The sequence below is a fragment of the Bos mutus genome, chromosome 2 (assembly GCF_027580195.1).
Source record: "Bos mutus isolate GX-2022 chromosome 2, NWIPB_WYAK_1.1, whole genome shotgun sequence".
Lineage (NCBI taxonomy): Eukaryota > Metazoa > Chordata > Mammalia > Artiodactyla > Bovidae > Bos > Bos mutus.
Window position 1 is genome coordinate 19,842,560 of NC_091618.1, and position 72,089 is coordinate 19,914,648.

At 40.9% G+C, this 72,089-nt stretch overlaps 1 protein-coding gene across 5 annotated transcripts; it reads right to left on the minus strand.

The window, feature by feature from the left end:
• Nucleotides 1-2,626: 2,626 nt before the first annotated feature.
• Nucleotides 2,627-38,085, minus strand: DAW1 (dynein assembly factor with WD repeats 1). Of its 5 annotated transcripts, none has more exons than XM_070379882.1 (14): nucleotides 38,004-38,063; nucleotides 33,448-33,503; nucleotides 32,501-32,573; nucleotides 30,428-30,572; nucleotides 28,792-28,850; nucleotides 25,874-25,996; nucleotides 21,705-21,804; nucleotides 17,605-17,712; nucleotides 14,921-15,027; nucleotides 13,111-13,213; nucleotides 12,062-12,176; nucleotides 7,292-7,368; nucleotides 5,328-5,490; nucleotides 2,627-3,054 (listed from the first exon to the last, which is right to left on the minus strand). In XM_070379882.1, the coding sequence occupies exons 3-14, from the start codon at nucleotides 32,566-32,568 to the stop codon at nucleotides 3,020-3,022; spliced, it is 1,203 nt and encodes a 400-aa protein (XP_070235983.1). In that variant the 5' UTR covers nucleotides 32,569-32,573; nucleotides 33,448-33,503; nucleotides 38,004-38,063; the 3' UTR covers nucleotides 2,627-3,019. The 5 variants fall into 5 exon arrangements, with proteins under 5 accessions (XP_070235983.1, XP_070236016.1, XP_070235994.1 ...); XM_070379915.1 differs by lacking the exon at nucleotides 33,448-33,503 and adding an exon at nucleotides 37,610-37,631 and having other exon boundaries at nucleotides 38,004-38,028; XM_070379893.1 differs by lacking the exon at nucleotides 33,448-33,503 and having other exon boundaries at nucleotides 37,970-38,066.
• Nucleotides 38,086-72,089: the final 34,004 nt, after the last annotated feature.

Below are 72,089 nucleotides of genomic sequence, written 5' to 3' on the forward strand. Positions count from 1 at the left end.
TGACATTTCAGATTGTTTGGCCTCACCGTGTGTCAGGCACATGAACCTGGGTCAGCACATTGTCTGAGTCTTTTAAATGATTTAACAAAATAGTATTCTCACTGTGGACTGAAAGTAGGTATTCATATGAAAATATGTATACAAGTTGAGCATTATGTCTTATTTGGTGGGAATTTTTAGGACTTCAAGCCCAGGAGGCAGCATCTCAAATAACTCTGAGAACTGCTGCAAGGAGGCAAGCTGAAAGCTAGGAAATATAAGACTTTTCCAACAAAAAGCAGGTAGTAAAAACAAAAGATTATTGTTAATTTAAAAACTAAAAACCTCAAGGAATTTATCACTTTTCTACTCATGGGGAGAGGCAAGAGTCTGGACTCACTGAAATCATTGTTTTGATATGCACCTCAGGTATCTGGGGCCAGTATCCTGTGTTCTCACATCCAGAGTTTCTTCAGGGCTCACCTCAGAGAGTGGCTGCAGTATGATGACTACTAAATAGCAGCTATTCTCCTTGCTGAGTGCCCTTAGGCCCCCCAGCTTACAATTGGCTATGGCTGCAATTGCTGATGACTATGATATCCTTTGTTTACTGATATGGCAGAAAATATTCTGTTTATCACCACCCTTCCCAAAGCTATCAAAGGGTTAGAAGGAAAAATCAAGGTCCACTGATTCTTTAGAATTTTCAAAGCAGCAGCTAAATTTTGGCCTGAAAGCAAAAGTCACTGAGTTATGTCCAACTCTTTGCAACCCCATAGACTATACAGTTCATGGAATTCTCCAGGACAGAATACTGGAATGGGTAGCCTTTACCACCCCAGGGGATCTTCCCAACCCAGGAATCCAAACCAGGTCTCCCGCATTGCAGGTGGATTCTTTACCAGCTGAGCCATAAGGGAAGCCCAAATTTTGGCCTGGTTTTCTCTAATTCAAGCTCTCATTGGCTGTTCCACCTCTAAACTTATTTACTCCTTTCCAGCACTAAAGTTTTATTTTTTTCTTCTTGAGGCATCCACAGATGATCTGAGAGGTAATTCTCACCCCAAACCTTCCTACTGGTACATCTGATACTGTTCGGTCATAATTAAGACTTTTTCACTTAAGAACATAATATATGAAAGTGAAAGTGTTAATCACTCAGTCCTGTCTGATTCTTTGTGACCCCATGGTCTGTAGCCTGCCAGGCTCCTCTATCCATGGAATTCTCCAGGCAAGAATACTGGAGTGCACTGCGATTCCCTTCATGGGATCTTCCTGACCCAGGGATCAAACCTGCATCTCCTGCATTGCAGGCAGATCCTTTACCATCTGAACCATCAGGGAAGGCCAGGGAAGGCTTTCCTGACTACCAGGGAGCATCAGAGAACATAATATAATGGAGTGTAATCCCTGGGCTCTAAATCCCACTTCACTAACCAATATTTGATGTCTTTAGTAAATTATTTAACTTCACTGTGATATACCTTTCTCAGTGTAAAATCAGGACTGCTATCTGCATTGTAACAGATAACAGTTGTAAAGATAAATCTTGTGCTTTATCGTTGAACATTAATTCCTAAAATGCATTGTGGCACTTTTACATAGAAAAGCCTTTTTAAAAACATTGTCTAGTGTTTCAGCATCAATCAGCTTGGTGTTTGATGATTTCTCTGGTACCTCAATTGTTTAACAACCAGCTTTTTAAGTTCAATAGTCTGAATTCATATTGTTTAGCTTTTCCTCAGAGAAAAATATGTCTGCATTTTTTATACTCCAGTCTACTATGATATCAGAATACATTTGCTACTAAGTGAGATCCATTTTATTTTCCATATATGTTTTTCTATATTTCCCTATATTTTATTCAGTGTCCTTTCTCAACTTTTTCACTGGAGGAAGGAGGAGTAGGTGTATTCTTGAATACGAGGGAAGGAAGATAAAGCTTCTATTCCTATTGCCTATTTCTTTTTGAGCTGGAAAAAAGTAAAATAGCTAAATAAATAATAAAACTTCTAATCACATTCCAAACTTGCATATCCTCCTAAAAAATGTTGGAATGTAAATTGGTATAGCCAACAAGGAAAGTAGCATGGAGGGTTCTCACAAAAATTAAAAATATAATATAATCCAGCAATCCACTTCTGATTATATGTTTGAAGAAAACAAAAACCCTAACTGAAAAAGCTATATCCACCCCTATGTTCACTGCAACATTATTTACAATAGTCAAGATGGAAAAATGGATAAAGAAAATGCACGTGCACGTGCATGTACAAACACACACACACACACACACAATGGAACACTATACAGCCATAAAAAAGAAAAATCTTGTCATTTGCCACAACACAGATGAACCTTGAGGGCATAAGACTAAAATGAAATAAGTCTGACAGATAAATGTCATGTGATCTTACTTATATGTGGAATTTAAAACAAACAAAAAAACACTGAACTTATACAGAGAACTGAGGCAAAAATGGATGAAGGGGATCAAAAGGTACAAAATTCCAGTTATAAAATAAGTAAGTCATGGGGGTGTCATGTACATCATGGTTCCTATAGTTAATAAATCTGTACTGCATATTGAAAGCTGCTGAAAGAGTACATCATTGAAGTTCTCATCATAAGAAAGAAAGCATACCTCATACAGACATGCAAATTCACAGAAATTTTCTCCAGAAACTTTATTCAACAGAAATTATAATAGCCTGCAAAGTAGAATGTAGGAGACACATTGTTCAATCATTCTGGTTTCATTTATCAGTACGGTGATGCTATCAAGAAATACAAGAAAATTGAAATAACCAATTTGCCAAGCAGTATGCTCACTCCTATCATCTCCATCAGACATCAAGGACTGATATAACTTCATCAACTTTAATGGTCATATCTGTGAAACTAAGGACAGTATACACATGGTTGATTTGTGGACCAAGAGAAAACATTTGAAATATCAAAATAGCTTGCTGGCTGTGTGTGACACTCCAGCTTTGATCACCATGGTTGGCAAGTTTCTTTGTTGACTGATTCTCTTCAATCACCGCCATATCCTACAGGTATTATCCTTGCTGCCTAATAAAGCAAATTTCACAAAGTTATTTTTCTTGTTTTACTCATTTAACTCTCTCTGTGTTTACAGGCTGACATTTTCTGCATCGTTGTGGATGATCAATGTGCTCAATGTGCTAGCTCCTGGGTGTCTAGCTGCAGAGCCCGTTAGCAATTCACGTGTTTGGGGAGAGGGGATCTGTTTGTTTCTCTTGCCCATTGGTCATAAATTGGGCAAATTCACAGTCTACTCCCCTATGTAAGATTCATGGCATTTTAGGATTACAGAGGACCTGAGAATGCAACCACATCACCCACCCCTCTGCTTATCCCGTCCTGCTTCACGCATCGCCACCAAGTGGCAAATATGATGACTTTGAACATCTCCAGGTTTGAGTGATCAGTTTATGAAGAAGCAGCACATTCCACTTTGGACTGTTTCAAAATTACAGTGGATTTTTCTCCTCATCAGTCAAAATGTGAAACTCCTGAGCTCCCCATGACAGCGATAGACACTCTTCCAAAGCAGCCTTGATACACTCCTCCCGAGGGACCCCATCCACATTTGGGCCCTGGGAATTGCAGCCCCAGTATGAAGCACTGCTGGGCTCTGCTGATTTTTTCCACCTCAGGTGCCAGGCATGTGTCATCAATACAAGCAGTGTGGGGACTGTAAAAGCCTGTGCAGACTATACATTGTACCCAAAGTTATCTCATCTTTTTGAAAGTGTCCTGACCACTTTGGACAGTTTGCTTCCATTTTGTGATTCTAAACCCTCAGGCAGTCCACTGAAAATGCATGCAGTTAACCACACCAGGGCCCACCAGGAAAACAGGGCAGATTCATATTCAAACAAAGCGCTCTGCTGATGGCAAGGAAGACATGTCACTTCCCATTCTCATAAACGCTGTCATCGAGCGGACCAGTATTTAGCATATTGGTGCTTTTATTTATTTATTTTTGGTATTGTTCAGTCACTAAGTCATATCTGACTCTTTGCAACTCCATTGACTATAGCATGCCAGGCTTCCTTTTCCTTCACTATCTCTGGGAGTTTGCTTTGGGAAATACTATTAAATAAACTAATAATATCTTAAAAGAGCTCGGGCTTTTGAAGGCCAGCATTAAAACAAGGCACAAACTACTAATATTCCTTCCCTAAATCCAGGGCCTTCTGTGGATGAGGAAAGAGGTATTGCAGGGCTGGCCCAGCTTAACACAAACAGGGTGGATTAGGAAAGGTTGGTCCTCTGACAAAGCAGCCCCAACTTCAGTGTTCTCTGTCACAACCACTCACATCCTCCATCATCAGGAGAAAGGATTTGATGCTATTTACTATGGTATTGTCTTAGGAATACCAACATTATCGTAACACTTACAAACCATAGGCCCGAAGAAAGTAATCTGTAATTTTAGAAATCATCCATAATTTAGTAGAAAGGACTGGAATTTTAGGGCAAAGGCAGAGATTATTCTCAGCACCTTTGAAGTTGTCTGATTAAAATAAAGAAAATCAGCCAACGTATGAAGCCAAGTTTGCATATGAGACATTAAACTCCTTAGACCAGTTAAGCAATTTAAAAATTTTCTCAACACAATGAGAATCATTGAGAGTTAATCAGATTCATTCCCCTGTGGGTATCCCCACCCCACACTATCATTTAGCACCCTGCTCCTTGCCAGGGTTTCCTCCAGAAGCACCTACTCACGTTATGCCATATTCTTGGCATGTTCTCCCTTTTCTACAATCTCAACTAACCTACTCTTAATCCAGTTCTTATGAAACATTGCTGATATAATTCACTCACAATAAATTGTTCATGGTTGGAAAAATGTTCAATATGTGCTCTTTTCCCCACATATTAATGGGTTACAAGGGGACATCCAAGGAGAAAACAGTTTTGCCCAAAGAATAAATCTCTAATGGGCTGTAAATCCCACTCTGGAGAACTCAGGTCCTGACTTGTTTTAGTTACTAAGACTTACTGCCATCAACTGAATATTAACCACTGGATGGATGATGCCTGGGGATATGTAGTCAACAGTAAGGCAGGTTACTAAATTCTTACCCTGTCTGGGGCAATTGAAATTCAGGATTCACAAAGCCTTATAGTCACAGGCAGAGCCTATTCCTGTGGTCCTGCAAAGCAGCTAAACCTAAATAATGGCCCCAGGTGAGCTAGGGACCCTGGAAGAAGGGTGGGAATAGGAGTGGGCTCCTTTTGGTATTCAGCTCAGAAACTCTAACAGCCAATTGAAAGGAAAGCTGAGTTGATGAGGTCTATTTCTCCCCTACCTGTAATGATTATGTCGCCTTTATAGTTGAAAGCACAGGAGAAGATCTCATCCGTGTGTCCCTCAAGAACCTGGAGGCACTGACCAGTCTGAGCATCCCAGATTCTAGCTGTTTTGTCAGAGCTGCCAGTGAGAAGGCGGTTGCCTTGGGGGTTGAAAGAAATCTACAGGCAAGCAAGGGGTTGAGGGGAAGCAATCACAGGTTGGTGTAATTTGATTCCCAGTATATTTTTCATCAGTAAAAAGCAGACATCACTAAGTTACCTGTTCACCTTCCCAGCCTGGTACTTATTCTTACCTAGAACAGTTCTTTCAGGGTGGGAAAAAGACTGCAGAGACTAATACATGAAAATTAAAATCTAGACAATGGTGTCTGATTGCCTACCCCTCACACACAAGTCTAAGGATAAAGACCACAGCTCCATTATACTTGGAGTGTTCCCCACCCAGCTTCTTTTCATTTCAGGAGCAAAGGCTGGTGACACCAACCTCTCCACTCAAACCAAGAGGCAGAGCCCCAGTGTGGATGAGAACACAAGTCAGGCATCTTCACGCCCAAACCTCGGTGTCACCTCTACAGACTAACTTTCTGTCATCACGAGTGTAGAGATGGTCCTTCAATCTGTGGCACAGAATGTCAGGGTCCACAGGAGAGGACTTTCTGTGTTGCTACTTAAAGTGCAGCAGTTTCCATCTATGTGGGCTTGAGAGCCCCAACGGGCCAGGCATTGTCACATGGTATGTGAGCAGCAGAGAAAACTGCCAGTCCTCAGCTCCTCTGGAGGTCGTGTTTATAACCTTTCCTAAATCATCAGAAGATGGTGATGTGGGTCACTTCCTCTGTGACTATTGGTTTGATGAGGGCAAGCCCCCAGGTTATGGCTTTTTTCATCACAGTGTCACCAGGGCCCAGCATGCTACCTAGCATAGTGGGAGCTCTCAAAATGAATGAAAGAATGCTTTAGCTTGGCACCCCATAGAAATGCCATTACTGGATGGCAATTCAATAGGTAATATCTCAGTTAACAAGCATAAAATGCAATAATGTAGAGTCTGAGAACTCTTTCTACTCATACACACACAAAAACATGTGCGTTTGTTGAGTGTGCCACGCCAGACACTCAGAAACATAGCTCAGTCTCTCTTTGTGGCCTGTTTCCCATGGCCACATCCCTCAGCCCTCATACTACCAATCTCCCGGGCCTCCCAGCCTAATGCAGAGGATGTGCTCTGCAATGTCTAAGAGACCAACCCTGATGGGCAGGAGGGCAAGGGCCACCAATAGCAGGGGAGCCTGCAGAGACCTGAATCCATTGAGCTGATTAAAAAGAATGGAAAATCTCATCTTAGGCACGAGACCAAGGAATTGGGCTGAGCTAGGGGTGAGAGTCACGGGTCGCAGCCTTCTCTACAATTTTCTGAGGACATCTCTAAACGTCAGATCACTGACTGGATGGCCATACTGCATGGATAAGCTTTTGGGAGGAGTTCATATGAAATCCTAAACTACAGCTTTCAAGTTTCAAGATAGGTCATTTTTAACTTTTTTAAGTGGTAAATACTTTTAGGAAATACTTCCTCAATAGCATGTGTTCTACAGGACACTTGAAATTTGCTGTGCAGCCTGTTCTTCTGCATAATATAAAAGGGGTGTGTTTACTAGAACTAGGAAAAGCACTTTACTAGCTTCTGAATAGCTTTAGTGAGTATCCTTTGCTAATTGAAACTTTTTCATGGCTGAGGAGAATGCTGTTTTATACTTTGTAAAAGGTTTTAGAAATCATTTTATTACACTGAGTTTGAGGACACATTTGAAAACTTACTCTTCAGGTAACTGATTTCTACAAAGAATGAGATAACTGGGCAAAACCTTGATACTATCAGTAACAATAGACCGATTTGTATTAAGCTTGATGCTTATTTTTGAAAATAAATAAATTGCTCCAAAGGAGAAAAGCAACTCACCTTTGAAATTTCTCCTTCATGGCCTTCCAATTTGGTAACACATTCTCTTGTGGCCGCACTGAAAATTCTTGCTGTTCCTTTTTGAAAGGAGTGGAGATATATATAAATTCATCAGAAATGCAGGACTTTGGACCACATGACTTGAATTATCTAAATATCTATCCCTCTGACATGTAAGCTCTGTGCTAAGTTTGTCTTCTTGCCTGTGGTGAGAGCCAGACACTTAATACTATAAATGCAAGCTGATCCTACTACAGGAGAAGAACGGGGAAAGAAGCATCTCTCTAGCCCCAGCTTATTAGAAGAGACACTAGGTTCCAAGACAGATGGAGGTGCAGAGACAGGAAATCAAAAAGAATCAAATTTTAAGGAGAAGAAATGGGGACTCACAACAAGTTTTGATGATTCTGATTACCTACAGAAATAAACAGCAAGACTTGTATCAGACACCAAATATGAGTCTAAGGTTACAGAAGACACAAGAGGCCTTCTGAGAGGGGTCAGCAGCCACTACTTACAAAGAATGAAGAATAGGTGCTAGGAAAACCTTTTCAATAGAAAAGGCAAATAGAATGATTTGTTGCCTGCTGTATATCCAGTGCCTAGAAATGCCAAACTCGTATTAAACACTCAATAAATAGATGTAGATGGATTGATGGATGGATGGATGGATGGATGGGTAGATGGATGAAGGATAGATAGACAAATGGATGAATGGATGGATGGATGGATAGATATAACATTTCCTTAGAATTAAGGAATAGAGTCATTACATAAGCATAGAAGGAGAAAAAACAGAAGTAATAAAATTGTTGCCATAAAAAAATTAAAATTTATCTGGCCAGGTGAAGGATGCTGTCTCAACACAAAGTATAAAATCAAGGTAAAATTTGCAAAAATAGGGAATTTTGGTTACTTAATTTCCATTTAGAGAGAAGCAAAATATCTTAATTTTTAACTTTCCTCTCTGACAACTTCAAGAGGAAGTAGACAAAAATTGCTATAGTAGAATTAATATGATTAAAATATAATGTTGCTACTTCATTGGATACTTCAAAAGCTTTAAAGGAAAGCGATCTACTTGTTTTAAGAGTTTGTGAATAAGACAAAAAGATGCAGTATAGACTAATACATCAAATTTTGCAAAAGTATTTTTAAGTTTCAGAAAACATAAAAATAATATAGCCTGAAATTGCAATTTTTTATAAGATAGAATTATGAATAAGACATCAAAGAAATTCAGCCTTGAGAGTAACTCCAGTGAAGGTGAAAGAGGCAATAAATATAAAGAAACAGCTTGTAGCCACACAGGCAACTAACTCTTTTGAATGAGATCAAATTTTAAGATACGAATGAGGAGCAAAGACCAAAGGTAAATAAAAAATGGCTCTAAACATCAAGGCTTCTTAGGAGGGACAGAATGAAAAGAGGTTTACAACACAAACCAAAAGAGAAAGATGTTTTTTGAAAGTAATGTGCTATTGAAGAAAGGAAAGAACAGAATCACTGCTAGAGAAAACAGCAGATGATAGAAAGGACAAAACTAAAAGAATTGAGCTTATATTTTATTCACGTCCATCCCTCAGTGTCCTGATCACTTGTCCCTGCTTGTTTCTTCCCCTATACCACTGACAACTCCTGACATTCTATATAATCTAATATTCTATATAAGACACATGTATGATATTGTTTGTGGTCTCCCCCTTCGAAACATAGCTCTAGGAGGGAAGAGATGCCCATCTCTTTTTTCCATCGATATATCCTGTGTTCCTAAAGAATTCCTGGCACAAAGTAGACACTCCATGTATATTTAATAAACAGATTCTTTTGTATAAATGAGAATGATATTTAAAATGAAAAGGGCAGATTCATTATTTTTAAGGGATTATTTTTAAAAGCCAAGATCTGTGAGAAGATGAGAAAATAAGTAGTTAGTTTAAAAAATAAAATTCTCCAGATTCAGGGTGTTTGTATTTCAGGATGCAAAAAAAAAATGTGTGTATGATCAAAGGATCACCTTTGAAAAGTCCTAATGAGTAAGAGAACAGTTTGCAAATATAATTTTGAAGAGTGAGACAGTAATAAAGACTGTAATAAAAAGGAATCACAGGCAAAATTCTACAACTGATTATAACACAAAGTAGCTACTTAAAAGTATGCTAGTCACAAGGAGCAAATATAGGCAAAGAAGTGAACAGAAACAGCCTAGAAACAGCATTTGATTTTTGCCAGAATTTCTTAAAAAGCTATTAAGGATTTATACAAGCATGATGTAGTCACATATGTTCAGGAAGGGAATTAAACATATGTGTAGCATCATACCAGAGAAGGCAATGGCACCCCACTCCAGTACTCTTGCCTGGAAAATCCCATGGGCGGGGAGCCTGGTAGGCTGCAGTCCATGGGGTCGCTAAGAGTTGGACACAACCGGGCGACTTCAGTTCCACTTTTCACTTTCATGCATTGGAGGAGGAAATGGCAACCCACTCCAGTGTTCTTACCTAGAGAATCCCAGGGACGGTGGGGCCTGGTGGGCTGCCGTCTGTGGGGTCGCACAGAGTCGGACACGACTGAAGCGACTTAGCAGCAGCAGCAGCAGTAGCATTATACATGACTATCAGAGGTGACTTAGAGTGAAAGCTTGCTCACATTGTCAGGGCAATGACACAGTCGTAGAGTAGCAGGACATGCACTCACAGCAGGTGACAGATTCAGAGTCACCTGTGGTTATCACAGAGAGGATGTAGACATAGGAGGGCATCAAGCATGATGGCATCATGAGGGACATGGCACAGACATAGTTTAGGGTCAAATGTGATCAGAAGGATGATGCAGATAGAGTGTAGCATCGCACATGTCCATCAGGGAGATGACCAAGACACAGCATAGTGTCATGGGTTACTGATGAGAAGATCACAAGGATACAGTTTAGAATCAAGGAGATGAGACAGACATAGTGTAGCATGATCCATGACCATCAATAAGACGATTCAAGTGTAATGGCAGTCAGAATGTTGATGCAGACACGGTGTGCATTGTGTGTGTAGCTACCATAGAGATAACACAGCTTTAGTATAGCATGATGTGTGCTTCTCAAGATGATGAAAAGACATACAGTAGCATCACACAAGCCATCAAGCAGATAGTGGAGACATAGTCATCTGTGGCCTGTAGGGAGATAACATATACAGCGTAGCAACATATGTGGTTATCAATAGATGACATAGGTATGTCGCAGCACCATACATGGCCTCCATGGATATGAAGCAAACTGAGTCATCACACACAGTTGTCTAGGAGATGATGCGAAATAGGGCAGCACTCCACATGATTGTGAAGGAAATGATAAAACAAGGTAAAGCATCACACTGAGCTTTTGAGGAGAGTACATGCACACAGACATTCATCATGTGGAATTATCAAAGAGATATAGTTATCAAAGAGATAATATAGCATCACGTGTGCTTGCTAAACAGACTTTGCACACACAGCACTGCATCATGTATAGTTGTCAAGGTGACAACACAAACATCTTACTGCACAATCTAGTGTCATCAATGAGATAACCGACAGCATAGTGGCATACATAATTTTAAAGAACGTAGCTATAGCATAACTTCGTTATTGTCCAACACTTTTGTGACCCCTTGGACTGTAGCCCACCTGGCTCCTCTGCCCACGGGATTTCCCAGGCAAGATACCGGAGTAGGTTGCCATTTCCTTCTCTAGAGGATCTTCCTGGTCCAGGGATCAAACCCGCATCTCCTGCATTGGCAGGTGGGTTCTTTACCACTGAGACAACAGGGAAGGCCCGACAATAACAACATACATAATTATTTTAAAAGGATGTAGATATAGCATAACTTCATTTGTTATTGTCAAGAAAATGGTGCAGACAAAGAATAAATCTATACATGCTGTCTAGATGATTAGACAGTAGAGCATCTGACTGTGGTTATCAGTAAGATGACATGGGCATAGCGTAGACTCGTAAGTGGTACTCAAGAAGATGAGGGGTAGCACAGAATTATATATGTTCATCATGAAGATTTGCTAGACATGGTAGAGCAGCACCGCTACCACTAAGTCACTTGAGTCGTGTCTGACTCTGTGCGACCCCAGAGACGGCAGCCCACCAGGCTCCCCCGTCCCTGGGATTCTCCAGGCAAGAACAGTGAAGTGGGTTGCCATTTCCTTCTCCAATGCATGAAAGTGAAGTCGCTCAGTCGTGTCCAACCCTCAGCGACCCCATGGACTGCAGCCTTCCAGGCTCTTCCACCCATGGGATTTTCCAGGCAAGAGTACTGGAGTGGGGTGCCACTGCCTTCTCTGGTAGAGTAGCAAATGTGATCATAAAGGAGAAAATGCAGATTTATTATATCACCATTGATAACAGTCAAGCTGATGAGAACAACATAGGGTAGCATAATGCACGGTCATCAGGGAGATGACCCGAGGTGTACTAGTATATATAGTATAGTATATATAGTACATGTGTATATATAGTTATCAAGAAGATGATAGAGATATAGTTTAACATCATATGTGGTGTCAAGGAGGTGATACAAACCTTCTACAGCATTGCATGCAATATCAAGAATATGATCCAGACACAGTGTAGTGACATGCGTGGGCATCATAGAGATGAGGCACATGTCATTTCTATCATAGCTGGTCATCAGGGAGATGACTTATGATGCAGACTCACCTATGTTTATTAAACAAAACATAAATCCCTCCATAAATTAAATGTACAGGCAGATTACCTACCATCGGCTGAGGCAGTTGCAATAAGCTTTCCGGTGTAATCAAAACAGCTGTCTAGTATTTCATCATCATGGCCTGTTAGTGTTGCCACGCATTTTCCATTTACAGCATCCCATAGCTACAATTAAAAAAAAAATGATGAAGACTATGACTTCCTCTCTAACACACAAAGATGGCCAGTAGTCTTTATGACATGTTTACAGCTGATTAAATAAACTGTACCAAAATCATGTGTATAATTTTCACTTTTTGTCCATTTTCTTTTGATTTACAACCAGAGACTGCAACCAACCATCTAACAAGGCAAGCTTTTGACACAGAGAAGATCAAAGACAGACTTCAGAATACAAATCTGTCACTATTTTAGGAAAAAAAATCTCAAAGTGCATGCTTCACTGATGGAGTAGAAGCAACCTCTTTTCATATGAAGGTCATCAAGTAATAAAAAGCTTGATCTAAAACTACAATGCTAGGAAATAAAAAGTACACTCAGATTATAATACATTTAATATACAATCTATATATCTAATAATAATTCTAGAGCATAAGCTCTTAGGAACAGAAACACAAAGGCAGGGAGATGTCATGTTGAGACTTCTTGAAGTTTATGCTAATGGAAGCTTAATAAAGGAATAGAGAGACATTAAACAAAGATAATGTGCCTTCATAAAAAAAGATATTTTAGCACAAGGAACTCTACTCAGTGCTCTGTGGTGACCTGAATGGGAAGGAAATCCAAAAAAGAAGGGATACGTGTATATGTGTGGGTGATTCACTTGGCTGTATAGCAGAAACTAACACAATACTATAAAGCAAATGTTCTCTGATAAAAAAGATCTTTTAATACCTTTGAATCATCAAAGCTATTTTACATCATAAATCCTTCAAACTTGTAGGATCATCAATTTGAAACTTAAAATTACCAATTTTTGGATAAATTAATATCTTAATTTTCTAGCACCTTTAAAATGTGTTAATGCTGCAATGAATACTTGACACAGTACAGAGCCCAGACACAAGAGTTATAAAGCAAAGGTATTTCTCGAGCTTACCTTGCAGGTTTTGTCCATAGAGCCAGTTAATATCAGAGAGCAATCCCAGTTGAACACAGCACTGCTGATCTCAGCACAATGTCCAATTAAGGTATACACCTTCCTACAAAACAGAAACAGTTCAGACTGGTGAAAGATGCATTCATTCAGGATATGTGGACAAAGAAAGATGTCAAGCCATCAGTGTACAAGGTGAATTTCAGTTTTCACAAAATATCTGTGATGGCTTAACTGTAGCTCAAAAAGAGTCAACTAGCCTCTTAATTTCATCTCAACAAAAACATACTTAAAATTTTAGGCTTAAGTAGGTTTCCTGGGAAACTCAAGTAGGCTTGCTGGCTAACTCAAATGGTAAAGAATCTGCCCACAATGCAGGAGACCTGGGTTCGATCCCTAGGTTGGGAAGATCCCCTGGAGAAGGGCATAGCAATCCACTCCAGTGTTCTTGTCTGGAGAATCCCCATGGACAGAGGAGCCTGGTGGGCTACAGTCCATGGGGTCACAAAGAGTCAGACACAACTGAGCGACTCACATAAGCACATAATGAAAATTTAAACAACCCAAAATAACAACATTACTTAAGACAATGCTTCAGAAAGGCATGGATAATCTGAATCCTGGAACTAATTGTACACCAGATGGGTGGACCCCTCTGTAGTTCAGAAACTATCCATCAGTTGTCTAAGAACCCTTCCTTCTCAATGCATGCATCTTAATTGGGATCCCTGAAAACTGAGTGGAGTTTTACAACACAAATAAGCTAATTTAGTTAACTTCTTAGCAACTAGAACCAAAAATAATTACGGAGAAAATTGAAGTTCTTGGACTAAATTAAATTTGCATCATTAGCCGTGATGTTATTTATTCATGATTTCCATGCTGACCCTAAAGACAAGCCATTGAAATTTGATTACACAATACATAGAATAAATAATAGCTATATAACCAGGCTATTGCTAACTTTCTCCTTTATGTTGCTGTTTGCCATTATTTGCTCAGAATTCTGAGGAAGCATATATAACAAGTAAGTCAGAAAGAGAAAAACAAATTTTATATATTAATACGTATATGTGGAATCTAGAAAATGGTATCAATGAATCTATTTGAAGGGCAGGAATAGAGACGCAGACATAATGAAAAGATTTTGGACACAGCAGGAGGAAGGAGAGAGAGGGACGAATTGAGAGAGTAGCATTGAAACGTATACATTACCATATGCAAAATAGATAGCCAGTAGGAAGTTGCTGTATTAACACACGGGGCTCAATTCAGTCCTCAGTGATGACCTAGAGGAGTGGGATGGGCTGGGGGTTGGGAGGGAGTCTCAAGAGGAAGGAGATACATGCATGAAAGTGAAAGTGTTAGCTGCTCCATCAGATCTGACTCTTTGCGACCCCATGGATTTTAGCCTGCCAGGCTCCTCTGTCCATGGAATTCTCCAGGCAAGAATACTGGAGTGGGTTGCCATTCCCTTTTCCAGAGGATCTTGCCAACCCAGGGACAGAACCCAGGTCTCCTGCACTGCCAATAGATTCCTTACCATCTGAGACACCAGGGAAGCCTTATGGCTGATTCATGTTGTTGTAAGGCAGAAGCCAACACAATATTGTAAGACAATTATACTCCAATTAAAAATAAATTAAAATAAAAAAAAATATCATTAAAGAATGAACTGATTTGCTTCCAATTTGCCCTATTCCTATGAAATCCAAGGCACAGTTAATAGGTTTAATATTAAGCTGATCAATAGCAAGTGTTTTCTTAATCTTCTGATCCAGGTTTTAAAGAAATTCTTAAAAATCAAGGATACCTTCCAGTATCAGCCTCCCACACTGTAACTGTGTGATCGAAAGAGCCCGTGATGATCCTGTTTCCTGACGTGTTAAAGGACAAGGAGATGATTTCAGCTGAGTGTCCCTAGGAAAAGAGCACATATCCACATGCATACCTATAGATGAAACAATTTCTACCCATGTATCACATAACAGTCCAAAAGAAAGCACTGCTGCTGCTGCTGCTAAGTCGCTTCAGTCATGTCCGACTCTGTGCAACCCCATAGACAGCAGCCCACCAGGCTCTGCCGTCCCTGGGATTCTCCAAGCAAGAACACTGGAGTGGGTTGCCATTTCCTTCTCCTTTGCATGCAAGTGAAAAGTGAAAGGGAAGTCGCTCAGTCTCGACCGACTCGTGGCGACCCCATGGACTGTAGCCCACCGGGCTCCTCCATCCATGGGATTTTCTAGGCAAGAGTACTGGAGTGGCTTGCCATTGAGAGACAAAGCTCTATAGGGAGAAGAGAGATTAGCAGTTGGGGGGTGGGAATAAAGAAAAACTGTAAACCAAGGGCACAAGGGTATTTTGGGGGATGGGGGGTGGGGAGTAATGGAAATGGTCGAACACTAGTGTCTTGGTGATGGTTGTGCAATTCTGCAAATTTAGTAAAAATTGAGGAGATCCAACCAGTCCATCCTAAAGGAAATCAATCCTGAATATTCATTGGAAGGACTGAAGCTGAAGCTGAAACTCCAATACTTTGGCCACCTGATGCGAAAAGCTGACTCATTTGAAAAGACCCTGAAAGACTGCAGGTGGGAGGAGAAGGGGATGACAGAGGATGAGATGATTGAATGGCATCACCGACTCGATGGACGTGAGTTTGAGTAAATTCCGGGAGTTGGTGATGGACAGGGAGGCTTGGCGTGCTGCAGTCCATGGGGTCACAAGGAGTTGGACATGACTGAGCAGCTGAACTGAACTGAACTGAAGCTGTTTTACAAAAAAAAAAAAAAAAAAAAGATATGTGTTGGGAAATCAAAAGACTTCATTCATACTGTTGTGGAAACACTAAAAAGGTCTGTATGCTTAATGGGCTAATTTTTTTTTTTTAAGTCTTACTCAGTCATCTCCAACTGTTTGCAGCCCCATGGACTGTAGTCCTCAGGCTCCTCTGCCCATGGAATTTTCCAGGCAAAAATACTGGAGTGGGTTGTACTTCCCTTCTCCAGGGATCTTCCCGACCCAGAGATTGAACCCAGGTCTCTTGCATAGCAGGCAGACTCTTTACCATCTGAGCCAGCAGGAAAACACCCTGTATGCTTTATGAGCTAATAAAAGGTGATGGGCAAAAGACAAAAAGCTTGTGAAATAAAGCTAATGTTTTAAAAACTAAAATTCTTATAGTGAATTAACATGAAATAGATTAATAAATATCTAGCCTTTGGCCTGACTTTCATCTGGATGTCCTCTGGGGTGGATGAATCAAACTGTATGAGACAGTGGGAAGAAGGGCCCCCCCTCTGCTGTAGATCCTGCTTGGATGTGGCCCTCATTTTGCTTAATGATTTCAGTAAATTCACTTAGTTACTTTTTTCATAATAAAAAGTTCATTTACAAATTAAATTTCTGGTTGATTCCAAATGACAAAGATTAAATGGAGCTGAACATTAAAATTCTGAGCACACAAATGTATTCCCTGGTGTCAGACAGTGTGCAGAGCAGGACATATGCCTTCCAATGCTCTTAGGCATTTGTCTGAAAGAAGAGGTGGTGAAGAAGCCCAATGCACAAAACTGACGAAGGTGAAGATGTGAAAAATATGCTTATGTAACTAGAACAAGACATTCATTTAATAAAGAAAAACTCTTGCTGTCAGTTAAAAGCACTGTTTTTCCTCTCTTTTTCTAGTCCTTTTTTAAACTTTCTGAGAAAAAGCTCACCTATAAAATGGGTTTTTTAAATCCATTTTTTAAATGGATTTAAAATCTATTTTTTAAATCCATTTATAATTCAGAAGAATAGGATAACGTGATTTCCCATTCAACTGTTCCCACCTATTGCCACTGGGAATCACCCTTTTTCGTTTGGCTGGGGCAGGAAGAAGTGGAGGGTAGCGTCAAGGATGGTGCTGAATGGACATGTGGTGGAGACAGACAGGACCCCCACCGAGATACAACATCAGCATCCACTCTTTGGGCAGTGCCCTTTGACCTTGTCACCTCCTTCCGCTTGCCCCTTATACTTCATTCTTTGTGATACAGGAAGCTTCTGGGACTGGAGGTTAGAGAAGAAGGGAGTTAACAGTCATTCTTTTAAGACATTTTCTGGCAGGTTCCTCAAGTTCTGCCTCTTCCAAAAGGTGCCAGCCTCCACATCCTCTGCTTCTAACCAGGTAGATGACCATAGGTTTTAAGCAATAGCCACTACCTTTTTTAGACTGAAGCTAGTTGAAGTAAAAAGTCCATCAGGCTTTTTTATGGGCTTTTAAAAAGCCCAAAGCCCAGTGTGTCCATTTAAGTCTTTGGGAATAGCCAGCAAACGAACTGAAACACTTTTTTACTGCAGTCTGAAAACCAATTGCTCAAAAACATCTTCTAACTTAGAGTTCATTTTGCAATAAAAGTACCAATTAAAAAAAAAACTCAGGTAAAAATCTTACCCAAAGGAACAGCTAATGAAAATGTAAAGGTTTTAAAGTTATTAACATTAGCAACATACTGTTAAGGTGAAAACTTCCTCTCCACTCTGAATGTCCCACAGCTTGGCAGTCGTGTCCATGCTTCCAGTAGCCACCAATGTGCTTTGAGGATTAAATGATAAACATACCTGAATTACATGAAATGGGAGAGATTTTAGAAAGATAAGAGTTTCAGACTGTTAATCCTATTATACAGAAGCTTGAAACTGCAACTCCCTTAGCAAATTCAGCCTAATTCTTTGCACAGATAAGTAGGCAAAATACCAGATATGAGTAGCCATTGGTCTGCAGGTTGACCCGGAAGCATTCTCTGCTTGAGCAGAGGCTACTGTTCTCCACGTCACCCAGCTCAGGCTTGGAGGGGCACTGGTTCCCCTTAGTCACTTCTAGACCACAGAAGATCAAGAACAAAAGCAAAGCCCATTCCTTTGAGATTCATGCTGTCTGGCTCCCTTCCATTTTGTTTATTTGTTTTCACCTTTTGGCCAGGCCTCGGGGCATGTGGGATCTTAGTTCCCCATCCAGGGTCTGAACCCATACCACCTCCAGTGGGAGAGCAGTGGGCCATCAGAGAAGCCCCTCTGGCCCCCATCTTCCTCTCAATCACTCCCCTCACTTGCTTAAGACTTTGGTTATTGGCTTACAGTCTCAGTTCCAAGTCCCCAGTACCCTTCCTGTGGGCCGTTCATCCAACACCCCTGGACCCGTGATCCCGGACTCCTTTTATAATCACCCCCATGGCTACACCCTGACCTTGGCATCACCTCCTCTAGGAAACTCACTCCTGATACACCAATCTCTAGTTACAATTTCCTAGTACTTCTGCTTTTTGTCTTCTTCACCAAGCCCAGACCCCTTACCCGCTGCAGGATGACTTCCATCTCATGTAAACCCCTCTCTTTTCTCCTGGTCCATCATGCCCCAGTCAACTGACACCTGGAGAATCACTCTTGCTAGCATGCCCAAAACTCCTACCCCCATCTTCCACCTGCACCCTTCACAAATCTCCTAACAACTTGTATTAGCCTGGGATTTATTTACTTGTATTTATCCACTCATTTGCCAGCCCTACCTCATCACTCAACCAAGGTAGTTTAAGAAAGCAGCATGGCAGATAACTAGTGTTGCTCATTCGTGCCTTCCATCCTCAGATGTGACCTCAGTACCATTCCCTGCTTTGCCCAACATGCCTCTGACTCAGTACATTCTACCATTCCCTACTCTTGACTACACTCCCATCTTTATTCCTGCTCATCAGATAACTTTGTCTCCTAACACTTCCCTGAAAAAACCTTACCTGTCTGGTGGGAACTTCCTCCCCTGACCCTCACTTTCCTCTCCCCAAGTCTCAGATTCAGAGAGATTGCTGCCATTTTAAGAAAATGCATTCCCTGCGCTCCCGGAGAGATGATCTCACCAACTTTCCTTTCGCTCTAAACTAGATCCTTCCCAATAGCCTATAAACATGCTTGAGTTCTTCCCACATGAAAACAAATTCTCCCTTGACAATATCTGTCCCTTTTTAAACTAACATTATTTCCCATTACAACCAAATTCCTTGGAAAAATTGTCTACCGGCACTCGCTTTCCATCTTCTCTACTGGGACCACTCTGGATAAATGTCCAGTTGAGAAGCTTGGTTGGTCTTGGTCATCTCACTTAACCTCCTTGAGGTTCCTGATGTTTTCTTCCTTCTTGACTATTTTGATAATGCTCTGCATTTTTCCTCTTACTTCTTATCTCTTTTGTTGTATCTTTTTAAAGTTTCTCTTCTCCATCCTTCCAGGATCCCGCCAGTTTTCTCCTCATAGTCTACCTTTCCCACTGGAAACTTTACAGTTGTTTGGTGGTTTCTACTGCCACCCAGATGCCAGTGACTCACACATCCATGTCTTTTACTCAGCCCTCACTGCTCAGCTCAGCCCCAAAGAGCCAACTGCCAAATGGATGCCTCTTTTTGGACATCACACAGGGAGATTTTTATCACCCTGTCTAAGACATGCAAATCAAATGAAGAAACCTGTTTCTCTCTAATGCACAGACTTGGTGAATGACACTGTCAGTTGCCCAGGTCTGAAATCAGGAAATCATCCTAAATACTTTCTTCCTTCGTGCCTCATATCTCCCTGGTAACCCAGCCCTACCCCTCCCACCCCTTGACTTCTCTCACATTCTCCTCATGACAGGGCTTTGATATCTTTCTTTGCATAGTTACCAGATCCCCACTGGCTCATACTTCCCATTTTATCCTTCCCCCGTGTCTCCTTCACAATGGCAAAAGAACCATCTTCCCCAAATGCAAAAACTGACCATGCCCCTCTCAGGTGAAAACTCTCAACAGTATGGCAATATCTTCAGGATAAAGTCCCAATTCCTTAGTACGGCATTTAAGACCCTCTATAAATCTGCAGTGTAGCCTCTCCTGCCTCCCCTACTTCCATCACACAAAGACTGGGATCTAACTTTGCAGGTCAACACATATGCCAAGTCATTGACACCTTTGGGCAACACCTGGGATCCCTGCCCATCACATCTGACTATGGGCAGGCAGTGCTTACAAGTGTGTGTATCTCCATATAAGCACTTTCTGTGCAGTGAAGCTGGGGGAGTGCTGCTCTGAACAGTCAGCCTACTGAGTTCTCAAGCACGTACCATGGTCACACACCTCCTCTGGGCATTTGTTGGTGCAGCTCACTCTGCCCGAACATACCTGCCACTTCTCTGCAGAGTCTTCCCTGAATACCTCTCCTGGCTAAGGAGGCTTGGCTGTTCCCTCTGTGCTCTCACTGGGGCACACCAGTGGAGCTTCACTCCACTTCTCACCAGTGGAGAACTTCACACCAACTTCTAGCCCACCTACAATACATCTTTGAACTTAACCATGGACACCTCTACTCCCTCTAGAAAACTGCAAAATCTTCGGGGGCCAAGAACTACAATTTGGCCCCCCACACATAGACCACAGCTTCACACAGTCAATACTTAGCAAATATTCACTGGGTTGATGTCATTGATTCCAAAATATGAATGTCTTCCTAGGAACTATAAAAAAAAGAAAACCTTCAGAATTCCAAGGGAGTGTGGAAACACGGCCACACTATGAAAATGAGGATTGTGTCTTTCTTATGACCTTGTGCGAGTTACTTAAGTTCTGTATACCTCAGCATCCTCAACTGAAAAATGGAGAAATAGCTACCCCTTAGGGTTGTTACGAGGAACAACTAAGCCAATACACATTAAAAAAAAACTGTATAATTTTTCACTGCAGCATCCCCAGCAAAGTACCTTGAACATAGCTCTTGTTGGATGAAAATACAATAAATATGAAGAATGAATATAAATAAATTTTACTCCTAAAATAAGCAAACTCTTTCAAAGCTATCAGTTGTTCCACAGGGTGCAAATGATCTCACTAATTGTTGTAAGACATTTAACACAGAATTAATTAAGGATGAGGGCTTCCCAATAGTGAAAGCAATTTAGAGTATCAAACCACTTATGCAAATCTGAGTTCTAATTTTATCCAGGAAACAATCAGCTTAGATATTTTACATGGTATAAAAAAGTTAGTTTAAAAGCTATTTTAAGAAGTTCGCCAATCCTCAATCAAGTCAATTCTCTAAAGGCAAGTCAATGGAAAAGACATCAGATTGGCTATTGTACTCATACACTTATCTCATTATTTTTAGTCAATGCAGGATATGAGTCTTTGACAGTATCTGCAAGATATTAAAACTAGAGTAGTTTGTGAATGATATAAACACCATCATATATAATATAGAGAAATTTAAAATAACAGATTTTTAAATTAGTTATAAAGGTATAACAACTACTTTTGCAATGGAATCCTAAAAAGAAATAACAACTATGTGAAGCGCCAATGTAAACTCATCACTTGCAATATATGTGCTGCCCTGGTGGGAATGCTGACAATGGGCATGCTTTGGAGGAGAGGTGGAGGAATATATGGGAAATTTTTGCACTTTCCACTCAATTTTTCTGTCAACCTCAACTTCTCTAAAAAATAAGATCTACTGAAAAAGATAAAAACAAAAAAGTAAAACAAAGCAAAAACAAAAGGAATGACAACATAAAAATATAATAAAATAAATATACTCACTATTTCTGCTGTATGACCCCTAAAGGTATGGTAACATTTTCCAGTTTCTACACTCCATAGTTTACAAGTCTTATCAAAGGACCCAGTGGCAATTTTGTCACTAAGATTTAAAAAATATACATATGGAATTTGAAAACAAAGTCAATCACAGTATTTGATACACTGAATTAAGACAATATATTAATACATGGATCTCTATTTAGAAATCTACTTTGCTTTTTATACTTCAATAAAAATTAATTTTAAAAAATAAATAAGTAATTTATTACTCAGTAATTTATTTTCCCTCAGGAGTCCTGAGGATGGGAAGTGCCCCTCTCCACCCAACCCCCACAAAAAATTTTATTTCACTTTTAAAATAATAAGCAATCCAGCAAATCAACTATACTCCAATGTAAAATAAAAATTTTAAATAAGCTAAAATAATAAGCAATCCTGTATCTGTTGCAGTGGAAAACAAAATAATATTCTAATTTTTGAATAATATCTCTTTATGTGTTCAATTTTAAATATTCTACATTTTAAATATAAATTGTGTTTAAGATTGCAATAATTTTTTCATTAATGAATATGGTAAAGGATTTAGTTTAGAAAATTACTAATAAGTGGAAATTAATAATGTGTAATATGGTTGTAGGAATATGGAAAAATTCTGTTAGATATACTGAAGATAGTAATATCAAATTTAAAAGAAGGAAAATGGAAAGATATAAATCCAATTAAACATGTAGCTAGATAAGGTTTTGAGAAGTTAGATAGTAAGTGTCTCCTTGAGAAAGTAAAACCTGTATTATTCCAATTGTAAGGTCTTTAAAGAAGAAAGAGGATTTGGAGAGGAAATACAATAAAGACTTCAGTTCCTTTCAAGCAAGAAGCTTCACACACCTATTGTGGATCAGGGCTACTGATCAACACCCAACAAGTAAGAGTAAATTAGCCTGTTCAACCCTCAACCAGGAAACTAACATCTTTTCTTTAACCTTAACCCTGTCTGTCTTTTGTACTAATAGCAAGTCATCAAAAGTTCACACAGTTGGGCCATCACTTGCACTGCAAGCTCACTGTTCAAAAGTGTAGGAAAGTGTTCATTTTACCCCATCCTCAACAATGTTGCTATTCAGTTGCCTAGTCCATCCAACTCTTTGTGACCCCCATGGATGGCAGCACGCCTGGCCTCCCTGTCCCACACCATCTCCCAAAGTTTTCCCAAGTTCATGTCTATATCATCGGTGACGCCATCCAGCCATGACATCCTCTGATTCTCTCTTCTCCTTCGGCTCTCAATTTTTCCCAGCCTCAGGGGCTTTTTCAGCAAGTCAGCTGTTTGCATCAGATGATTAAAATACTTGAGCTTCAGCTTCAGCATCAATCCTTCCAACGAGTTTTCTGGGTTGATTTCCCTTAAAATTGACTGGTTTACTCTCCTTGCTGTCCAAGGGACTTTCAGAAGTCTTCTCCAGCACCACAGTTTGAATGCATCAATTCTTTGGCGTTCTGCCTCCTTTACAGTCCAGCTCTCACAGCCATATATGACCACTGGGAAGACCATAGCCTTGACTATATGGACCTTTGTCAGCAGAGTAATGTCTCTGCTTTTCAATACACTGTCTAGGTTTGTCATTGCTTTCCCGCCAAGAAGCGAACATCTTCTGATTTCATGGCTGCAGTCACTGTCTGCAGTGATTTTAGAGTCCAAGAAGAGGAAATATGCTACAACTTCCACTTTGTCCCCTTCTATTTGCCATGAAGTAATGGGGCCAGATGGCATGGTCTTAGTTTTTCTAATATTTAGTTTTAAGCTTGGCTCTTTCACTCTTCTCCTTCACCCTCATCAAAGAGGCTCTTTAGTTCCTCTTCAACAATATGGCGTGTAATTTATTAACCTCTTAATTTTTGCCATTCAGATGGCCAAAACATAAAAATAATTTTAAAATTCATATTTACCTAGTTGTTAAGTATGTCTATTCATATTTTTGACTATTTTTCCGATGTGTTGTTTCTATTGATTTGTAAAGGAGTTCTTTACATGTTCTCCGTAACAACTCTTTGTTGTATATGTTACAAATTTTCTCACAGTGATCACTTTTCTTTTATGTATTAATTTTTTAAACATACATATGTTAAGTTGTATGTACTGAAGTCCATCAGTCTTTTCCTCTGTAAAACAAAAATGTGAGGGGTCCTATGGCCCAAAATACATATCCCACAGAAAATTATAAGTGCTCAGTACAGCTGCAGACTTTATAATTATCCAGACTAACTCTAATGCCTTGGCTCTCTCCTCTGTTCTCAGTCCCCAGACATGGTTTTCTGTGGTCTCTAATACTAAATGAAAAGAGAATCCTTTCTACAATGTCTTCTCTAATTTTTATTACGGTCTCATCTACAACTTCATTTAGTAACAATTTTTTCAAATATTTACCTTATCTGTGTTTTCATAGGAAATAACAGCTTTAATTTCACATATCATATTTCACTAGCTTAAGCAATATCTAATTAAGTTGGATTATTACAAATTGAAAGCACAACCCCCGACAAGCAGGTTTGTGGACAAATACAACTAACTCTTGGTAAGCTGAAAACGTCCCCCGTGGAAAGAGAAGTTAAGTGTACTGGTGGATAGACTAGTTGCTACAGGCATTCAAACAGCTACAGGTATAAGTAGTGTGTCATTCAGGATAGAGGACCTTGGTAAGATCTACTGAACGGGTTAACTAGAAGTTAGCTTAAAAATGGTTCTGCTGCATTTTGTACTGTTATTTAGCATGTCACTATACATGGTTTTATACCTGATAAGACTATAAGTTAACTGCTACACAAAGCAAACCATGCCATGCATGTACAGCTATCCTCTTGTGGTCCATTGCTAGAAACATCAGCAGGAACTTCCGGTCAGGGTTCATCTTCCGGTCAGAGAACTTCCAAGGGCAGAGAGTCAGCCCTGCATCAGCGGGAACTCGAGCTCACCACTGTACTACTGTGTGATCCTGGGAGGGGTGCCTGAATTTTATCTATGTTATGTGAGGCCAGTAATACCTCTCCCAAAGCTACTTTGAACACTGAAGAAGATATTTAAATTTATTTTTTTTTATTTTATTGTTGGAGTATAATTGCTTTACAAAGTTGAATTAGTTTCTGCTGTACAATGAAGTGAATCAGCTAAATGTATACATATATTGCCCCCCTCTTGAGCCTCCCTCCCACTGCCCCATCCCACCCTTCTAGGTCACCACAGGCCACCGAGCTGAGCTCCCTGTGCTATACAGCACACTAGTTATCTATTTTATACACTAGCTATCTATTTTATACACACATACACATATGTGTGTCAATGCTACTCTCCCAGTTCATCGCATCCTCTCCTTCCTGCAGTGTCCATATATGTCTGCATTCTCTATTCCTGCCCTGCAAATAGATTCATTTATACCATTTTTCTAGATTTCATATATATGCCTTAATATACAATATTTGTTTTTCTCTTTCTGATTTACCTCACTCTGTAGGACAGACTCTAGGTTCATCCGAACCTGCAAACATCCTAATTCTCTTCAGTCGTGTCTGACTCTTTGCGAACCTGTGGACCATAGCCCGCCAGGCTCCTCTGTCCATGGGATTGTCCAATTAAGAACACTGGAGTGCGTTGCCATGCTCATCCTCAGGGATTTTCCTGACCCAGGGATCGAACCCACGTCTTTTCCATCTCCTGCATTGACAGGCGGGTTCTTTACCACTAGCGCCACTTGGGAAGACCTCGATTCATCAACATCACTACAAATGACCCAATTTCATTTCTTTTTATGGCTGAGTTGGGCTTCCCAGGTGGCACTAGTGGTAAAGAACGCGCTTGCCAATGCAAGAGACATAAGAGACATGGGTTGGATCCCTGGGTTGAGAAGATCCCCTGGAGGAGGGCATGGCAACCCACTCCAGTATTCTTGGCTGGAGAATCCCACTTAAGGAGGAGCCTGGCTGGCTGCAGTCTGTGGGGTCACATAGAATCGAACATGACTGAAGTGACTTAGCATGCACATACTATAGCATACATCAGACACTCAACAACTTTTGGTTCTTCATCTTCCTCTTTTCCTTCCCCACTAGATGAAGGGAGCAGTGAATAAAAGAACCAGTGGATTAATAAGGAATCACTGGACAAGTGGATGTCTTCTTACCCATAAGGGTTGTTGAACGCTATGGCATACACCACATTCCTGTGACCCTCCAGGGTGTGAAGCTCCTCTCCAGAGGCAGTGTCCCAGAGCTTGCATGTCCGATCATAGCTTCCTGTGATAAAGCTAACACAAGCAGTGGAAATACAGCAAAGGTGAGACCAGCAGTGTGTTAGTAAAGACCTCATGTTTTTGCCTGCAAAACTATAACCTCGTTTATCTTGCTTTTTACACTGAAAATTGTGTATGAAAAACAAAGAGTTAAGTGAAAGTGACTTAGTCATGTCTGACTCTTTGCAACCCCATGAACTATACAGTCCATTGAATTCTCCAGGTCAGAATACTGCAGTGGGTAGACTTTCCTTCTCCAGGGGATTTTTCCAAACCAGGGATCGAACCCAGGTCTCCCAAATTGAAGGTGGATTCTTTACCAGCTGATTCACAAGGGAAGCCCAGAATACTGGAGTGGGTAGCCTATCCCTTCTCCAGGGGATCTTCCCAACCTAGGAATCAAACTGGGATCTCCTGCATTTCAGGCAGATTCTTTACCAACTGAGCTATCAGGGAAGCCCTCATAATCTCGTTTATCTCATTTTTTACAATGGAAATTGTGTATGCAGAACAGAGTTGAACTGAGAACAATATCTAAATCCTTTGACTTGGAAACTTTTCAATTGTAGACCAAACCCAAAAAGGAGTTACTAAATAAAGAGTAACCCTTCCAATAATCATTCTTATACTATAGTTACATAACTAAAAAATGTTGGTAATCGGTAACCTTTTCTGAAACTCTAATATATCTTAATAAATAACATCATTCTTCCAGTCAGTCAGACCATAAGATCTTGGCTTCGTCTTTGACGCCTCTTTCCGTCACATCCCACACACAATCCATCAGTAAATCATTCTATTCGCCCAATCTCAGCATACATCCTTAGGATGGTCATGTCTCACTAGCTCCATTGCCTCCATGTCTTGCCTAAACAAAACCATCTTCTATTAGGGTGTGGCTCACACATGGTTCTTACAAATCTATTTTCCTCATAGAAACTGCATTTACTTTTTTAAACTTCCTCAAATGGCTTCCTAGTAATCTAGAGGAAAATGCAAACTCTGCTCATGATCCATAAGACCAGCAGCCCTGGCTAACTCCAGGACCTCAACTTCATCCAAAAGCATAGCCTGATCAGTCACATTCCCAAAGCTAGTCCCTGAGGATCTGGATTGTTTCTTTCATAAACATTCATCTTTCTACCCACGCGGTTTACCACCATCACCGACAGGCCCTGGAACGTGACTGGCACACTAAGAGGTGTTCACTAAATATCTGTTTAACATTTAACAATCCTTTAACATTACTGTTCTACTACAGGAATTGTTAGTATATTGTTCTCTTGAGTTAAAAATCATAGTATCTTTATTATTCCTAAATATTCCATTAGGGGGAAAAAAATCCCAAGTACAGAAAAAATGCACAACATTGAAAAGCCAGTCTTCATGTCAAGTGGTGGTTATAAAAGGTGAAACAAATTCTTCTATCTAAACCCAACTAAACAGGAAAGCTAACAAGGCGGTATATTTTTCGTTCTCTTCTTGGTATTTTCCTCCTAGCTTCTTGGGGAGTGTAAATTGGTATGACCATTATGGAACACAGTATGGTGGTTACCAAAATAATTAAAACTATATCCCATTTCTGGGCATATATTTGAAAGAAATGGGATCAGGATCTTGTAGAAATGCCTATACTCCCATGTCCACTGTAGCACTGTTCACTATGACTGGGATATGGAAATAACCTGAATATCTGCCAAAGGATGAACAGGCGAAGAAAATGTGATATATATCTATAGGCAGATCGATAGATACAATGAAATATTATTCACCTTTGAGAAAGAAGGTGATCCTGCCATTTGCTGCTACATGGACAAACCTGAGGGACATGATGCTAAGTGAAATAAGCCAGACACCCAAGGACAAATGTCACATAATCTCACTTATATGTGGAATCTAAACAAGAGCAACAAAAGAGTTGAACTCACAGAAGCAGAACAGTAGTTACCAGGGGCTGGGGAGGTGGGAGAAATGAGGAAACACTGGTCAAAGGGTACAAAGTTGCAGTTATGTAAGACGAGTAAGTCTAGAGATCTACTGTACACCCAGGATGACTGTAGGTAATAATACTGTGATGAATACTGGGAATACCCTGACAGAATAGATTTCAGGCCCACCAAAAATGGTAACCCTGTGGAGATAAGATGTTAATATCCTTGACTATCCTAAACATTTCACTATGCATATGTATCAAATCAACATGTTGCATATATCATGGGTGCCAGCACTCAGTTGCTCAGTCATGTCCGAGTCTTGGAGACCCCATGGACTGCAGCCTGCCAGGCTCCTCTGTTCATGGGGATTCTCCAGGCAAGAATACTGGAGTGGGTTGCCATGCCCTCCTCACATTATGGGTAGGCAATTTTTACTTTAAAAAATATTGGTATCCCTTGGTTGTTAAAAATTGGAAATTAAAAAAAAAAAAAATAGACATACACACAGAAATAAATAAGCAGTGCACAGAAGATTTTAGGACAGTGAGACGGCTCTGTGTGATAACATAGCACTGGATAGATGTCGTTATACATTTGCCAGCCCACGGAATGTACAAAACCAAGAGCGAACCCTAATGAGTACTATGAACTTTCGGTGATACTGACGGGTCATTATAGCTCAACAGTTGCAACAGATGTAGGTCTCTGTGGGAGATGGTGATGGTGACAGAAGCTGCTGGGGGGGTGGGGATGCAAGGCAGAAGTTATTCATAGAGAGGAAATCTCTGCACCTTCTGCTCAATTTTGCTGTGAACCTAAAGCTGCTCTAAGAAAATAAATTCAATAATTTTTTTTTTAATAAACAGAGGACCTTACCATGAGCCTGATTTATTAAGTGCAACGTTAGTCAGTGGCAGTATATGTGCTCTGAGAACCTTCAATAAAAGAAAACACCATTTATTTCAAACTCGAACAAAATTATTCAGCTCATTCATTTTAACTTCCAACCAATGAAGACATTCAAATGCATCTTAATTATACACAATAAATGGATAGTATCCAATATTTGAACAAAGGAGGAAAATACATAGGACTTCCTGTTATTAAGACCAGTAACATCTGGAGGTTACAAATAATTACAGAAGCATGATCAACTCTATGTTTTCTATCAATTTGCCTTGAGATAGATTATAGCTATGAGATACAAATAGCTGTTGTTCTGTTGCTCAGTTGTGTCTGACTCTTTGCGACCCCATGGTCTATAGCACACCAGGCTTCCCTGTGCTTCACTAGCTCCCAGCGTTTGCTTGAACTGATGTCCATTGAGTCAATGTTGCCATCCAACCATCTCATCCTTTGTTGCCCTCTTCTCCTCCTGCCCTCAATCTTTCCCAGCACCAGGGTCTTTTCACTAATCTATATTCTCTTTCACATATTGTACATGGTTTGTATATATGTATAAACAGTATATATAGGAAATAAACCAAAGATGTTTCAAATACAGATTAACAATGAATTATTACTTTTTGAATCTTAAAGCTTCTTTAGAGTCGGGATATGTCATGGAATTTATATTCCCATCCCTACGTTGCCTAGCACATAGTGGATGCTTTACATTTATTGAATGAATATACTTAAATTGGACCATCTGTTTTTAGGTAGGATGACTGGCCAGACTGGAACAGTCTTAATTATGTCTACAGCCAGAGTGTAACTATTAATAGTGTCCTCCTTCACTATCAAAATATTCCCTTTGAAAGATAAATTACAAGGCCATCTAAGTTATAGAGCACATATTTGAAGTAAAATAGTGCCACCTGCTGGAAAAAGAATTATTACAAGAATGACCATCTTTCACTAAGTTGAAAGAAGGAATACAGAAAATTGTTGAATACTTCACATCAGACAAAATATGCTGAGTATATAAATAACAAGTATATATAAGTCATACGAAATAAAATCAGTGTAATATAAATCATTTCTAGAATAAAGCATTAAATGTTGTTAAATAATAAAGAAAAATGAAAGCTGTTATTGAAGTAATAAATGACATTTATTTTAATTTAGTTGCCAAGATTATAGATGAAAATAAGCATATCTTTATGGAATTAAAATTATTATACAACCCATATCAATAAATAATTTACTGAAATATAGTTTAGTTCATATGGAAGCAAAAAATTTGAAATGTTGATACACCATGAAATACATCTTAATATTACTCCAACTGGAAAAAAATTTTAATTATTCAATAACTTAGAGCTACTTTAATGATTATTCTTTAGACTTATCATTATAAAGCAAAGTTAAAGTTACTAATGCAAATATTTATTGAACCTGTCAAGAAACCAATTTTTGAATTTTATTCATTCATTCAACAAACATTTAAGATTTAGTCTTAGCAAAAATGTGGGGGACCTGAAAGAAAACATGATTTATATTTTATTTCAGACTATCAGAATTAAGTAATTCATTAAAGTTCTTCTACTTAGTATCTTTAAACGTGCATTACCTTAAACAGATAGAATTTGTGGTTGCTGTGCTGTCCGAGTTTATTTTGTAATCTCTGTATTAAAAGTTTGACCTGGTCTGATCGTGAAGCCGTGATGAGAGGTTCTGCTTTCTGTATCTCTTCTACTAATGCACTAACATCTGTACTGAAATTCATCAAAAAATAAAAAATTACTTTTTTCTATGTCAGAAATTGCATATACATTCACTACATGAAAGATTGCATTGCTTTATGAAGTTCAAGATTTATAAATTGTCAACAGCATCATCATGTTCACCAAGAGATTTCCAGGGCAAAGAAAAATCACAGAAATCAATAAAGAGCATCTTGGCACGGATGAAAGCTGCCTGGGTTCTCTTCAATGCCTTTCCATTACCTGAGACTTCGCTCGAGGAAGGTGTGCAAAGATTCTGATTTGCTCATCTAAGAAGGCCAAGTGCTGCTTCTAAACAAGAGCTCTTTTATTTTTTTTTTTCCTGTTTCTCTCTTTTTTTTTAAAAAAATATATTAAAGTTGCCCAATCCTACTTTACTTACCTTGTTACCTATGATCTCCCATGTAATCCTATAACAACCCTCTAAAATTTAGTGCTTTTCATAATTATTTCGGGGATGAAGAAACTGAGGTTCAGAAAGTTTTAATTTGCTGTATTTTGGGGGAAAGAGAAAGTACCTCACTAAAACATTCAAAGAACTATCATGATTATTAATTTCTTAATGCTATAACATTATCTCCCTGAAAGAGAACCAGTGTGAAAAATACAGATGCAAGTTTCTCCAGCATTCAAATAATCTGCAGCAATTCTAGTAAATTTTGCTAGTTCAGAATATTAATTCAAGACAAATAATAATGTCTGTATACCACAAAACATCCAGAATAGGGTCATTTTGCAAAACACATCCCCAAATCGAGAAAGGATTCATGGACCAGGCTGCTGTGGGAGAGGCCGACGGCCTCCAGTTGCAGCTCCTTCAGGATTCACATCAGAGTTTGAGCCAAGGACTTGCTCTTCTTTGCAGCCTTCAGCCCCTGGCTAAGCAAGAGCGCCACACAAGAGCCTGGCCACTTCTGCCCTTGAGTCTGGCCATTTCCCCTTCTGCCCAACCCTGCCTAATTCTCTGATCTGTCCTGGGGTCACCTCCCAGCAACCTTGTACTCGCCTACTTCTGTCTCAGCATATGCATTAGAAATGCATAGTCTAATAGGCATCCTCCTTTTCATAAATAAACATGTCCTGAGCTCCAGGTTTGTGCAAGGCACTGAACTAGGAGACCCTTTATTCAATTAACATTGATTACTTGCCAAAAGTTAGGCTCAGGGAATGTCCAAGATATGGTGCCAGCTCTCAAGCAATACAGTCTTTTAGAATAAGAGTGAATATTTGGAATGGAAATGAATCAGAGATGGTTCCTGACGATGACTTTGAAAAACTCAGGGGTCAACAGAGTTAGACCTGCATAAGAATTCAAAAGATAATAATGCCTCTTGGAAAGATTTTCAACAAATGTTATGAATCAAAACAGATTTTCAAACCAAAAGGTTTATTTTTTTAAATAAGGTTGGTTTGGGAAGAAGAAAAGGACAGACTGATAATCCTTTTCCCATGCCCTCCTCATTCAGCAAGAGCCATGTTTGGTCACTTCAGTCATGTTCAACTTTTGGGGACCCCATGGACTGTAGTCCGCCAAGCTCCTCTGCTCATGGGATTTCCCAGACAAGAATACTGGGGTGATTTTTATTCCCTCCTCCAGGGGATCGTCCCAACCCGGGGATCAAACCCACATCTCCTGTGTCTCCTACATTGCAAGGATCAAACCCACATCTCCTGTGTCTCCTACATTGCAAGCATTTGCATTTACATTACATTTACCGCTGAGCCACCCCAGAAGCCCATTCAGCAAGACACTAATATAAAACTCACTGAAACAAACAGGAAATAATACACCCAGAACAATTTTTTTAGTAATGTATTGTCTGTAGTTTTACGAGCTTGTCTACACACCATCCTATGTCAGGGTTTCCCAATAATGATTTTGGATATGAAATACATGCTGCATTATATAGCTACCTTACCTGGGATCAAGATCAAGCAAGTCTATGGATTTGGTCTTTAATTGTCCACTTTTTTCATATTCCAACATAATTCCTAAAAAATAAACAAATATATTATAAAACACTTATGATGACAGCCTAGGCCAAAAGTTAACCTACTTAGATACAATTTTTTCTTTTTTTTCCATTTTTGAAATTTTTCAACATAAAACATATGCATATATTCAATAAATAATTGAGTAAATAAATAATGTAACATTAAGTAATATAATCACTCATAACTCAAAGAAAGGTTGGAAAGAACTTAGCACTTCAGAGCCCACACAGCATAATCCATTTTCCTAAATAGGTGCATTTTCAAAATCTAGCAAGCAAATTAGCAAAATTGTTTTCCTTATTCACAACTATCTTATTCTTAATAAGATGAAAAACGTTAAACATTTGTATGCCAACTACTAAAAATTAGTTGGGTTTCTGTAAAAATGAATCCAGAAAATAGAGTGCAAAATCTGAAACGTGTACATTTATATGACTGCTTCACTGTGACAAGACATTAAGGCAGTATGCTCACTGAACTCCAATACAAGCAAGAGGCTGTGACGTGTGCAATGAAAAGTATAAGCAGAAAATAGATAAAGATGCTTCCAGGAATACATGTTGTTCGTCAGAGACTGTTTCACACAGTATCTTAATATTCTTGATCTTCTCCTGGCTGAACCATAGGTAATGTGTGATTTCCAAAACACTTGGGTAAGAAGATGACCACCCCTCCCCAAATCTGCAATGTACCAAAAGGCCAAACTTCAAAAGGTAAAATAGTATTGCTTACCCAGCTCATATTCAATCAACAGAAACCTTTAAAGTGCACAAAATACCAACCAGTTCACCCTGCCACTTATTTAGATCCTTCTTCTGGCCAAAGAACAAGGGGCCCACATGCAATAAATAAATGACAAAGATTGTCATACCTGAGTCAACTGAAAAGCATGTATTCAACACCTACTCTTCACAAAGCAACGAGATTCTGAAGAATAAAAAATAGGGAAAGCCCCAAGTTTGATTACCCACATTACTGCTACGTTCCTTTAGTCTTCGGGAATCTAGGTTAGGGAGAGGAATTATTCAGTGGATGCCAACAAAAGAATGCTCCTGACCTATATGCTATTCAAAAGAGGGTGGGAGGACTGAAATTAAAAGATTAGGAGGTGAAACATAATTGCTTTATGCACAGAAGGGATAAAGATAACATGGAAATTATTCAGTGGTGAGCCATACTTTTCCTATTTGATAATGTTATTTAACACCCACCTGCTATTCAGTAGTACCTTGGAAACTTGCAATATCATGTGGCTTTCCAAAGATCAGAATTTAAGTATCTAACATGCTAAGTGAGATGATCTTATTTATTATAAGATAATCATTAAGGCAATAGTCACAACCATAAGTCTAAAGCTTTTACTTGAGTTTACTTGCTTTTAGAATTCTGGATTTAGAGTCTGACCCACTCACATTTCAAGGTGGATTCTACACATTCTGCTTAACCCACATCATCTCATTTAAACCGTTCATTTATTAACAAATATGTGAGCACTCATTTATGCACCCAGCTCTACTAGAGGCTCATTTAGAGGTTCTACTTTAGGAGCTACAGATACCATTGTAAGTGAAATTAGCAAAGTCCTTGCCCTCATGAAGTTGATATTCTAGTCGGGGAGACTAAGCAAGATAAAAAAGTAAAATTTATTTTGGTTGAATTGAGATAATGCTAAGAAAAGACAAAGCAAGGAAGAGGGTTCTGAAATACCATGAGGAGAAGTTGCAAATTCTAGGAAGGAGGGGACTTTACTTTATTCACTTTACTTATGTTTTATTTAAAAAAAAAAAAAAAAAAAAAAAGCTAAAAGTAACAATATCCAGGGGAAGATTATTCCAAGCAAAAAACCAGCAACTGCAGAGACCCTGACTGGGGGCATGCCTCGCCCACCCGAGGAACACAAAGCAGAGAAGTGTTGCTGGAGAGGGAGTGAAGTCAGAGAGGCCAAAGCGGGTGGATCCTATATGGTCTTGGGCATCATGGCCCTTCCATTTTAAAAGAAATGAAAGCCACTGAAGGGCTGGAGAAGAATGGTGACGTAATCAGATTTTTGCTTTAACAGACTCACCTCCACAGAAGCGGGGCAAGTATAGAGCCTCTAGCAATAAAAAGAATGGTGGCCATGATTCTGAAGAGAAGTTGTTGAACTCTGTATATATTTTGGAGGTGAACTGGCAGAGTTTGTCCCTGGACCAAACAGGGAGTGAGCTAGAAAGGAGAAAAAGACAAGTCTACGGTTTTGGCAGAAGTAAGTGGAAGAATGGAGCTTCCATTGACTGACAGGAGGTGGACCATCAGAGGCCCCATGTGAGATGTTATGTTGGACATCTGAATGAAGAACCAGGCAGGCAGTCAGGTACTTAGGACTACTCAGGATGATTTTTAAGCCTTGAGAATAGATGAGACCGTCCAGCAAATGAATAGAGTTAGAGAAGTCCCCGATGGCTCAGCAGATAAAGAATCTACCTGCAATGCAGGAGACACAGGAGATGTGGGTTCAATCTCTAGGCTGAGAAGGTGTCCCTGGAGGAGGAAATGCCACCCACTCCAGTATACTTGCCTGGGAAATTCCATGGACAGAAGAGCCTGGTGGGGTACAGTCCAAAGAGTCACAAAGAGTCCAACATGACTGAGCATGACCATGGACGGAGGGGGAGAAGTCCAAGGACAAAACTCAGGGACACTCCAACATTAAGATCAGAAAAAGAGGACAAGTGAACAAGATAGACCAAGGAGTGACAATGAGGCAGAAGAAAACATGGAACGTGTGTCCTGAAAGTCACAGGAGGGCAGAGTGAGCCAATGGATCAAGTGCTGCTGCCCGGTCAAAAAAGACAAAGACTGAGATGAGATGTGGCCAGTGGATTCAGCATTATTGGAGGTGGTCATTGAGGATCTTGAACAGTTTCAGTGGATCAGTGAGGGTGAAACCATGATAGGAGTGAGTTCAAGACAAAAGGGAGAAGAGAAATTGGGGACAACATTCTTTTCAAGGAGGTTCACTCCCAAGAGAGATTTGAAAGACTAGCTAAAGGGAGTCAGTAGACGTATGGGATAAGTGTTATTACCACCACCTGACTAACGCCTTAACAAATCAAAACCAAACATCCTTAAGTTCCACATTTTCACATGCTGATATCCAGTTATTCTTTTAATTAATTTTAATTGGAAACTTAAGAGGGAAAAAAAACTGAGTGTCCTTACTACAAACTTGCTAATAGCTTCATGTCAAAGTTGCACTCATGCAGGGAGGCAGAAGGAAGATCTCCTGAGTTTTTAAACATTTATTTTAAAATCACAAGTTCTATGTCTGGATCAACCTCATTTATGATACACATTCATTTACTAATAAACTCACTCCATAAACACTGAGGGCCTCCTATAAGCCAGAGTCTCTTTTACAGCTGAAGAAGAGACGAGGTCTCAGTTCTCATGGAGCTTACATTTTATGGGAAAGAGGGAGTCATTCAAAGCACAGACAATAAATGTACTTTGATTAATATAATAAAAGACAATAAAACAAAATGGCTGAGAGTAAGATCAATGAGGGGAAGTGCTTCTTTGAATAGTGATAATGGAAGGTCTCTGAGTAGGTGACACTGATCAAGACCAAATGAAGAAAAGTGGCCAAAGTCTAGGGACGTCTGAGTCCAGAAAGAGAGACTGATGAGTGAAATGCCCTCCATGAAGTCTTGGAAGAGCATTTAAAGAAATCTGAAGTGTAGTGAGTGTAAGCTAAATCCTACAGAGTATGGATCTTATTTTGAATATAATGAAAAACTATTGGAGATGCTGAGTCCAGATTCCACTGGCTGTTAGTGACATACAGACTGTGGAGGATGGAGTTAAACCAGGAATCCAGTTGACAAGCCCAGGGATGAAGGAAGAAGAAGCGCTGGCGGGTGGGATGGAGATAGGGATAGAGGTGAAAGCAGCAAAGTGTGTGGGGTCAAGGAACTCGTGCCAAGGAAATGAGAAGAATGTGACAGACTCACAAAATACTTTGAAAGTAGAGCTGACAGCATTTGTTAATGAACTGGGTGTGGGAGTGCAGAGAGGGTCAGCGAATCACAAGAGAGAAACAAAGGATGGCTGAGGTTTCTGCCAGAAAAAGTGGATGGGGTGGTGATGCCATCGATGGACTGGGCCCAGCCTGAAAGAGCTACATAACGAGGAGGGGACTGGAGAAAATGACCCATGAGGTCTGTGCCTATTAGACATCTTCAGGGAGACTGTGAGTAAGCAGTTGGATGCATTACTGTGAACAGTGAGATATTCAGTGCTAAATTCTTCAAGTCCCACCCCTCCCAAAGTTATACTAAATCAAACCAGTCCAAAGTGATATCGCCCCCCATTTGACATCTTAAAGATAGTTTTTGTTCAGACTTTTCATTGAGCAAGTGGATTTTGTCTTCTACTGCCTTGTGGCAAGTTTTGAGGACTTTTTACTTTATATTTTTAGTTTCAATGTGAGTTCCAAATTAGACGCCAAGAATTCTGCTCCTATTTCTATCCTTGTCAATCTGTATGACCAGTGGACTTCACTTATCCTCTAAAGGTCAAGAGGGATAGGCAAGAGTGTCCTACTCTACACTTGATTTTAGCCAAAAGACCAAGAAGCAACGCCCTACTCTAAAACTAGAGCATTCTAGCATTCTCTGGGTTTATTTCATAGTTCCTGAGCTCACTGGAACTTTTTAAAGCCCCATGTTGCAAGAGCACAAAGTGTCCACAGTAAAATGAAAGCCTTAGTCATTCAGTCCCGTCCGACTCCTTGCCACCCCACCTACAAGAGCCTGCCATGGAATTCTCCAGGCAAGAATACTGGAGTGAGTTGCCATTCCCTTCTCCAGGGAATCTTCCCAACCCAGGAATCAAACCCAGGTCGCCCACATTGCAGGCAGATTCTTTACCATCTGAGCCAACAGGTAGAGCTTCAGTAAATGTGTCAGTGGATTGATATGTGCAGTCTGGAATTCGGTCACTAAGGTAATATGCTTTTTAAGTATGCGTTTTTCTTCCCATACTCAACAAACCTTCACTTGATCATTCTGGTGCCTTTAAAATAAAAAACAATGTGACCTTTATCAGCGTCTTCCCTTTCATAAACAATATTCCACAACATCACTAATCGCCCCCTCTCCCTCCCCTTCCACTTCGTTCCTAAGTAACCAGAAAGCATTACAACTCAGCCATTTAAAAGATTAAGGACTTTCTTTAAAAAAAAAAAAAAAAGTCTTTTTTTTTTTTTAAGTTTTGCGAACCCGAGTACAGCATCCGAAGCAGCGAAGAGCGCAAGTTAGGAAACACCAGGCTTCCCTAGGGATCACCCGCTCTGGACACCACCGCTCGGGCCCCAGCACTTTTCCTCTGCCCCAGACCCTCCCGGTGCAGACCTGCACGTGAAAGCAGAGGGGGTCCGGCCCGTACCTGGCGGGTAATACCGGAGCAGGAGGCTCTTGAGCTTCATTTTCTCGCTAGGGGACGACCAGCCAACCGACTTGGTCGCCATGGAAACGTCCAAACAGCGGACAGCTTCGGCGCGCATGCGCGGGGGCCACTGCCAGCTCCTGGGTCGCGGGGCTTGGAGTTCTAGCTGTTGGGGCTCATCCTGCCTCTCAGGCGTCTGGGGATTGGCTGGGAGGTTCCGGAGATGCGCGGGCGCAGAGCGCACCCTGCCCCCTCCGCCGCCCGCATCTGCCTGGGGGTTCCCGGGGCGGGATAGGGGGTCCAGGGTGCTGCGCAGAGAGAACACTCCCGCCCGCGCCGCCTTGGCCCGAATCTGCACCTCTCGGTGCAGGTGTATGGGGTGGGTGGACGAGCTCCCCTGGTGTCTTCAGTCAGGGTGATCTCACAAGGGGCGAGGCGCGGCCGAGGACCACGGGCCTCAATTGCAGCCTGGACCACACAAGCTTTAATCCGCTGGCTTTCTAATCCGGAGGGTGGGAGTAAACTCCCGCTCGCGGTTACCATTCCTGGCCCCTCGTGTCCCTGCCCCAACAAAAGAAAAATGACCTCAGCGTGATCGCCTACATATTGGGTCGCTGTGCCACTGCTACTGCTGCTAAGTCACTTCAGTCGTGTCCGACTCTGTGCGACCCCATAGACGGCAGCCCACCAGGCTCCCCCGTCCCTGGGATTCTCTAACTCACAGTCCTCAGTTCAGTTCAGTCGCTCGGTCGTGTCCGACTCTTTGCGACCCCATGAATTGCAGCAGGCCAGGCCTCCCTGTCCATCACCAACTCCTGGAGTTCACTCAACTCACGTCCATTGAGTCGGTGATGCCATCCAGCCATCTCATCCTCTGTCGTCCCCTTTTCCTCCTGCTCGCAATCCCTCCCAGCATCAGAGTCTTTTCCAATGAGTCAACTCTTTGTATGAAGTGGCCAGAGTACTGGAGTTTCAGCTTTAGCATCATTCCTTCCAAAGAACACCCAGGGCTGATCTCCTTTAGAATGGACTGGTTGGATCTCCTTGCAGTCCAAGGGACTCTCAAGAGTCTTCTCCAACACCACAGTTCAAAAGCATCAATTCTTAGGCGCTCAGCTTTCTTCACAGTCCAACTTTTACATCCATACATGACCACTGGAAAAACCATAGCCTTGACTAGACGGACCTTTGTTGGCAATGTCTCTGCTTTTGAATATGCTATCTAGGTTGGTCATAACTTTCCTTCCAAGGAGTAAGCATCTTTTAATTTCTTGGCTGCAATCACCATCTGCAGTGATTTTGGAGCCCCCCAAAATAAAGTCTGAGTCCTAGAAAAGGTATTAAAAAGCAGAGACATCACTTTGCTGACAGACATCTGTGTAGCCAAAGCTATGGTTTTTCCAGTAGTCATGTATGGATGTGAGAGCTGGACCATAGAGAAAGCTGAGCATGGAAGAATTGATGCTTTTGAACTGTGGTGCTGGAGAAGACTCTTGAGAGTTCCTTAGACTTCAAGGAGATCAAACCAGTCAATCCTAAAAGTCACCTCTAGATCAGAGCCATTGGTTGTGAATGATATACAGAAATTTACAAAATTAAACCCCTACATTGTCCTGGTGATGATGATGAGTGCTCATCTCAGTATACAGAGAACCTCCTAAGACTCTAACAGGGCTTTAGCTGCTGCTGCTGCTGCTAAGTCGTTCAGTCGTGTCCGACTCTGTGCAAGCCCATATAGGGCAGCCCACCAGGCTCCACTGTCCCTGGGATTCTCTAGGCAAGAATGCTGGAGTGGGTTGCCATGTCCTTCTCCAATGCTTTAGAGGCCTCCCTAAAAGTTGTGGGCTTCTCTGATGCTTGGTGGTAAAGAATCCGCCTGCCAGTGCAGGAGATTCAGGTTTGATCCCTGATCCAGGAAGATCCCTTGGAGAAGGAAATGGCAACCCACTCCAGTATTCTTGCCTGGAGAACCCCATGGACAGACAAAAGAACCTGGAGGGCTGTTGTCCCTAGGGTTGCAAAGGACTTGGCAACTGAAAAATAACAATGAAAAGTTGTAGAACACTTTTTATCAATTCATGGCATTCTGTGCTGATCTGACCATTGACCCTCTAGATCACCAATCGCCACACATACGGATTTGTACATATAAATGTAATATTCAACTCTGGGTTTCTTCCCACTGACAGCTGCCTTGAACTATCAGAAACTGAAAAGTTAATGATAATAATTTTATTGCCGCAAACCACTTCAGTCCAACGCATTGAAGCCACCCTGAAATTCAGTTCTCACAGTATGTCCCTGGACCAGTGGCAGCATCAGCATTACCTGGGAACCTGTTAGAAATGCACGTTTTTGCCCTACCTGACACCACCTACAGAATCAGAAGTCCTAGTGGTGAGGCCCAGCAGTTTGTGTTTAGATTAGCTTTCCTGGTGATGCTGATGAATGATGAAGTCTGAAAGCCATTGCACTAGTGTAGTAGGCTCAGCCAGGTCTGAGTGAAATTGGACATCCTCCCCCTGCCATCAGGCCTGTTTTGTATTCCAAACCATGTTCCCTGATTGTCAGGGACAGTAAACTGGTTGCTCAGAAGATGTGAATAAGACCCAGAAACAACATGGGAAGAGAGGGAATGCTTTGCATACTTGGGTTTCAGATGCTCCAAGACTCTGAGAGGGACCAGTGGACATCATACAGAGGGCTGGAGAAGAAGTCCCCTGGGAAGGAAGGCGGGGAGCAGGGCAATCTATACAGATGGGAGAGGGGGAAAAGGATGAAGGGAGGGAGGCAGGAGACAGTCTGGGGGATCCAGATTCAGCACTGATGAGAGACAGATGGGGCAGGAAGGGTTCCCGCTACAGTGGGGCTTGGTGTTTCCCTTTTGACTGCGTTTATCTTGGAGAGTCATGGCATCAGTGAAAAACTACATGACTAGTCCTCATTGAGAGTGGTAGGTTAAAAAGAGAAGTGCAGTTCCCTTCTGGAGAGAAAGACAATCCCTTCAGAAGATCAGAGCCTGATAGTAGAGGTCAGCTGTGCAGCCCAGTTAATAGCAGTCCGCCCCAGCAGACCCCCAAGCAAGGAACTGCATCAGAGTACGGACACACTGATGACACATCCCTTTTTACTTTTTTCCCAAGCCAGCCTCCATCCCACTGAAGACTATCAAAGCATCTGCTCTTTCCTAAGACCAGGAAACTGCTGGGGCCGAGGTCTGCTAAGTTTATCATTCAATCAGTGTGTATTGAGGATCTGTGAGTTCCAGGCATGTTCCAATTACAAAGGGATCTAATTCTGAAAAAAAGTACTTCAGGGGACTCATTCATAGGAAGATTCAGACCTCAAATGGGTTTGAAATTATTGCATTTATGGAGAGGGGCACATCTCTAGGTGAGACCACACTGACGTTCACAGATGGGCTACTACTGAGACGTGCAGGCATACCAGCAGGGCCGATTAACGAAGCTTTGCAGCTAGTGGTGATTCCTTAGCGTGCACTGCTTGACTGGAAGCCTCGTTCCGCCATCTACCAGCTGTGTGCTCTTGGGCATGGTCCATAATCCCTATGGCTTCAGTTTCCTCACTGGAATGACAGGAATGATCACAGGTTCTGAATAACAGAGTTGTTCTTGCTGAGTCTGGCTCATTCAGAAACATTCTGTAACTATCAAGGATGATAATGATAACAATAAGCATTTATTATCCTATGATTGTGTGTTTCAAATTGGGGAAAGAATGTGTCCATATTGTTCCTATTGAAACTGATCGTCTAGATAAAAAATGACTCTGGCAATCACTTACATTCAATTTGGAGTCTTTTGTATGATATTTAACAATAGGTATGCTTTACTACTTATGACATTTTGCATTATTCTAACAGGTGGCTCAGTGGTAAAGTATCCACCTGCCAATGCAGGAGATGCGGGAGACAGGAGTCCAATCCCTGGGTCTGGAAGATCTCCAGAAGGAGGAAATGGCAACCTGCTCCAGAATTCTTTCCTGGAAAATCCCATGGACAGAGGAGTCTGGCAGCTTACAGTCCATAGAACTTCAAAGAGTTGGATACAACTGAGCGGCTGAGCAATTAGTATAAATATTAAAACTAGCTTACATTTCTTAAGAAATAACTACTTTCTCCGTAGATCCAAATAGATTTGTCTTTTTAAGGAAATGGCTGGTGAGGATTTAGAAGTATGGAGAGGGTTCTATGCTTGATCAAGTCTAGTGATAGTCCAGAAAAGAACAACAAGATATTATAAAAGGACCTGAAAATGTTTGGAACATGAACAAGGATATCTGGGGTGGGCCTGATGCTACTTTCCATGCCTGGTACACAGTAGGTCTTCCATTGATTCTCGATGCTCAAGAGTTTGGAGGATGCATTGGCAAGAGGAAGGAGCTGATTATGTGCAGAGACAGGGCAGGGTAAAGAGAGCCAGATACCCGGAGGCAGAGTTCAGCTCAAAATAAACAATTTTGTGCCAGTGTGTCCAGTAATGCCTGAAAAGGTGCTGAGAATTTCCCATCACAGGAAGTGTTCTAGCTGAGGCAGTTTGCCCAGATGCCAAGATTATCGCAGTATGCAGTGCTAAATTGGCCAAGAACAGGGCTAGATAAGAGAGGTCTAGTTTCCCTTTTGATGCCACGATTCTGTGATTCTGTGCTGCTCATGTGTTTTTATAAGAGAATGCATGTGGAAAGGAGAACCACGGTGCGTCACTAGTTGGAAGACAGAAGTTCCAACCTTGGCCTTCTCATTAGCGACCTTTAAGAAAGTCATTTGTCACATGCCAACCCTTGGTTACTCATCTGTAAATCACTCTCTTTCATTCCATGCAGCTTCAGCATACCACGACTTAGTTATTCACGCTCTGGGACTTTATTCTTGTCATTCCTTCCACCTGATAAGCGTCCCACTTCACCTGTTCTAAAGTCTTACCAGGCTGTATCACCTTCTGCACAGGCTTATTTCAATTCAACAGTAAGTGGGAGGCATGGGTTTCACATCACAGTTTCTGAATTATTACCTCCAGGCAAGTCCTGCCTCAAGCCCGCATTTGGAAAGCTGCATCTGCCACTCTCAAGCAAACTCATAAGAAACCACTGATTCTTCGGTCATTTCATGTTTAAAACCACATTACCCTCAGAACTGTTGTTTTTTTCTTCCTCCAACAGAGTTTTTTTAATATATATATATATATATTTTTTTAATGTGGGCCATTTTTAAAGCCTTTCTATTGAATTTGTTGCAATATTGCTTCTGGTTTTCATGTTTGGGGGTTTTGGCCCTGAGACCTGTGGGATCCTAGCTCCCTGAAGAGGGATTCTAACCTGTACCCCCTGGATTGGAAGGCGAACTCTTAACCATTGGACCTCCAGAGGAGTCTCCAATGGAGTGTATTCTAAATTCCTGAGGAGTCTTACAACATAGCCACTTCTTACAAATTGATGGAGGAAAGGTCTAAAATTCTCAGTCTTGGTTATCCTTGGCTTCCGGCTCCTGCTCGCATGTATAACCCTCCCCCTGCTTGTCAGAGTACTCCCTCCCAGCTTGTTGTAGTCAATTACCGAGATGTAACCATGTCCTGCTTTCGGTCCCAGCTGGACACTCCACTAAACATCACCTCTTATTGCTTCCTCTAGGAGAGAGACCTAGGAGGCGCTCTGTGTGTGTGTGTGTGTGTGTGCGTGCGTGCGTGTGTGTGTGTACGCGTGCGTGTGTGCACGTGTGCGCATGCACGCACGCTAAGTCACTTCAGTCATTTCTGACCCTTTTGAGACCCTATGGACTGTAGCCCACCAAGCTCCTCTCTCCCTGGGATTCTCCAGGCAAGAATACTGGAGTGGGTTGCCATGCCCTCCTCCAGGGAATCTTCCCAACCCAGAGATCAAACCCATATCTCTTATGTCTCCTGCATTGGCAGGCAGGTTCCTTACCATGGTGCCACCTAAAAAGCCCTTAGCTCCTTGCTAATTTCCATGCCTTACCAGGGAGTCCAGCAAACGCAGTTATCTAAATTCACCAGATTGATCTGGAGAATCTAGGGGGCTCTCTCCAGTTTACATTGAGAGGCCATTTCTACCTGATTTCCATCCATTCCTTTGATTCATGAAAGCTCCTTTGGGAGGTTTGTTGAATTCCAAATATCATCTCAGAAAGCTGGTATCTTTCTTCATTCTGCTTGGATCCCCAAACTCCAAAGATGCTCTCCCCTACCCTTCCACTACTCACCATAATAAACTCTCCATCCTTCTTTCTTTACCCAGATGAAAGGATTGTTTCCTAAATATGCTTTTGATTGTGGTGCTGGGCCTAGGGGATGGGATTGGTTTAAGATCAGTTTGCCCATGCCCTCTGCCTGCCTGAGAAAAAGGTCCCTCTTTGTCTTGTGAATAATGAGCAAGCAGGTAAACACATCCATCAGGGGTTTTTTAGTGCCACCACCAGCCAAAGGCATGCCTTTGGGCAAATTATAAAAATATGTCACGGCTTCCTGGTGGTCCAATGGTTAAGAATCCACCTTGCAATTCAGGGGACATGGGTTCGATCTCTGGTATGGGAATATCCTATATGCCATGGAGCAGCTAAACCCAGGCACCACAATTACTGAGCCCACACACTGCAACTACAGAAGCCTGGGAACCTAGAGTCTGTACTCTGCAACGAGAGAAGCCACCAGAATGAGAAGCCCTCACATTGCAACTAGAGAGTAGCCCCTGCTCACCACAACTAGAAAATCCCCATGTACAACAATGAAGACTCACCATGGCCAAAAATAAAATTAAAAATATTTTTTAAGAAAAGATGTCACCTATGGGTTAGAGGATTACCAAGGTATCTCTTCACTCCTCCTGGACTTCCAGGGCCAGGCTTCAAGGAGACACTCACACAGCTGGCTGACCCAAGAGAAGCACAGACCAGTTCCCCCCCAACTCATCCTTGCTGCCAGGTCTTCATAGGCTGCCCAGGCTGTCTGCAGAACCCATCAGCCAGGGCAGCCCTCCATTTGTGCGGAGAGGATGGCTGATACTTACAAGCTGCCCAAGGCTCGTAGCCTTGACTCCTCTAAACCTCCCTACTTGGTGTGTAGTCTGCTGAAGTGCATTTGCTTGCAAGCTCCTTTTCAATGCAAAAGAAAGTGGGGGGAAATAGCACATCAAGCCGTTTGGTTAGACTTGCCAAGGGTCATACTTTCGATGAACATAGTTGGTTTAATATTCTCTTCAGGGAGATTTGACTTAGAAAAGGTTCAAAGAGGAGTCAGAGGAGGTGAAGGCTGAATGGCAGTTCTGCCACCTCCTATCTGAGTACGTTTTCAAACTTCAGTTTCCTCTACTTACAGTGCGGACAATAATTTAATAGTACCCACCCGTGGGATTCTTGTAGAGATTGTTGTTGCTGTTCAGTCCCCAAGTTGTGTCCGACTCTTTGTGACCCCGTGGACTGCAGCACGCCAGGTCTCCCTGTCCCTCACCATCACCCAGAGTTTGCCCAGGTTTTTGTCCATTGACTCAGTGATGCCATGCAAACATCTCATCTTCTGTCACCCTCTTCTCCTTCTGCCTAAATGATGTAAATATATGCATTGCAGTGTGTACCCCTTTCAATTTGTAGGCACCTAATTTTTTCTCTTTAAACCTTACCATGATACAGTTATCTGTCTCTATAACTGAATTACCTCACTCTGGAATACATACATACAAAATCTCTTTGAGGGATTTTTTTTAAATGATCTTGTTACTTAGCTGCTAAGCAAGCCATTGGCGGCAGGGGGCAGCAGTGTACATATGGTATAGATGAGCAGTTACACTTGTTTCCTTTCCAAGTCCAGAGCCAGGGTTCAACAAAAAAGTGTAAGCTGTGTGCCAAGAACGCATCTTTCTTCTGCCTTCTCGAAAACTATCTTTAAAAGTCACTCTCTGGAATTACCAGAAAAGTTCAGAAGACAGATTATTATTTCTCTTATCTTTTTATAATTTTGTATTTATTTGTTGAGGCTTTTTCATTTGAAAGTGTTTTTGTTTTGAAAGAACATTCAAAATTGGTGCAGTACACGTTTGTTTTTGTTTTCTATTGCACTTAACTCTCCTAATAAGTTACTGCTGTATTCTTAATCGTCACTTAATATATTTGAGAGTGACAAGAAAGATCAATTTTTGAATGTATAATAAAATAATAATGATAAATATAGGTGGCATGTGTATGTGCTCAGTTGTGTCTGACTCTTTGCGATCTCATGGACCATGGTCCGCCAGGCTCCTCTATCCATGGAATATTCCAGGCAAGAATACTGGAGTGGGTTGCCATTTCCTTCTCCACGGATCTTCCCACTCCCAACCCAGCAATCCATCCTGCATTGGCAGGTGAAGTTTTTATGACTGTGCCACCTGGGAAACCCCATAGATGGCATAGCTATAAGAAATCAAAACATGTGAGATAATGCTATGCAATGTTAAGTAAATATGCTAGCAATGGCAGCAATAATAGTTAACACTTGATGTGTGCCCACTTTGTGCCAGGCACTGGGTTAAGTGCATTGCACAAATTATTACTTGATTTAATCTTCACAAAAGCTCCATGATGGAAATGATCCCCATTTTACAGGTAAGAAACTGAGATTCTAAAATGTTAAGATAGTTTGAACTTCTTTCTCCCTGTTTATGGCCTTTTTAAATAGTGCTTTTACTTAACCAACTTTTTTTCTTGCCTTTTAGTCTAAAATTTTAATTTAAAAAAAATCCTAAATTTCTATTTTCTCCTGTCTCTCTCTCTCTTTTTTAAGAATGTAGTAACACATTCACCACAAATGAAGAACTGCTCATAATACTTCTTTCCTGAGCTGAGTCTGTGCCAACGCAAGACCTATGGTCCCTGCAGGGCTCACTGTATCATATCTAAAAAACTCCAAGACCATGAGGGCTAGGCTACCTCTCAGCCAGGATTTTTGACTTTACCTGTGCCTACTGAAGTGAATGCATAGTTGATAAAAAGTAATATTTTAAAACAGGAAGAGAATCCATCTTCTCTTATGTTGTTTTGTTTTCCATCAGAGTATATACAAAAATAAAAACTTTGGAACTCTATGGTGCTATTATCATTGCTCTCATTTCTATTATAACTTAAAGTGGGGTTCAGCTGTTCATGGCTCAAAAGCTACCCAAGAGGTCAGGTTGATGGAAAGGAAAGTTTGCTTCATTTTGGATACCAGCAACCAGGGTGGAGGGCAGATGTCTGTCTGAAGGCTGACAATCTGTGGGCAAGAGTTTTTATAGGCTGAGGGAGGAGGCTACCTGCAGACACAGCACAGTCAGCTCTGACCGTCATCTTAAAACTGGTTGTCAGTATTCTGCCCGGAGTCATCTTGATTGTTTTAGGTACAGTTAATCTTTAATCCCAGGGCTGGTTTGTTCCCATTTCCTTGAGGCCAGTTCTCAGAATTGTGGCAGCTTATGTCATGCCTACAGCCTGGTCATCATGTAGTTAACTTCTTCCACCTGGTGGGGGGTTTCAGTATTTGTAAAATGGCTCACAGGATATGGCTCAGAATATTGTCTATGTCCATATTCTGAGCCATATCTCTTCTGGCAGAAAGTGAAAAAGAACTAAAAAGCCTCTTGATGAAAGTGAAAGATGAGAGTGAAAAAGCTGGCTTAAAACTCAACATTCAAAAACCTAAGATCATGGAATTCAGTCCCAATGGATGACTTTATTTTCTTGGGCTTCAAAGTCACTGCAGATGGTGACTGCAGACATGAAATTAAAAGATGCTTGCTCCTCAGAAGAAAAGCTATGACCAACCTAGATAGCATATTAAAAAGCAGAGACATTACTTTGCCAACAAAGATTTGTCTAGTCAAAGCTATGGTTTTTCCAGTAGTCATATATGGATGTGAGAGTTGGACTATAAAGAAAGCTGAGCACCGAAGAATTGATGCTTTTGAACTGTGATGTTGGATAAGACTTTTGAGAGTCCCTTGGACTGCAAGGAGATCCAACCAGTCCATTCTAAATGATATCAGTCCTGAATATTCATTGGAAGGACTGATGCTGAAGCTGAAACTCCAATACTTTGGCCACCTGATGTGAAGAACTGACTCACTGGAAAAGACCCTGATGTTGGGAAAGATTGAAAGCAGGAGGAGAAGGGGATGACAGAGGATGAGATGGTTGGATGGCATCACTGACTAGATGAACATGAGTTTGAGAAAGCTCCAGGAGTTTGTGATGCACAGGGAAGCCTGGTGTGCTGCAGTCCATGGGGTTGCAAAGAGTCGGATAGGACTGAGCAACTGAACTGAACTGAACTGATTGTCTATAGCCCTTGGTGAAGAACTAAAAGTACTTGACTTTGCTTAATGACTACATAATTACTATTTGGTCTCCCTGGACTGTTTTCCTTTGTTCCTGCTTGTTCTCAGTACTCTGATTAAACTTATTCTTTGGCTAAATTCCACAGACAAAAGGCAGACAGAGGACATGGTGGGGAAAGGACCGTAGGGTGCTGCTCTGTTTCACTGTTGTTCTTTTTTCTCAGGCCTTACATCCCCTCCCCAGCATCTCAGAGCAGCACTAATAGGTGGGTAATTCTGGGAAAATGTATCTGACTCTCAGCTGATCTGGCATAGGTGAGTTTCCACATCTTTCCCCCCTTCTCTTTCTCTGACCTCACTGGCACTTCCTTCTCAAAACTTCTTTGGCTTCCTCCGGCCTTTCTGATCTATTTCTCTCTTTCTGGTGTTTCACTTCCACGTTGCCATCATTTCCAACTCAATTTACGTAATGGCATCATTTTCCCAAACCAGCTCCTCTTCAAAGACTTCCCAAACTTTCCGTGGTCTTTTTTCTCATAATTAATCAGCTGATAATACTTTTGTTCCTGAAACTCTTACCTGGCCACTCTGGCAGAGCTGACAGCTCAGCTCACTCAGTTCTGTTTTTCCTTACTGGTAGGATGGACAGGACAGAAAGTTGCCCTCAGTGGAAAAAAACGCTGATGCTGGATAAGAATTTCCCTTTCTGCCCAACCATGCTCCCTCCTGCTGGACAACCTGCCTCATGCATTTCCGTAGTTTGACTATGTGTGTCCCCTTCAAAATGCATTTGTTGAAATCTTAATGCCAGGTGTGATATTACACAGTGGGAACTTTGGGAGGTGATTAGGTCATGAGAGTGAGCCCTTATGAATGAGATTAATTCTCTTTACGAAGAAGTCAGAGAGGGGTGGGATGGGGGTGGGAGGAAGGCTCAAGAGGAAGGAGGTCCATGTATAGCTGTTTCACATTGTCATACAGCAGAAACTAACAAAGCATTGTAAAGCAATTATCCTCCAATAAAAATTTAAAAACTATATAAAAATAAAAAATAGAGAGCTCCCAGGCCCCCTTTTCCATGTGTTGTTGTTGTTCAGATGCTCAGTTGGGTCCAGCTCTTTGTGACCACATGGACTGCAGCACGCCAGACTTCCTTGTCCTTCACTGTCTCTTGAAGTTTGCTCAAACTCATGTGCATTGAGTTGGTGAGGCCATTTAACCATCTTATCCTCTGTCATCCCCTTCTCCTGCCTTCACACTTTCTCCAACATGAGGACATAGCTATAAGCTGGAAGAGGGCCCTCATTCAACCATGCTGGTGCCTAGTCTCAGACTTCCAGGCTCCAGCTCTGTAAGACATAAATTTCTGTTGATTATAAGCTGCCCAGTCAGTGGTATTTTGTTACAGCAGCATGAACAGACTAAATCATGCATCGTAGTGATCTTCAAACAATGTTGCTACTGAGCACAGCACCAAGTACCTGCTCAAGAATTAAAATGGCCAGAGGACTCCCTGCTCTTATACCAGCCTCACCACCTGGAAGCAACTGGCCGACAGAGAACTTAGTTCCAGGTCAGGGGGAAAGCAATACTTGGTTAGCTTGAGGGATTTGTTCCTGATTTCCTTGTCTGTCCTGAACCGGCAACCATAAAGGGTGCTGACTTTCCCACAGAATCCACTGTTCTGGCATACAAAGGATGGGACGTTAGAGCAGCATCTCTCAATATTCCACCTAATAATTCACCTGCAAAAGTCTGATTATCACACTTTTCAAGTGTGTGGTTTTGCTAGCTTAGAAGTCTGAGTTCTGGGAACAAAATTATTAAATTAGACACAACCATATTCCCAGAACTAAGAGCTGCCCTTCAGCCATTTCAGGCCCCTGTGTCCCTAGATAAACTAGTAAGAAAAGAGGGTAGCCACATTCACTGGGGAGAGTAGGTTGGTTATCAAGGGGAAACAAAATTCCCGTTAAATTATGAAAACAATGGAAAAATATTCCTCAAACCAAGAAATTCTGTGGGGACCCCATTTCATGCCCTGTCAAGTGATAAAAATCAATGGAAGACTGTGAGAACCAATGTAACAAGGACCTTCCTAAGATTCAAACCCTTTAGGAGTGAAGGTTTGGGTTATACTCTGAACAAAGAAGCCTAACCTGATGATGGGCTGGCTGAAGACAAAGCCAACACGGAATGGGTGGTGGAGTAACAAAGATACAAGAAATAAACCCAAAAAAAGTGGTGCAGAAATGAACACTGTTGTACTTAACATATTCCTTCTCTCCATTTTAAGTTGTATTTTTACTTTTTATCTCCTTTTTCTCTCCTACTTTACATAGGGCTTAATTTTCTCCACATGTTACAATATAACAATCAAGACTATGATTAAACTAAATGGGGAAATGTGGATGCCCAGAGGGGAGTGCTGCAACTGAAGACATTTGGGGTCTCTGTTTTGGTTGGGAAATTGTATTTTTATTGGCATAAGCAAAGCTTTCATTGCAATAATGGGTGCTTTTTTTGTTGCTGTTGTTATGATCCAAGAGTTTCTGAGGGAAGAAGGAAATTCTTGGGTGTCCAGTAGTCAAAGGTGTCGCTGGCAAGAACTGGGTATTGATTGCAGCAAGTGCTTTCCAAGCCCCTTGTGTTGATTGTATCAGGCTTTGTTGCAAGCTGAGGGCTGAGACACCCATGACTACACTTCCCAGACATCCTTCTAGCTCAGGTTTCCCACGTGACCTTGCCACTTGAGCCCTCTGTTTAAAAAAAAAAAAAATGGGGGAAGAAGTGCTTAAACCCAGGTCTGGCCTATGTTCTCAGCTACAATAGAAAGTTCAGAGAAGTTAGAGTCAGAAAGATGGGAGTTTGAATCCCTTCTCTGCTACCAAATGCTATGAGAATGTGAGCAATCTCCTGACCTTCTCAACATCCCATGGGTATAATGATAATCTCTCTCTGGGAAAATTACCGTGAGAAATGAGAGATCGTGCGTGTAAATCACCTAGTATAGTACCTGGCACACATCACTAAAGGTTGGTTCCTCATCTCCTAACAATTGACAGATCTGTTTACTAGTTTGGCAACTGGTCATATCTTTTCCCCAGATACGAGTGAAAAATGTGCAATACTGCAGGAAGGAAAAGCAATTATGATATTATCTAACTGGGCATAAAACCAGGGGAAATATCTCTCCAGCTAAGATCTGATTTCTTTTTAGAAGTAGAAGCTTATCTGGACAAAAGTCCCCACTAGGATGTAGGGCCAATATCGCATTAAAACATTGGACCACATCACTCGTAGTTACATAGTTTTCAGATGGTAGAACTTAGTTCTCTCATGGAACAGGAAGTGCCATTTAATACTTAGCAATTGCTCAGAGCGTTTTTTTTTTTTATTTTAGTACTTTCCAAGTTAAAGTTCCTAAAATATGTTGTTACATGCTCTTGACTTTCATGCTAAAGCAGAACTGTTTGAATTGCTTGTTCTCAGAATTCACCCATGGCTTGAACCTGCAGAGGTGAAAAGAATAAAAATTCTACCTGTGTTTCTTCACAGTGGAAACCACCACTTTTGAAACAACAAAGTGAAGTTACCTCTCAGAGCTGCCTGTCTTGCTGAGGCTATTGTTCTGTCAATATCTGGTCTCTGATAATCCAGAGCAGAACAAGAAAGCTATTCACTATCAAGTAACAAGATATGCAATATGTGATGCATTTTCTGTTATAAACTGTTCAGTACTTTCCAGACCCAAGGTGAGGGGCGGAAGTTCACCTTTGCGAACTGGTTTGGAGGAGAGAAGAAATTTATTTTCTCTTTTATTAAAGTATTTCAGGAGCCTAAAGAGAGTTGCATGTCAACTTTTTTTTTTTCCCCAGACTATATTCATTTGATGCTTCTGACATAGCCAGGAATGGTAAAAGGATGAATTGACATTTAGGTATATACCTCTATGTGTATAGTACTTAGATATTATTTAATAAATGTATTAATTCCACCTATTTATTAATGAGGACAGGAAGAAGTAAAGGAGAAAATAAGGGATAAAAGAGAGAAAAAGACAGATGGTTATGGGGGAGGAAAAGAGGCATTAAAAATAGACAAAGCAGAGGAAAATATAGGGCATATGAACAAACCAAGAGAGATAATGTCTAAAATATAAAATATAATAAATGGTAAGTCTAAAATAAGATATAAACACACTGCTAAATAATCTGAATTCCAATTCAGGTTTTTAGAGCAAGTGATCATAAGTATAGGAATGAAGCTGTTTGTTTTTCTTTCCTCTCTGCTTGCCAAGTCTTTGTTTACCACTGTATTCCTTGTGCCTAGTACAAGGACAATAAGCCCTGTTCAATGACTGAATGAGGATGGGAATCATCACAGAATCACAGAAAGTCAATTGCAAAGATATTGACAGGTACTAACCCCTTCCCCACCCCAACCCTGGCCATTGTTCAGCCTATCTTGGTTCTTTCTAATAATAAACGTTTCTCAGGGCAGTTAGGGAGAACTTTCTTCTAATAGGATAAATTCTCAGCTGGCATCCACTACCAGTTCAGCCTTTGAGACTGGACCCAGCAAATCAAATCCATCTTCTACAAGAGAGCCCAGTGGAAGCTGGCTGTAAGTGTCCTTTCAGACCACCTTGAAACCCCACTGTCCAGTCCTTTCTTCCTGATGACTCTGCCTTAAGATCACTTGTGTGGATACATGCCTATTGTTATTGTTGTTCAGTCACTAAGCAGTGTCTGATTCTTTACTACCCATGGACTGCAGCACACCAGGCTCCCTTGTCCTTCACTATCCCCTGGAGTTTGCTCAAATTCATGCCCATCGAGTCAATGCCATCCAACCATCTCATCCTCTGTCATCCCATTCTCTTCCTGCCCTCAATCTTTCCCAGCATCAGGGCCTTTTCCAATAAGTCGACTCTTGGCATCAGGTGGCCAAAGTATTGGCGCTTCAGCTTCAGCATCAGTCCTTCAAAATCAGTGAATATTTAGGGATGACTTCATTTAGGATGGACTTGTTGGATCTCCTTGATCTCCACGGGACTCTGATCCCACAGTTCTGAAGTGAGACCAAGTACCTCTATATTTCTAAAGCTATGTGGGTGATTCCAATGTCCTTTGGGAAACCATTGGCCAGCAAATTTTCATCACTGTTCCAAAGGTGATGATGAAAAGTTTGCTCCCCTAAAAGTAGTCTGAGATATAGTACCTGTCAGGAACAATGTGTTCCCCAGTCCAGACTCCTCTCATCTGGTCCCAGGTGCTCAAGCTCAGCTCCCCTCAAGGGGAACCAGCCCTGGGGGAAGTGCTGCCAGGAAGGCAAGGAGCTCTGCAACCTCTGGCTCTTTCCTTCTCGATCAGAAAAATCACCAACTAAAGCAGCTTCTGTCACTGAGAATAAGAAAGACAGGAGAAATGACTGGAGCCATGAAGTCCCTTCTTTATAATTTTCCTGAATACTTTAGATTGAGTAAAATAGCCTTAAGAAAGTTGCATCTATTTCCATCAATATATGCATGTGAGAACAGATTTTCAACAATAACTGATAAAGATTAAATCCAGGAAGAAGTAGGATATTGTCACTTCATGTCACACCACCCCAAAAATAGATGTGCAAATTGACAAGCTTGTATAAAACAAAGTGCACTCAAATAAAGTAAGAAAAACTGTCATGTTGCTATTTATTTTTATCTATCCAAATTATTTAATATATTATTTTTTTAAAATTTTAGGTATCAACAGAACTTTACTTCCTATGCTTCTTAAGATGGATTTCCCAGTATTCTGAAATTGTTCTTCCCATACTTATGGTGTGGAAGCATCCTTCCTTTAATAAATTCATGGTGTATTTGTTCATCTATTTGTTTTTGATGACTTTGCCTTGAAAAATAAAGGATTGGTAACTCTGTTCATCAACCTCCCTTCATTGTGAATGCCTCACTTCTTTTTTAAAACTGATCTATGTGAGGGGTAAATCAGAAGATTGGGGTTGACATATATATGTGGCTACATGTAAATAGATAGCTAATAAGCAACTACTGTGGACCACAGGGAACTATGTTCAGTACTCTGTAAAGACCTATATGGGAAAGAATCTTAAAAATAAAAGTCGGTATCTGTATAAGTATGGGCTTCCCAAGTGGCACTAGTGGTAAAGAACCCACCTGCCAATGCAGGAGATGCACCTTTGATCCCTGGGTTGGGAAGATCCCCTGGAGAAGGAAATGGCGACCCACCCCAGTATTCTTCCCTGGGAAATCTCATGGACAGAGGAGCCTGACAGGCTACAGTCCACGGGGCCGCAAAAAGTCGGACATGAATGAGCGACTGAGCATATGTACATGTATAACTGATTCACTTTGCTGTCCATCTGAAACTAACACATAACAAATCAGTTATACTCCAATAAAAATTTTTTAAAACTGATCCCTGAAACTCCAAAGTCTGGAAAAAAGGCAGCCTATTGAAAATGCTTTTCAAAGTACAAATTGTCCTCAACTTATGAGGGAGTTATGTCCCAATAAACCTATGGTAAGTTAAAATAACAGAAGTCCAAATGCTTTTATTAATACACCTAGCCTACTGAACATCACAGCTTAGCCTTGCCTATCTTAAACAAGCTCAAAACACTGACAATAGCCTGCTGCTGCTGCTGCTAAGTCACTTCAGTCGTGTCTGACTCTGTGCGACCCCATGGATGGCAGCCCACCAGGTTCCCCCGTCCCTGGGATTCTCCAGGCAAGAACACTGGAGTGGGTTGCCATTTCCTTCTCCAATGCATGAAAGTGAAAAGTGAAAGTGAAATCGCTCAGTCGTGTCCGACTCTTCATGACCCCATGGACCCCAGCCTACCAGGCTCCTCCACCCATGGGATTTTCCAGGCAAGAGTACTGGAGTGAGTTGCCATTGCCTTCTCCGGACAATAGCCTACAACTGGGCAAAACTGTCCAGCACAAAGTCCATTTTATAAAAAAGTATTGACTATCTCGTGTAGTTTATGGAACCCACACTGACAGGGAAAAGCAGACCGGTAGTCTGGATCCAGAGAGGCTGTACATCTGTTGGTTGTTTCCCCTCATGACTGTATGGTTGATGGGGAGCTGAGGTCACTGCTTCTGCCAAACATCATAAGAGAGGGTTGTACCACACACATTTCACTAGCCCAGGAAAAAATCAAAATTCACTTTGAAGTACAGTCTCTAATAAGTGTATATCACACCATCATAAAGTCAAAAAAACCTTAAGTCAAGCCATTGTTAAGTCATGGACTCTCTATATTTAAACAGTATGCAAATAGACAAAGTATATTACACACATATTAAGCAATATATGAATATATGCATACACACACGAGTTTCCCCCAAATAATTGCATCTTAAAAAGTGCCACAGATGGTTCTTGCATATGAAAACTGGGCAAAGATATACATTCTTAATAAATTTTTATTTGAGTATAGTTGCTTTACAGTGTATTACTTTCTGCTGTATAGCAAAGGGGATAAGCTACATGTTTACATATATTCTCTCTTTTTTGGATTTCCTTCCTATTTATGTCACCACAGAGTATTGAGCAGAGTTCCCTGTGCTTTACAGTAGACTCACATTAGTTGTCAATTTTTATATACAGTATCAATAGTGTATATATGCCAACCCCAATCTCACAATTCATCCCATCCACCCCTTAAGATACTGCATTTTTTAAAAAGAAGTTTCTTTGCTCAAATGGATCTATAATTAGTAACACATCAAAATGACTACTGGGAGGAAGCAGGGATTCATGAATTTGAAAATATGCTTCTCTGAAATAATGAACAAAGCAGGGAAAAAAGTGTTGGATGGATGGATGGAGCTTGGATAACTGAAGGAGAAAAGGAAAGAAAGACTAGAAGAAATTGGGAAGAGGAGATAATTAGACGAGGGGGAGAAAAATGAAGTGAAATAGAAGAGACTGCATAGGTAGCATGGAGGGGGAAAACTGCTGTGAGTTACTCTGCAAGTGAATTAAATGATGATTTTGTCCTCAGTTTCTTCCTCTGAAAACAAGCAAATTGTTTTTTATGCCCTCCAATGTCCTTTTCAGCTCTGACATTCTTTGTGTATCTGGAATACACAAAGAAAGAGAAAAAGAAAGAAAAGAGATGAAAAGAGGTTCAGTAATTCCAGAGTATTAGATCATGTGTTTTCTCCCTATGGTCATTGTAACAATTTACCACGACCTTCCTGGCTTAAAACATGATTTTTTCTCTCTTATGGTTCTGGAGGTCGGAAGTCCGAAAATCTAGGCAGTCCTCCTGTGTAGTCATCATGCAGCCTTTGATTCAGAGAACCAGACTCTTTCCAGCTTTTCCCCCTGGAACTCTATATTTATTTTTTAAACTTTTAAAAGCATTTTTTGGTATGGTAAAAGTCACATAATATAAACAAAACATACTATTTTAATCAAGGAACTTCTCTAGAAGGAAAACAAATGAGAAGAAAAAGACCTACAAAAACAAACCCAGAACAGTTAAGAAAATGGTAGTAGGAATATGTATATGTTGATAATTACCTTTAATGTAAATGGATTAAATACTCCATCCCAAAGACACTGACTGTCTGAATGGGTACAAACCAAGACCCATTTATATACTGTCTACAGAAGACCCACTTCAGACCTAGAGACACATACGGACTGAAAGTCAGGGGATGGAAAAAGGTATTCCATGCAAATGGAAATTCATCTTTTAACTATATCTTCTACTACTTTTGGCTTCCTAGACTTCCTTGATGACCCAATTGTCAGATTTAGCCTATGAAAGAAAGTGAAAGTTGCTCAGTCTCGTCTGACTTTGCAACCCCATAGGCTATACAGTCAATGGAATTCTCTAGGTAATTTTGAATATCAGATAAATGGCACATAATACTTTTAGTATCAATATGCTTCAAATTTTGCATAAGACATAATAATACTAAAGAAGTATGTTGCTTATCTGAAATTCAAAATTAACTGGTATCCTCTATCTTATCTGGCAAACTTCTTGGGGATCATATCCATTCCAACCAGCCAGATAGGGAAAAGAGCATAGACAAGCATTCTCAAAGGGGCATTTATGGTCCAGGCCAGGATGAAAGTCTGCTCACTGGTGAACAGCATATTACTAGCTCTACCTTCAGGAAAATTTCTTCCACATCACTTTGCAGCCACTCTAGCTCCTTTCTGATCTGCACCCAAATGCTAATCTGTGCATAGTACTACTCTTTTTATAATCCTCTCAAACATAGTTATGTTGCCTAGGAATCCCTGTCCCTAACCTATTTCTGCAGCTTCATTTATGACTCACTCTGCACTTTTCAACTTCTTCCACACTGTCTTCCTTCAGCACCTCATATAAATCTCTGAGCCAAAATGGAATTAATAGACCTCTGTAATTGCTCAGAAAATTTGGGGCCAAAAGATGAGCTAAGTGTAACATAAATTAATACCCAGGGCTATCCAAGGAGGGGCTGTGAGTAAGTGTCCTACTATCTTGTAAAATCCCAGATTTCTTTTCAGATCTTTATACATTTAGAGACCAGGTCTTCAACTGGCTCAAGCAACTTTTGTTAACATCTCCAAAAAGATGAAAAGAAACTGAACATAGAATACAGTTCAAAATATGAATTTGTTTAAAGAAGGGTGGTTTTTAAGCTTCCGTTGAAGGAAAAAATGGTCTGACCCAGTTTTCAACTAGGTCATGATGTGGTAGTCTGAGTTAAATCATGAAAGGCACAAATTACCCCAGAGGGGAGGAAGGCTTTCATGAAGTCAGTTCCTAGCTGCTCCCTTAGCTTGAGTGGAACTTGACTTTCCAGTTGAGGGAGTGTCACACCCCCAAGGAAAAGTAAACTCATGATTTTGACATCTCTCTACTTTTATTTTCCCATCCTCCTCCCAACTTTCACCAGGTTCCCATTCCTTCCTGCAATGGTTGGTTTTCCCCTGTTTTAATGAGTTGGAGTGACTCAAAATGGATGGCTTTGTGGTGTTTTTCAACTTTCCCTCCATTATTCTTTTACTTTTAGTAGAGTAAGATGCAAAGAGTCCTGAAATTTAGACAACTGAACAGTTTTTGCCCTTTTTCTTCATCTATAACTTCACCTGCCTCATAACACAAATTTTTTTTTTTTCTGCTCCTTTCACCTTGTTATTCCCCTTATCATTTAAATGATTAAAGTATTAGGGTTTTTCTCTTATGCCATTCTGGTTTCTTTTGTAAAGGTTTTTCCACTACTTGGTTTTGTCGATCTTTGAAATTTGAGCCTCCTTGGTTTTCTATAAATGTTTGTTCTTCTAAAAATAAGCCTCATTTTATTTTTGCCTTGCAAACTTTTACCTTTCACATTCCCATTAGACATTTCTGATCAATTTCTCTCTTTTCTTCTGTTAAAACTCTGTTTGAGGGAGTTGGGGATGGACATGTACACACCACAACCAGCAAGGACCTCCTGTATAGCACAGGGAACTCAACTCAAGGGTATGTGGCAGCTTGGGTGGTGGAGTTTGGGGGAGAATGGATACATGTACATGTATAGTTGAGTCGCTCTGCTGTGCTTCTGAAACTATCACAACATTGTTAATTAGCTATATGCCAATATAAAACTTTAATAAACAAAAATTAAATTTTTTTTTACTTTATAATATTGTATTGGTTTTGCCATACATCAACATGAATCCACCACAGGTGTACACGTGTTCCCCATCCTGAACCCCCCTCCCTCCTCCCTCCCCATCCCATCCCTCTGGGTCATCTCAGTGCACCAGCCCCAAGCATCCAGTATCCTGCATCAAACCTGGACTGGCGATTTGTTTCTTATATGATATTATACATGTTTCAATGCATGTATAGAATAGTCTTTTGGACTCTGTGGGAGAGGGAGAGGGTGGGATGATTTGGGAGAATGGCATTGAAAAATTAAAATTTTTTTCCTAATTTCTTTCGTTTATTTTTCCCTTCCTTCACCTGAGAGGGAAATGGTCTTCACAATTCAATGTCTTAGATCTGCTCTGTCTCCTTCTTCCCTTTTTTCACTCTCGCTCTTGCCTATGTTTTTAGATTTCATGTCTTTAATATCTTTCCTCTCTATCTCCCTCCTAACTCATCCCCTATACTCTCTTCTCCTTTCTGTCTATGCTTCAGTTTTCTAAGTTTTCCTTAGTTTTCTCCGCTTTTCTTAAGGGTCTTCCTATTTTTGCTTCCTAGCAAAAATGTCCTCATTTTAAAACACCAGCATCAAAACAAACAACCCACTCAAAAAATGGGCAGAAGACTTGAATAGACATTTCTCCAATGAGAGCACACAGATGGCCAGTAGACACATGAGAAGATGTTCAGTATCACTGGTTATTGGGAAATATAGGTGAGATGTTGCCTCATATTGGTCAGAACAGCTATCATCAAAAAAATTCACAAACAACAACTGCTGGAGAAGGTGTGCAGGGAGGGTGGGGGGCCTCCTGTTGGTGAAAATGTGGATTGGTGCGGCCACTATGGAGAACAGTATGGAGGTTCCTTAAAAGACTAGAAGTGGAGCTTTCCCTGCAGTCCTGCTCCTAGGCGTATATCCAGAGAAAAACATGTTCCAAAAGGATACACGCACCCAGGTGTCCATTGCAGCCCTGTTTGCAGTGGCCAAGACTTGGAGGCCACCGAGATGTCCGTCAACAGAGGAATGGATAAGGAAGATGTGGTACCTATATACAGTGGAATGTTACTCAGCCATTAAAAAGAATGAAATAATGCCATTTGCAGCAACATGGACGGACCTAGAGAATGTCATGCTGAGTGAAGTAAGTCAGGCAGAGAAGGAGAAACACCCTATGACACCCCTTATATGTGGAATCTAGAAAGAAATGATACAAATGAACTTACTTACAAAACAGAAAGAAATTCACAGACTTAGAAAACGAACTTGTGGTTGCCCCGGGGAGAAGGAATAGTTAGGGAGTTTGGGAAGGACATGTACACACTGCTATATTTACAATGGACAGCCAACAGAGACCCATTGCACAGCACGTAGAACTCTGCTCAATGTGTATGGCAGCCTGGATGGGAGGGGAGTTTGGGGGAGAATAGATACATGTAAATGTATGGCTGAGGTCCTTCACTGTTCATCTGAAACTACCACAACATCGTTATTTGGCTATACCCCAGTACAAAATACAAAGTTTAAAGTTTGGGGGAAAAACAAACAAAAAAAAAACCTCCAGTAAATCTAGACATGAACAAGACTTCTGGCCTCTGAGACCTGCCTCACCAGCCCATTCCTCACAGCTTCACGTGGAAACCTGGCATCTGGCCACCAAGACCACATGCTCACTCTCCTGAGCCAGTCTTACCTCAGCCTAAAACGCTTTCCTGCTTTTTATGCTTAACCTCCACCATTTATTGAAGATGTTTCTGTCACCTTCCATCTGACCTTCCTAGACCAGTCAGTCACATGTCTTCTATGCTTCTATCACTTCATGGGTTTACCTCCTGATCAATCAAAATTCAGCCATTTGAATTTTGGTTCAGTTTAGTTCAGTTGCTCAGTTGTGTCCAACTCTTTGCGACCCCATGGACTGCAGCACGCCAGGCTTCCCTGTCGATCACCAACTCCTGGAGCTTACTCAAACTCATGTCCATCGAGTTGGTGATGCCATCCAACCATCTCATCCTCTGTCATCCCCTTCTCCTCCTGCCTTCAATCTTTCCCAGCATCAGGGTCTTTTCAAATGAGTCAGTTCATCACATCAGGTGCCCAGAGTATCCGAGTTTCAGCTTCAGCATCAGTCCTTCCAATAAACAGTCAGGACTGATTTCCTATAAGATGGACTGGTTGGATCTCCTTTCCATCTAAGGAATTCTCAAGAGTCTTCTCCAACACCACAGTTCAAAAGCATCAGTTCTTCAGCGCTCAGCTTTCTTTATGGTCCAACTCTCACATCCATACATGATCACTGGAAAAACCATAGGTTTGACTAGATGGACCTTTGTTGACAAAGTAATGTCTCTGCTTTTTAATATGCTGTCTAGGTTGGTCATAACTTGAATTTCAGTAATCAAATATGAATTTAACCTTTAAAAAGTCACATATAACAACATACGAAAGGGATGCACAAAACAAACATACAGTGTCCTGAACAATTATTTTTAATAATTCAGGCGCTTCCCTGGTGGCCCAGGGGATAAGACTTTGCTTTCCCATGCAGGGGGCATGAGTTTGATCCCTGGTTGGGGAACTAGGGTCCCACATGCTTTGGGTGCGGCCAAAAATTTAAAAAGAAAAATTCATAGAACCTCCACCCAGGTTAGCATTACCCAAAACCCCACAGTATCCTGTTTTGGTCACATTCTCCTTATTCTCTTTGCCTGTGTGCTAATTACCTTCTCTTTTTTTTTTTTTTTTTTTTTTTTAGTTTTACTACTTTTGTATGCTTTCTTATACAATGAAGTTTAATTATTTTCCTGTTTTTGAGTTTTATAAAAATGGGATCATCTGTAGATAGATCTTATATATTGCTCTCTCTTGTGCTTTTTATTTCATTCAGTGCTATGTTTGGGTCCAGGTTATTCCATAAAAAAGAATGAAACAATGCCATTTGCAGCAACATGGACGGACCTTGATTATCATATCAAGTGAAGTAAGTTAGACTAAGACAAATATCATATGATGCAGTTTCATGTGGAATCTTAAAAAAAAAATAATAATACGAGTGAGCTTATTTACAAAGCAGAAACAGACACAGTTAGAAAACAAATTTACAGCTTCCAAAAGGAAAAGGTGGGGAGGGTGATAAACTAGAAAGTTTGGGATTAACAGATACAGACTACCATATTTAAAATAGGTAATCAATAAGGACCTACTGTTCCCTACAGGGAACTTTACCCAATATTCTATAATAACCTAAATGGGAAAAGAATCTGAAAAAGAATAGATATATGTGTATGTATAACTGAGTCATTTTGCTGTACACCTGAAATTCACACAACATTGTAAACCACCTTTACTCCAATACAACATGAAATTTTAAAAGAAAATTCTAGGCTACTGTTGCATTTAGATCTCCACTGCACACGATATTCCACAGTTTACTTATCCACTCTAAAGTTGATGAACCAGTTTGGAGCTACTATTATCAGTGCTGCTGAGAATATTCTTGGGCAAGACTCTAGGCATACGTGTGCACACATGCCTCCAGGGTATGAATGGGGCAGCATTGCTGAGTCACAGCATGTGCTTATGTCTGTGCTTTGTAAAAAATTGCCAAACTGTTTCCCAAAGAGGTGGTAACAATTTCCATTCCCACTCACCAGTCTATGGGAATTCCTTTTGCTCCACAGCCTTGCCAAATTTGACTCATCCAATGGGCAGGAATGGGCATTTTCATCTTTGTATGCCCGGAGCTACCCAGCTGACTGGTTTTCAAAAGATGCTCCCAAGAACTTGTTAATTCCTAAAATTCCCTTCTGTTTATGAATCATACAGATTTATTCCATGTCTGAAAACTTTCCAAGGATCTACTTTGGGAGGACTGTGGTCAACCATAAGTGGGCATCTACTCTGAAAATTTCTTTAATGTGGAAAAAGATTTAGTCCACTAGTCCTGCTGGACTATGGGGCAAAGTTTGTATGGAGCAGAGTGAGGGAGACTGCAGTCCATCACCCGGCCAGACTTCAACCCTAAGATGGGGATGAAGGATGCCCACTGAATCTTCCATTCCTGAGATCAGAAGGGGATTTTCCATCTCTGTCTCACAAAACAGTTCTGGATTCAAGAGACTTGAATGCACTAGGAATCTTTGTGGAATTCTCCTGCCTCTGGAGGCAGGATACAGGCAGTGCATCCCTACCTATCTCAGGGAGCCCCTGCCCCTTTAACTCCCACCACAGTGTATTAATACATGCCCACTAGTAAATTTTTCTAAAATGACAGTCTTTCAGATTCATTTTCTGGGGCTATGCCTTCTGGCCTGAGGGATCTTAGTTCCCTAACCAGGAATGGAGCCCACACCCCTGTGTGGAAGCTGGGAGTCTTAACCCTTGGACTGCCTGGGAAGTCCCTATAGATTGATTTCCTTACATTAAAAGAAGTGAAAAAATAAAGTTTTGGACAGACCTTACATTGGTCTTTATACTTCTCTGGAATCATTTACGAGAGTGGTAGTAAAAGTGATATGGAATAAAGTTACAAAACATAAAATAACTGACACTTATAAACTCATGTTCAAGGATTTTTTTAATGCCAGTGAAGTATTGCTAATAAAAATTTCCCCACCTACAAACAAATGTTTCCCTTAATTCAAATGTTAACTGAGTGTATGAGTTAACAGTCTACAAATGTCCCTTGGTTAGAGCCTCCGTGCTAAGTGGGTTTAAAATTCTCATCTATAAAGTTCTTTTTTTTTCATTTTTAATACTTCCTCTTTTGGATAGTGTCAATTAAAAGTGTTCTTCAAATTGAATGTTACATGCATGCCTATCAGAGAAGCCATTCCCTTGAAGAAGAAATTCCTCAAAACATGATAGGAAAAGATAATATTTGCCATTAAAGAAATTTTGTAGATTGTTTTAACACTCTAAAAAAGTGATGTTTGAGATATGAAAAAAGAGAGATGGTCCACACTTCAATCTGTCTAGCTATCAGCCTCTACAAACCTCATCAAATTCTTTCCTAATTGACGAATGAATTCTTCTTAGTGAATTAAAGTTTTGAATCAATGGAACAAAAAAGAGGTTTAAAACATTTGCCCACCTGGTCAGCCATGCTATTATTTAAATGTCAAGAATAAGCAACTTTTTGCAAGAAGAGAATGTCATCACTAAAGAGGAAAAAACATGATCAAATGGCAGAGACTTTGCAGAACAGAAAGAGCACGGGGGCAGGGGCTTTGATGGTGCACATCCTAGATAGTGTGAAGATAAGAGATTAAAACTAAAATCCGAGAGGCTGAGTAAAAACTCAGTAATATTACATTTTAATTGAAAACATCAATATGGACTCACACATCTTTAGAAATGCATTTCCCAGCTCTTCTTCCCTGGAAGGTATTAGAAGCAGTGCATTTAGTTATAATCAATACCTTATATATTGCAGATCTTGGTTTGTATGTACCATTTTTGCCCCCACCCCACCCCACCCCCAGACGTAACTGTGGCTTCTTGGAGAAATATCTAATTCCAAGCCTGAGGTAAAGAAAGAGCAAGATGAGCCTGGGACACCTTGTTACAGAAAGCAAGAACTGCTCACAAATGGACTGGCATGTGCCAAATTTTAGGACACTGTGGGCTCCACAAAAAGCGCTTGTGACACACTGAGTAAATAAAAGTCCATACCACTGCTCAAAAAGGAAAAAGGAGACATTTGTCATCATTGGCAGTGCTGATTATATCAAATCCTTCCTCTGAAAAGCAGTGACTTTGGGGGAAGAACTATACAGCAAGCCAGATACTGGGAGAAAGCTTTTTACAGCAGAATTCCAGCAATAATATTGAAAGAGGAGATACTTCCCTGGTCACTCGGACGGCATAGAATTTGCCTGCAATGCAGGAGACCCAGGTTTGATACCTTGGTCAGGAAGAGCCCCTGGAAGAGGGCATGGCAACCCACTCCAGTGTTCTTGCCTGGAGAATTCACTGGACAGAAAAGCCTAGCAGGCTACAGTCCAAAGAATAAGGTATTTTCAACCACAAAAGTAACAATAGATTCATGTAAGATCTTCAGTGGATATAAAACTACCATGTAAATTATACTGGGAATATTGGCATGATGTCATAGTATTACCCTACAGATTGTTCACATTGCTGAAGGTAAATAGGAGAGATGTATGTCATCGTCTTAGCCAAGCAACCAAATTAGCATCACTAATAATGGAACAAACTGGCGTTGTGTGCTTGGTGAAGGGAAGCATAAAATTTAAACCTCAACTTTGAAGTTACCTCAGAAACATTTCATCTGAATCTAATCAACTTATAGATATAAATTCCAGTCTAATGGAAATACAGGAGACGGAGAACAAGTTAAAAGAAACAATCGTCAAATTCAGAATGTACAATTTGATAAAACAATAGTTCAGTCAATAAGATGAAAAGAAGCAAGAGGGGGGTCGAGCTCAGTTTCTCTACTAGAAAAGCTATCAGTCAAGAACCGTAATGTGCAAACTTTTGTCAGAAATTAATTTGAGCACAGAAATTAAAATGGAACACAATTTGAGGACATATAATGTGATTTAGGGACTAGACATATTAGCAAATGATTGTTTTATTAGCTATCATATTGACCTATTCATTATGGGAGAGAATTTCATTGTTTTAGGAGATTGTTGCTGAATTCTTGGGGCCAAGTAACATTTTGCTGGCAAACTACTTTGAATAATTTATCAAAATAATTCGGAGAGAGGGAGATAGAGAACACAAAAGAACAACATAACAAAATGTTTATGGGTGTCGAAACTAATTGCTAGGTACATGGTGTTCATTATACTAGTCTTTCAACTTCTCTGTATGTTTGAAAGTTTTTATAGTAAAAAATGTTAACAAAAGAAATGAATGGTAATGAAGAAAATAATCTTTTAAAACTTAGAGTGTAATTTTAAGATGACAGTTATCAGTAGTTTCCCTGGCAGATTAGTGGTTAAGACTCTGTGCTTCCAATGAAGAAGGCATGAGTTCCATATTGGCCAGGGAACTAAGATCCTACATGTTGCCAAAAATAAAAATTAAAAAAAAAATAAAAATAACAGTATCAAACCAAACTATATGAAATATTATTGGAAGGTATAAACAAAACTGTGGTTCTATTTGCAGTGAGTAACACAAGTGTACTTGGCTTCCACTACTGGTCGACCCTGATCCATCTTATGCCCTGCAGCCAAATTGAGCTTTCAGAAAAGATCGGGTCATATTATTTATCCTTCAGTGGTTTAGAATCAAATCCTAAGTTTGCATGCCTGCTGACAGACTCCTATTTGTATTCCCCACAACAATCAGACAAATGACTTTGTTCCGCTTTACAGAAACACCCTTTATATCAAAAGTTCTTTTGTTCTCCTACCGTGGAGACGAGATGACTGATTCAACCACTGCCCTTTCTTCCTTCTTCTGATTGGAGAGGCTGGAAAGTGAAAGCAACATTTTTCAAACTCCTGTTCTGCTAGGGAGCTGGATGTGATGGGATCTGCCTCCTGGATATATTTGTTCAAGATTTGGGATGTAGAAATAAGGCAAGGCCATATTTACATGCCTTCTTTCTGGTTTTTGCTATCTGGCAAAGCCATGAGGAATACATGAGGTTTCTTTGCTAGCACTCCAGGTCCATCTCTAGCTTCAAGGGATAATGAGTCACTAGAACCTCTTGATGAGGCTTTCAGATCCTTGGGCTGCAGCTCCAGACTCCCCTTTTCCCGTTTCTGGATAGTTCAGAAGTGGCCAAAGTGGAGGCCACAGAGCTACCACTGCCAGTTGGTAATTTCCGTCAATAATCTTGATCTTAGCATAGCTCCCATGGTGGGTCAGTTCTGTGCAGTTCTAGAATTATTCCTGGAGGGCCATCTAACTTTGAACCCATTCTATGAGCCCTTCCAATAATTTTCTAAGACCCAACTTCTCATTTTAAAGTCTTTTTTTTTAAATGCCTAGAGTGGTTTTCATTGTCCACACTGAACTCTGACTGATAAAATTGCATGAGTCTGAGAAACAAGCATCTTAAAAAAATAAGAGATTTTAACTGAAACTTACCCTTGGGCAGGGTTTCCAAAATCTGGAACAGCAAACCACCTTGAACACTTGAGAAAAAAATAACTATCTGACTCCACCCAAAACTACAGGATAAACATTTCCCTAGGTGGATCCTAGGTTATATTTTTTAAATCTCCCCAAGTGATTATGATGCAACATTCATAACATTGAAATCCATGGACAGGTACGTAGGATTTTAAGATGGAAAGGCTTGTAGACATCACGAGACCCAATCTGCCAAGTGATGCAAGAATCTCAATGCTGATATTTTGATATTTCCCAATCTCCCTCTCCTATAGATTACATTATAGTCTGCAATAATTTCTCAACCTGGCAGAAACTATTGAGAAAAGCCACTTCACAGAAAGAATGAAATAACTTCTTCCAAAAGTGTGCAATAAAGGAAATACCCAAGCTAACTTGTGGCTTTAAAATTCCACATTTCACTTTGCAGAATGTATACTAAACTTTAATAATCTGGCATACTATAAAGCTCTTTAAGAATATTTTTATCAGCTTAAAGCACATTCTAGATACTGCTAATATTTCAGAACAGGATCTCAAAGCAGTATCTCTCAGGATCATGGAATCACAAGATACAAGATTAGAAGTAATCTTAAAGATAACTGTTTTAAACAGGGACCTAGAGTGGGAGGCACAACTTAAAACTAATGACTGAAAAAAAAGTGACTCCAGAAATCCTGAGCTTGGTCTTTCACTCAGTTGTTGGCTGAGCAAAGAGGAATGTATTTAACATAGTATTCACGATTCTTTTCAAATAAATGCCAGTTTATGTTTGCTTCCCTACTTATTCATTCCTTATTTGTCACTGAGGTGTTACCTGAGATGGTCATTAATTTCATCCCTTCTGTGGCTCCAACTCTAACATACATAGTTGAAAAGTTGACTAAAGATGGATGAGAAAGAGCAAAACAAAATAACAAAAAATAACAAACATCTGTAATTTTGAAAGAGACCAGAGATTATGGTTATGCATACAATGAATTTAAACTGTAAAGCCAAGTCAGATGGGCAATGTCTCTTCGAACATCACCTTTGAGAGCCTGAGAAACAATTGGAAATGGAAGTACAACCACTCCAAGATTCTGACTCTGGTAGTTTCACTGAATATTGCTTTCAGTTGATGAAAGAGGTAAACCACAGCTCCACCCAAATTCCTTTCAGTAGCTCACCTCTCTTTTGGGTATAAACTACATTGTTATCTGAAAATTATAAATCTGAATGACTAAATGATATAGTTAAATACCACAGAAATCACCTGATCTGACCTTTAAGGTAAAGAATTTACATTAGCAAACAATAACATGAGACTTATCTGGCTCTGTTCATGGTTAGCAACTTCATAAAGATTCTGCATGTGATAAACAGGGTATCAAGATCTCAAGAGCTATATTTTATTTTATTTACTTATTTATTTGGCTGTGCCTAGTCTTAGTTGCTGCATTTGGGTTCTTTTAAGTTGTGGCACGTGGGATCTAGGCCTGGGGATCAAACATTGCATTGGGAGCATGGAGTCTTAGCCACTGGATCACCAGGGAAGTCCCAGAATCTCAGAGTTTGATATTGATCCTAACCATTCAAAGTTATCTGAAGAGTAGCTTCTGGGTGCAAAGCTCTGTATTAGGCACTGCAAGAAATTCAAAGAGGTAGAAGCAGTGTGACACTTTTTTCCTAAAGGAGAGCCCAACACTGTACAGAGATGGAGCACATGTGGTAGGCACAATTCATGGGAGAACAAAATGCATGCTCCACCACTGGGGGAGACTCAGCGTGCTAAAGATCAGAGGGATGAGGGCATAGCTTGGACTAGACTGATCTGGAAATGGTCCATGAAGGAGGAAGAACGTGAACTGGGTCTTCTTCTAGATGGGGATGAAGGCAGCAATCTAAATGAAGCGTAGAGAAAGATGTGAAAAGAGAAAATGGCCAAGTTTGCCACAGCCAAAAGGAAAGGAAGTCAATGTGCCTGCAGTATGTAGAACACAAGCTCCCAAAGAGGCAGGAAGGGACTGGATCATGGAGAGCCTTGCTTCCCAGTCTGGGGACTTGACAGGAGGAACCCAGGAGCTCTTTATAAACCACAGAATGTTAAAAATCAAATTTTGAGGATGTGGCAACGATACACAAGGCATGTTCAAACGGGAAGAGATTAGAGGCTGGAAAACCTCTTAGGTGATGAGAGCCACAGGAAAGAGGTGAGGGCAGTGAGAAAGCATGCCCTGTGGCAGCTCCAAAACAAGCCCCAGCCTTGAGCCCATGCCAAGGAGAAGCTGCTGAGTTTGCCTAAAAGGGGGGCACTTGGCAGTGACCGAAGAGGGCCTTACCACTTCTCCCTGAGTCTGACCAAATTTTAGACCTGTGTCTTCTTCCCTCTAGGCTCCTGATCTCCATTTTCTTAGAGCATCTACTATAGAGAACTTGTCATTGTTAATTCTTTCTTTGATCTTTGAAATGTAAATCATTTTTAAAAGCGTTTTGCCAGTTTTACAACTCAGGAATGTCTTTCTCAAGCACCTAGGAACCATTTCTGTGAAATATAATCATCAATGACTATCCCTATCTCCCAGCCTCTGTGGAAGGATGAAGCCTAACTTCAGTGGGCATCTTGTTCCAGGTTACAAAACTGTTTTATGTCATGAAGGTACCAGAAAGCTTACTTTTGGGAGTTGTTGTTCAGTCACTCAGTTGTGTCTGACTCTTTGAGACCCCATGGACTGCAGCACACCAGGCTTCCCTATCCTTCACAATCTCCCAGAGCTTGCTCAAACTCATGTCCATTTACTCAGTGATGACATCCAACCAGCTCATCCTCTGTCATCCCCTCTCCTCCTGCTGTTAATCATTCCCAGCAACAGGGTCTTTTCCAATGAGTCCGCTCTTAACATCAGGTGGCCAAAGTATTGGAGCTTCAGCATCAGTCCTTCCAGAGAATATTCTGGATTGATTTCCTTTAGGATTGACTGGTTGGGTCTCCCTGCTGTCCAAGGGACTCTCAAGAGTCTTCTCCAGCACTACAGTTCAAAAACATCAATTCTTCCATGCTCAGCCTTCTTTATGGTCCAATTCTCACATCTGTACATGACTATTGGAAAAAACACAGCTTTGACTATACAGACTTTGTCGGCAAAGAGATATCTCTGCTTTGTAATACATTTTCTAGGTAAAGTCAATTAGCAAACACAGATGGACTATAGTAGCCTAACACAGTCCTTAAATACCCTCTTGCCCTTTGTTTCAGTGGAGCTGGATCCAGACTTTAGTTCTGCCCTCTCTCTTCCCTATTGCAATAGCCTTGAACAAAATCATCTTTGCTTATTTAACTTTGTCCAGGGCAATTTTTGCTTTGACAGCCATAGTGAAAGCCCAGCTGACTTGGAAGACCATGAATTTGCAATAGCATTGAACACAGAGGGTGGAACTCTGCCACCAGGACTTAGCCGTCTGCAAATTAAGGAGATGGAGCACTGAACTTAACCCCACGTGGAGTTTTATAGCCTGGATGTGACACAAGGAAGCAAAAGGACAAGGATGTCAGCAGGAGAAGTGTTCTGATCACCTATCATGGGGTTTAGGCTGACTGGAGAAGAATTAGAACCTGATGATCGATGAAAAGAAAAGATAAAAGTTAAAAAAATTAGAGGACTGGGTGAGACTTAAAAGCAAAGCAAAGCAGATGTAAGGAAATGTGAGTAGTGGCAAGAAGAGAAATAGCCATCCTCAGAGGTGTGAGCCCAGTCTGACCTCACCACTCTTTGCTAGAATCCCTTTACTGATTTCTCATTGTCTCAGGGATAATGTCACTTTCTTAAAGTGACTACTTCCTTTTCCACCCTCAGCTCCAGTCATTTCTGCAATAGGCGCATGCACGTGCGCGCACACACACACACACACACACAAGCATGTGGGTGTTTGTGCACATATGTCTCTATCCCCACCTGAAACATGTGCTCACACCCTTAGCTCCTGTGTTTTCTGATCTCAGATGCCTTCTGCAAGTCCCAGGCAGAACCCATGTGTTCCCTTAACTTCCATAGCATTTCTAATACACAGTGCTTTTATGGGTTTAAAAAACAAACAAAAACAAAAAAACCTCTTCCTCAATCATAGGTTAAAACGTGAAATTCAGGGTTTTTGTTGTCACGGTTCTACTTTGAAGGGAGACAATATTTCTACTCCCTGCCCCCAGATTGTAAAAGGGAAAAACATCCTTTACCCCAGCTGACACTTCCATCTGGGCTGACTCATTTGCAGGCAGGTTTCACATTTAAAGGTTGTGAGCCGGTTTTCACAGTGGAGCAGAGAGGAGGGGTGGGTCGTTCAAGTCCAGACAAAGTCAGAGTGAATAAATAGGGTGGTGATGCTGAAAGAGGTGGGCAGGAACCCTGAGGGTGGAAACTGAGGAAGTGGAATCTTGGCATCAAATGAAATCTGGGCCAGAGGAAACTGCACCGGATGTGCTGAATGCAGGGAGTCCCATGGGGTGAAGAAAGAAGCTCAAGGCATTCACCTCAATTGCCTAAGATTTGGTTTACTAAAGGAGACACATGCCACCTGACCTTTGTACCTGGAGCCACCACCTGACATGTATTGAACCAAGGGCAGGCAGTTGGGGTCTGTAACACAGAGAGAAAAAGAGCTTCCTGCCTCTTTTGTTGTTGGGGGCAGAGTTGGGGAACTCAATGGTAACCTTCCTGCTTTCAGGGAAGAACATGTGTGTCAGCTTCTGCCTTGAGATGGGAAGGTGGTTCATTACCAGGTAGTTCAGGTTGGATATTGTTGTTCAGTTGCTAAGTCATGTTCAGCTCTTTGTGAGCCCATGGGCTGTAGCCTACCAGGCTCCTCTGTCCACGGGATTTCCCAGGCAAGAATACTGGAGTGGGTTGCCATTTCCTTCTCCAGGGGATCTTTCCAACCCAGGGATTGAACCCATGTCTCCTGCATTGGCAGGTGGATTCTTTACTACTGAGCCTCCAGGGAAGCCCCTCAGGTTGGATGAGACCATC

Coding starts and splice junctions, on each gene's coding strand:
- DAW1 (XM_005890152.2), bottom strand. CDS start 38,085: ATGGCGACCAAGTCGGTTGGCTGGTCGTCCCCTAGCGAGAAAATGAAG. Junction 32,574..38,003: donor GCTCCGGTATTACCCGCCAG/GTACGGGCCGGA, acceptor TTTATTTTTTAG/GAATTATGTTGGAATATGAA. Junction 15,028..17,604: donor AGGAAGTTTTCACCTTAACA/GTATGTTGCTAA, acceptor CTCTTTTCCTAG/GGACACTCAGCTGAAATCAT.